Source organism: Lathyrus oleraceus, chromosome 6 (assembly GCF_024323335.1).
Source record: "Lathyrus oleraceus cultivar Zhongwan6 chromosome 6, CAAS_Psat_ZW6_1.0, whole genome shotgun sequence".
In the NCBI taxonomy this organism is placed as follows: Eukaryota; Viridiplantae; Streptophyta; class Magnoliopsida; order Fabales; family Fabaceae; genus Lathyrus; species Lathyrus oleraceus.
This window is the reverse complement of record NC_066584.1, coordinates 357,525,323-357,597,411: the sequence shown is the minus strand read 5'-3', so window position 1 is coordinate 357,597,411 and position 72,089 is coordinate 357,525,323. Positions and strand designations below refer to the sequence as shown.

Here is a 72,089-nt window from a genome sequence, read left to right as displayed (position 1 = left end):
CTTCAGAAGTGCCTCCCTGTGTGCCTCCGAACACAATAGGAGTGAGAGAATGGATATCTTGGACGGAGTCTGAATCAACTGATCGACTACCTTGTAATCACTTTTCCTTATGATTCTCAGAAGCTCGTCCACGTCCCTTGCGAAAGTGGGCTCAGAACCAGCTTGGGGTGCAGAGGTACCCTCATTCACGACTTGCTTGCCTTTGGTTTTCGCCACAGCATCAGCATTATCAGCTTGGGTAACCGGTGGTGAGAGCAATCTACCACTCCTGGTGAATCGCCAGATTCCACCAACATTATCCACTGCGGGACCTTCAAGTTCAGGCTTCTGACCCTCTTCTACTTTCAGTGGCCGTTCCACCTTATGATCGTGCGTATACACGCTCCCCCCATAATGCCACGGAATGGCCCTTTCACTGGTGAAGGGTAAAGGACCAGGGGTTGTGATGGTCATAGTAGGTCGTCGTACTGGTGGCGCGGGTTGCGCTTCTGGCACACTGATCTGATTAGTTGGATAGAAAATAGTTATAGTTGCAATGTCACAGTCGTACTCAGAAACCTTTGTTGGAGCATAAACATCTGAAACATCGGAATCAAGTTCAAATACAAAAGAGTCAACCATATTGGAAAGAGTAAATACATCATCATGGACTGCAGAATCAGCAGGAACAACATCTAGGAACTCTTCAGTAGCACCTTCAAACCCTTCTTCCTCAACCCCTTCCATAGACTCTCGGACAGACAAATCTTCAACCTGGAGGATACCCTTGTCGAGCAAGGCCTGAATACCTTGCTGTAGTTTCAAACAACCCTTCTCCTGTGCAGCACAATCCAAACAAACTTTCCCACAACCGGGGAAAACATCGGCCTTCAGCAAGCATCCTTTGATATCCAACAATGGAGTCTTCAACTTCAACACATCCTCAATGGACTTGGCTTTTCCCTCTATCATGTTAACGTTCGCACCACCATGCTGGGGCATGGGATTGTTAACGACATTCGGAGCCGGTGCAAGGTCGATGGCCTTTGAATCTATGAGGTCCTGAACTACGTGCTTAAAAGCTTTGCAGTTCTCAATATTGTGGCCAGGTGCCCCAGAGTGGAAGCTATACCTAGCGTTGGCGTCGTAACCCACCGGAAGTCTACCAATAGGAGGGGCCAGAGTGCGCAGTTACACAAGTTGTAGTTATTGAAGACTAGAAAGCATCTGAGCGTACGACATTGGAAGGGTGTCGAAATTCCGGTCCATCATCCTTTGCCTCTGTTGATAAGCGGGTCTGTTACCCGGTTGTTGCTGCTGTTGATACTGAGTTGGTTGACGTTGTGATTGTTGTTGTTGTAGTGGTGCTGCAGCTGGAATGGTCACAGCCGCAACATACGGTTGCTGATGATAATTCTGAAAGTTATTCCTCCGGTTATCCCTGTTCTGATAAGAAGATATGGCATTTGCATCCCCTTCTCTCCTCTTCTGTCCCTGAATGAACGACTTCTTCACCCCTGATGAGGATCCACCTCCACTCTGGCTCTTGTAGGTCTTTAGGTAATTCTCCACCCTTTCTCCGGTAGAGACCACATCAGCAAAGTTGGAAGCATTGCACCCCACCAGACGCTCCAAGTAAGGTCCGGGCAGAGTATTCATGAACATGTTGACCATTTCCTTTTCCAACATAGGAGGCTGAACACGGGAAGCTGTATCCCTCCAGCGCTGAGCGTATTCCCTGAAGCACTCATTACTTTTAAGAGACAGATTCTGAAGTTGAGTTCTGTCCGGAGCCATGTCTGCATTATACTGATACTGCTTCACGAAAGCCTCTGCCAAATCCCTCCAGCAACGGATGTGGGCTCTGTCCAGCCTCATATACCATTCCAAGGATGCCCCAGCTGGGCTATCCTGGAAGAAGTACATAAGTAGCTTCTCGTCGTCAGAGTATGCAACCATTTTACGGAAATAGGCTTGCACGTGAGTTTTGGGACAAGTGCTGCCATGGTATTTGTCAAATATCGGGACCTTGAATTTCGGTGGCACCCTCACACCTGGGACCAAGCCCAAGTCAGCAACATCTACTCCCAGAAGGTTCTGTCCTTCCACTGCCTTCAACCTCTCTTCCAATCTCCTGAACATGTGGTCTACACTATGACCCATGCCAAAGTCTTCCTGAAGTGGGGGAAACTGATCGTCCTGATCATCATGAACGGGCTGTTGACCGGGGTTGGCGTGCGGGATCGGGATAAGCCCTGGTCCACTGGGTCCGTTAACCTCTCCAGCCGGAGGATCAGTCACTGTCTCTGGTTGAGCAGGGGGATTCCCCTGTATTATCTGCCTGAGCTCTTGTTGTCCCTGAGCCACCCCTTGAACCACATCCATGAATTGGGTCATGCGGGCCCTCATCTCAGCGAGCTCTGCTTGTACACCTTCCATTGCTCTCTGTTGATTCCTTCGGGTACCGTATCGGTGAATGCCTGAGTCAGCTATCCTGCTAGTGGGACACCAAACAAACTGAGAACATTGTGGCGGTACCTGTTATGCAAGACATGCGGATGACTATGCAAATGCAATGACATGTTTATCAATTCCAAAAGGTATTCTACCCCCTTGATTCCAGTCTCACATTTGATAAACAGTGTAAGAAGAAAACCCCGACTAGAATCAAGAAGAAGATTTAAACCCCCTTGAAAAGGATAAACATGTGTTAAATGATATGAATGCAAATGATGTGATGATGTGAATGCAATGCAGTGGTATGTCAATCAGGATTGCTGTATCTGCTTGAACATCTGTCAGGTTACACTGTCTGAAGAGAGAACCACTGAGGAATATAATACAAGATCAAAGCTCTGCTCCAGAAAACCGGGTTGGTTGGAGGTTAAGGTTTCCTGAATTTAGCCCGCCCCTCACTGGTAGGTTCTAAGAACAGAAGTTCGTCAACTTCAGCCCTTCAGTCGCGAATAATACGTTTACCACTGAAGGTTTGACATTATTACGGGATAAAAGACCTCCACTGACTCCCCTCAACAGGACATCCTAAAGCAAGTTCCAAGTCTCGGGGTCCTCGGGTTGATTGGCGAGAATGCGCCCACCAGAGCTAACATAATCACGTCTCGGAGGAGAGGCCTCGACTGAGTTCTCGGGAAATGGTCACCAGAGTCGACAATTTCTAAAGGAACATCATGTCGTTACGGAACATCCGTATGACATAATATATCCAAGAGAAACCTCGTCTGGGTGTGGTTCTTCACGAACGACTTAACGTAGCAACATGCCACGCAAGCCTCATGATTATCCACTCTAAAACCTGTGTGTGCACTCAAGCCTGGGTAATGGGCTTATCTCTCGTAGAACATCCCATCCCAACAAACAAACAACAACTCCAACAGATACAGCAGATGAATGCAAGCAAGTAAGTAAATAAAATATACAAAAGCATGAACACCCACTAAACAAGAAAATCACAAAAGCTAGGAGGGACTCGCTTAGGGAAGATGGACCAGCAAGAGATCAACTTCTAAAGTCCCCAGCAGAGTCGCCAGCTGTCGCAACCTGAAAAAACACAGTGTGCGAAAAAAAACAACCGGCGAAGAAAAAGACAGGAGAGTCGCCACCGTGCGTTATTTATCCCAAAGGAGGGAAAGGAAACGCTCGAAGTAAACCTGAAAATAGGAAAGGAAAAGACAAGGTCTCGCAACCAAATCTTGGGTTCGGGAGTCGGTTATGCGAAGGGAAGGTATTAGCACCCCTACGCATCCGTAGTACTCTACGGGATCCACTTATGCGGTTTCTGTTTAAAGGGTATGGTTTTGCCTAATGTGCTATTTACTAAAAAGGTTAAGAGAAATGACTCGCGCGGATGTCGCATCCACTGCATACGTATCTCATCTGAATATGAGAATCAGAGTCTTCGTAGCTCGGCTGACCTATGGGTTGGGGGTAATTGTGCTCGCTAAGACATCGCGTCTTATGCCTACGTATCTCATCTGGAATGAGAATCAGAGCAAGCCGTAGTTCGGCTAACTACGGGGTTATGGATTATGTTACGGGGTGAACAACGTTACTACGCAATCTACCGGATGCTCGACCTTTGGAGACTTACTCGCCTGTAGTAGAAGGAGTAAACGTGTTGCTTTGGGTTTTAGGTTTTGTTTGCGTTGTAGGAACGCGCATGCAAAAAGGAAGTCCTAGGCGGAGGAACAGTGCTACCTAAATTGGCATGCAAACGGGAGGCTATGCGAAGCCTCGCATCCTATGGGGAAACAATCACATCACACAAAACATATATCTTGCAATAGAAAAAATGCCACCAAGGGGCTCAAACATTGCCTCCTATCGAGGTCTTCCAGCTAAGAAACAGTAGAAATGAAAGGGAAGAAGTAAAATACCACACGGATCAAGATCCGAAGTTACAGCAATTAAAGGATAAGCGACCCTGAGATTCTCCCAAGCTGATGCCATCAAAGAAAACCAATCAGTACGGGAAATCGGAATAAACCTCCGGAGGGTATCCCTGCGAGAATATGTGAGCCCTCACAAAAACTCAACAAAAGGGGTTAGGCAAGCATGATGAAATCAAAAGATAACAAGGCCATGGCAACACAAAGAACAGGTTAGAACAAAACGGAATAAAAGCAGATACTGTCACATTCGCGACTGCTTCGCCTAGCGAAAGCCTAGCGAAGCTTCGCTGCGTGCTCGCCTAGCGAAGCGGCTAGCGAGCACCTGCGGGATTTGGGTTTCCCATTGGTACCTGCACGATGTTAAAGATTCCAGATCCTATGGCATTCACCTCATAAACGAAATTGTTAAACAGTCAAGGCATAAATCACATATTCATACACAAATATAACCCTGTGGGCCAAGCCTGAGGTTACCTCATATATTCAGTATTCAACCCGAGGCATAGAGTAATAGGAACAGAGGCATACCTGATGAGAGACCTGTTAAAATTGGAAGACAAGGCCGGATTGGCGAAGCAACGTTTAGGGTTTGCGTGAGGCGGAATGAACTTCTCAGGGCTGCCCGAAGGTTGCTGCAGAGTAGTTCCTAGGTTTGAAACTCCACGTGAACTCCAAGTCTATTTCTCAGGGAATTTCCAAGTGTCTGAAACCCTACTGAAACTCTTATATTTATAGCTGATTTTCGTGGACTTGTGGGCTTGGAATGAGGGAGACCCAAGTCCAAAATAATTTGTTATATTTTAATTATTTATTTAATTTAATTTTTTTTTTTTTTTTTTTTTTGGATAAAATGAAGGGTAAATTTTGGGGTATTACAATCGTATCTGAGTAGCAGAATGAGCCGTCCATTAGGCTGTATCTGATGATAAAAGATCAGAATGGATCATACGCTAGATCGTATCTGAGTAGCAGAACGAGCCGTCCATTAGGCTGTATCTGATGATAAAAGGGATAGTCATACGCTAGACTACATTTCAGAATGTATCGTACGCTATGTAGTATCTGATGAGAAGAGCCAGACTGGGTCGTACACTAGACCGTATCTGAGTTGCAGAATGAGTTGTCCATTAGGCTGTATCTGAGGATAAAAAATCAGAATGGATCATACGCTAGATTGTATCTGAGTAGCAGAATGAGCCGTCCATTAGGTTGTATCTGAGGATAAAAGATCAGAATGGATCATACGCTAGATCGTATCTGAGTAGCAGAATGAGCCGTCCATTAGGCTGTATCTGATGATAAAAGGGATAGTCATACGCTAGACTACATTTCAGAATGTACCGTACGCTAGGTAGTATCTAAGGGGATGAATATCCAAATGGGTCGTACGCTTGACCGTATTGGAACAGTTGAAGGAACCATACGTTAGGCTGAATCAGAATGAGCCGTACGTTAGGCTATATCTGATAATATTTGTATATGTTGTATTTGCAATAAATGTCTGGGATGGGCTTAAAGATGCCATCATTAGGAGGATATCAGAATGCTTGTCAGAATGAATATTCACATGGATTATATCTGAAAGATGTATCTGAATCTTGAATGTAATCGATAAAGATATCCGTCTGAATGAATCTTTATTTTGACTGTATCAGGAAGATAACTAACTTGAAAAAAAAAAGAGTTAGCCTCATCCCATGTCATGATGCATGAGATTTTTTATGCTCTTGAAAATAAATGCGAACATTGCATGCATGTATATGCTGTGAAATGATGCATGAATGAATTATGCGTCTGAAATTTTTTGCCATGGGAAAATAAATCCCGATATTCTAGTTGGAGATATTTGTATTGATGACCCTTTCTTAGGTGGGGATATTTGATTTCTGTCTGATGGTAGAAATATTCAACAGAACCTGACTGGGGATAAAAGAGATGACCAGTCTGTCTAGTAGTGCCAATTTCTCCTGGGAATAACTGGTTTTGCTGGGGAATAGGATTTGCAACCGGATTTGTTAGAACGCATGGTTAAACCTTATCCTTGATCCTAAAGTCTTTTAGTAATTGCTATTTCTATTTTATGCATGTATTTTCGGTAAACATCAATCATATTCAAATGCATATATTAATTCGAATTAAATCAATGGACGTTTATGCAAACAAAACGGAGAAAGTAAAACAAAAGTATCTTTTTGGAAATAAAATTGTATTGATTTTGAAAGAGGGCCTATAAACAAGCAATTTTAATACAAGGAGACAGAAATCCTAGTAAGAGGAAATTGTCAAGAAAGCAAAGAAAAAACAGCTATGAAAAAAAAAGTCCTATTGATTTTAATTCTACTACTGCTATTATGTCTTCAAGCATCTCATCTCTTGCTGTCGGATAGAAGTGATTGGCTTGTTCGGTCTCTTTGACTTTGGTGAAGTTGACCGAGAACGGGACATAGTCATACGCTTTAATCCCTAATTTTTGCCTGGACCGCCTTTTCAGGTTTTCAGTCCACCAGGATACCCTTTTTTGCCCAAGCCGTCTTTTCAGGTTTTCGACTTACCGAGTGTACATTTTTATATGTTTATCCCTAATTTTTGCCCGAACCCTTTTGGTTCGCCGGGATGCCCTTACTTTTGCCTAGATATGTCGACCTAGCGGGTCTCTTTTATGCGTAGTATTTTTTAACTATGTCCGCGTTCACGGGATGCGGGAATTCTTCGCCATCCATTGTAGCAAGCATCATGGCTCCACCAGAGAATACCTTCTTAACTACAAATGTCCCTTCGTATGTCCACTAGAATGAGTCCCAAAAATACCGTCATGCATGTCTTCCATAATCTTTTCTGCTTCCTTTTTATCCACACAGCGAAGCAAAGTCGAATCATGATTATGTTTGTATAATACTCCATTACTCAAAAAGAATTTAGCAGAGAACTTCCTCAAAAAATTTCTGTCATTGATGGATGCCCCTTCAGGGTATTCCTGAGTTTCTAAATATCTTTTTACTTCGTGGAACCAAGGTTTCTCCATGGATTTTTCCATGGATTTTTCCATCTTGACACAACACCACCATGCATGTTACAACTTTCTCTCTTACGGCAAGCTACTTTATTTTTTCTCATGCTGTTTCTTTCATGTGAATACAACAAACTTGTAACTTCATCTTATATCAAACCACACACATAAAATAAGATCATATGTAATCATCATGCAATAATAAAAATAGCCATGCACAAATCAAGAAGCTTATATTCTTTTACTCATGTATTAGTTCTCTTTACTGCAAGTGATAATGATAAAACAAACCTTACACATACATGTTAAAGACAACCAAGGATTTATATTATCACCATTATATCATCATCATCATTATTATGTAATAACAACATGTGAAATAAACATAATCATGCTAGAAACAACACTCATATAATAATAATTAAATGGCAGATATAATTCTTTAATCATGCAAACAGAATTTCTCCAACATGTTATGACATATCAAGAACAAATGCATACTTGAATAAAGCACGTTGATATGTTGCCCCTGCATTCTTTAAACCGAATGACATTACTTTGTAACAGAAAGTGCCCCATTGCGTCATAAACGTAGTTTTCTCCATGTCTTCAGGTGCCGTCTTAATCTGGTTATAACCTGAGAATCCATCCATGAATGAGAATACCTTGTGTTGAGCAGTGTTATCTACCAGAACATCAATGTGAGGAAGTGGAAAGTCATCTTTGGGACTTGCTTTATTCAAATCTTTGTAATCTACACACATTCGCACCTTACCATCCTTCTTTGGCACTGGTACCACATTAGCAACCCATTGAGGATAAGAAGTAACAGCTAGAAAACCTGCATTAAATTGTTTCATAACCTCGGCTTTGATTTTCTCAGACATTTCAGGACGCATGCGACGAACCTTTTGCTTAATAGGATGACAATCTTCCTTCATCGGCAAACGATGTACTACTATATCAGTATCCTGTCCTGGCATGTCTTCATAAGACCAAGCAAAAATCTCTACATAGTCATGTAACATCTGAATCAATCTTTCTTTGACACTGTTTTCCAAGCCTGCTCCTATTTTGACTTCTTTCTTGTCTACTTCAGTACCCAGATTTACAATCTCAATTGATTCCTCATGCGGCTGTATAGTATTTTCTTCTTGCAGTAATAGTCTGGCAAGCTTTCTAGGCACTTCGCAATCTTCCTCACTTCCATCCTCGGCTTGGTAGATCGGATTTTTAAAGCCATAATTAACAGTAGCAGAATTATTATCAACAGGATCCAAAGTGGATATGGATCTGAAATTTGTTACGTGAGTGTGTGTAAGAAAACATAGCTTATTTGAAAGATGACAGGAAAGATAAAGAGCGTAATATTTGAATGCAAAAAGTCCATTGATTTATTGAATGTGAATATGCTTATGAAAATGACAAAACCCTTAACAAATTAGCTATTGTGCCCCAGGCATAGACACAATGCTTTAAGAAGTTCAATTGTTCATAATAAAAATTACAAAATTTGAAACACTAAAATAAGCAATAACAATTACTCCTGACTAAAGGAAATCGGGATAGTGTCTTCAGCCTTCCAATTATTGAGTCCGTCACTAATTGTTGGGAAAATCCAGCTATCCAAGTCGCAATCGCTATCAGCATCTTCTACAGCATTAATTTGATCTTTGACTATTTTTTCAGAGCTAAACCCCAGGCCAAATTTATCAGACTTGTACGGTACATCGATTAGTTGACCCCAGCCAGTACGACCACCATCTTCAACCACGGCTTGAGCATCTTTCAGAGAAATCATAGTAGGAGGAGCACGAATAACCTTGGACACACAGGAATTTGGCTTAAGGACAGGACTGGTCGGAGGAACTACTTCAAATGACTGAGAAAGAGTCTCAAAGAATTCACCATCCATCTCGACGTATCTGAAGGTATGCACACTACTGACAATATACTCTTCTTCTCCACACACCATGACAATCTTGCCCTCTATTGGATACCTCAACTTTTGGTGGAGAGACGAAGCTACAACACTTGCCCCATGGATCCAAGGGCGTCCCAGCAAGCAGGAATAGGCAAGATGAATGTTCATTACGTAACAGGTAGTGTTGAATGTAACACCCCGATAAAAATAAGATAATTATTTAATTTAAGTTAATATTATATTTATTAATTTAATTAAATAATTGGAATTTTGGGATTATTATTATTATTATTATTATTATTATTATTATTATTGGAATAATAATTATTGGAAAATATATAAGTTGAAAATAAGAAAAAGGTTCCATTTAGTAAAAAGGTTATTTTCACGTGAAAAGGAAAAAGGGACAGAAAAGTGGAAAAGGGCAAAGAGAGCCAAAGAACAAGGGTTGAAGAGAGGAAGAGCTTGAAGCTTAAAGATTCGCCGGATTAACTCAGGTAAGGGGGGTTTATCGTCGATTGATGGGTATTATGGGATAACATGTAATGGGTAGTGATAGACTATTGATTTGTCCCTGATTAGAATGATGCATGATGAACTTGTGAAATATTGGATGAACGAAAATTGGATTATGATTGAAAGGAATTCGTAGGAATTAGATGTAAAAATGTTAGAATTTGTGAAACCGAATAGGGGAGAATTCGTGTTAGGTGATATGAACGATTATTGTGTAAAAATTGGACTGTGGAAGGTTGGAATTGGGAGATCTCGTAGCAGAGAACACCATTGCAGATCTGGAAATCTGGTTTCTGGTCATACGCGTATGGCACTAGGCAATACGCGTATGAGATGGTCTGGTACGCGTATGGCATTAGGCATTACGCGTATGGATGAGAGAGATGATGTTTTGAACGTGGTTTGGTCTCTGTTGGTACGCGTATGGGGAAGTGGTACGCGTAGCATACGCGTATGAGACAGGTGATACGCGTATGGGATTGGCGTAGAGATGGGCCATACGCGTATGGGACTAGGCGGTACGCGTATGGGCAGGATTGTGATTTTTCTGTGCTGTTGTTGTGCAGTTTTTGGTTGTTCAGCTGAGTAATGTCATTTAGCTGATGTATGATAGAGTAGGGATCATTTCCCGTTGTTTGAGTAGTATAGGTATTAGTGGAGTGTGCTAATACTGTGATTAATTATTTGATATGATATGATGTGTTGATGCATGTGCTGATGATGTGTGAAAATATGCATAATGTTGTGAATGTATATATTATGCATGTGTTGGTGAATGGACTGTTTTATGGCTTAGAGTGTGAGCATATGTCCATTGTGGATTTTGTTAATGATGTTGCATTGCTGGGTGAATTAGCATGCATATTGTGGCCTTTATGGTGGTAGCTAATTCCCATGGTGAGGAATTAGTGAGTAAATCATTGTGGATGATTGTTGATGTTTGCATGCTAGGTGATTAGCGTGCATATCATAGCCCTTGGGGTGGTAGCTAATTCCCATGGTGAGGAATTAGTGAGTGAGTCACTAGGTCTCAAATGAGTGGGACTAGTGGGCTTGGTAGCCGTATCTGGATTTGATCGGTGAGGTGAACTATATGTTCACGAATAGTCGGTACCGCATGCATGGAGTCTCATTGCATAATGTATGTTTGACGTATAATATGAATGGATGTATTCCAATATTATACGTGTGTTTTGTGTGGGTGTTGAGTATGAATTGAGATTATATATGTGCCTTATGTTGGTGTTGAGTATGATGTTTGAGTTGATGTGCCGTTACTGAATGTGCGTTGTGATTAGGGTGATTAATTGTGTTATGACTTAACATGACATGATATTTTATAATGCTTATTATATCGATTGAGGAACTCACCCTTACAACTATTTTTCAGGTAACGAGCCGTGATTGAGTAGAAGCTAGTGCTTGGAGTCTAGTGTAGTCTCCTTAGTGGTCATGTTCTGATAGATGTAACATCGGGACAGGATGTTTTACCTTGTTGAATAATTTTACATGTAATGTGTTATATGTTTTGCATGATTGATTTGATTTCTATCCGCTGCGTATTGTGCAAATACTTTATGTTTTGAATTAATGAAAGAGCATGACAGTTATTTGGTGAATGTGTGAAATGATTGTGTGACACCCTTCACTGCATAATTACTCTGATTGATATATGTTGTTATTTTAATTAAATATTTGGGGTATTTTAGAAGGGTGTTACATTGAAGACTTGAGGTCCTATCTTGATAGGGAGAACCACTTCACCATGGACAACACTCTTCGCACCATCGTAAGCACGCACCACAACGTCACTAGATTTCAGTTCAATGCTTTTACGGTCAAGCTTATCGAGCACAACTTTCGGTAGCACATTCAAAGAAGAGCCATTGTCGATCAACACATGAGACAAGGTGATCCCCTTACACTCAATGGAGATATGTAGAGCTTTATTGTGATTCTTTCCTGCTGGTGTCAGGTCAGCATCAGAAAAGCCTATGCCATTATCAACAGCCAAGTTAGCAACATAATTTTCTAACTGATCGACAGATGTCTCCTGAGGTACATGAGCGGTCTTCAAGAATTTTATCAGCGCATTGGCATGATATTCAAAAGATAACAACAAGGATAACATCGAAATTTTAGACGGAGTATGTCCCAGCTGTTCTACCACATCAAAATCACTCTTACGGATGATTTTCAGCATTTCTTCCATTTCCTGCTTGGCAACATCTTCGGTAGTAACTTCGACTGGTGTCTTTGACTGAGAAGGATTGATTATTGGTCCCTTTCCTCGAGTTTCAGGGGCGGGAGGTGAGATTTCTGAAGAGAAGATCCTTCCACTTCGAGTAATTTTACCTGTCCCAACAATGTCAACGTCATTAGGATTAGCATAATTATCATCTTGCTTTATGTCGTGGATGTAAACATCACCTCCATAATTCCATGGAATGGCTTTGCTTGAGGAATACGGTACTGGGCCAGGTGCAGTAATAATTAGGGGAGCTACCTTGGGCTCAGCAGTAATCTTCACAGGCACTCTAGTAGCGGTAATCTTCACTGGAACTTTGGGCCTAGTAATCACAGATATTTCTTCAATAGGGTTTTCCACCTTAGGAATCTTTTCAAAGAGAATTGTACGATCATCCATCAGTCGTTGAATACCATTCCTCAACTTCAAGCAATCATTGGGTCGGAGTATACAGAGATCGCAATTTTCAACACAACCTGGAAATAAACCAGCTTGCAATAAATTCTTCTTGATGATCAGGAGAGGAGATGCTAAGTCAGCTACATTAGTAATGTGGGAATTGTCATCCACAACATTGACAGTCTTGTCATGATTAGGCATAGGAGCAGTGATGACATTAGGAGTCTCCGGAGGATCAAATTCAATTTGTCCAGGTCGATCATATCCTGAATCTTATTCTTCAACAACCAACAATCGTTTGTATCATGCCCGGGGCTATCGGAGTGATATGCACACCTGGCATTGGGATTATAACGAGGAGAAGTAGTGTTGGGATTTGCAGGAGGATCTCTGAGGGTAATTAAATTTTCTTTTAGCATACCCTGCAGTGCTTGTGCTAAAGTCATATTGATCTTGGTAAACTGCCTTCTTGGCCTGTCTTGTCTGTGTTGGAAGTTTTGAGATGGCGGTGCTGCAATCGTAACTGCTGCAATAGTATGGTCACGATTTTTCTTGTTATGACCCCTTTGATCGTACACAGCATTTGATTCATTCTTCCCCTGATAGGACTTTTTGGTGCTTGCAGAGGTAGCCACTTGTATCTTTCCACTTCGAATGCCGCTTTCAACACGTTCACCCGTCAATATAAGTTCAGTGAAACCCGATGAGGAACTTCCCAATAGATGGCTGTAGAATGGGCCATTCAGTGTACCCAAGAACATGTCCACTAATTCTCGATCAGTCATAGGGGGTTTGACTCTGCCAGCCAAGTCTCTCCATTTTTGAGCATATTCTTTGAAGCTTTCTTTAGAGCCCATAGTCATATTCTGCAGGTGTAGCCGAGTAGGCGCTAATCCAAAATTATACTGGTAGTGCTTGTAGAAAGCTGTCGCTAAATCAATCCAGGTGCGGATGTTAGAGCTCTCGAGCTGATAATACCACTCTAAGTGTGTGCCAGACAGACTCTCTTGGAAGAAATGGATCCATAGCTTTCTATCAGTGGTATACGATTGGATCTTTCTCACATAAGCTCTCAGATGCATCTGAGGACAAGACGCACCATCATACTTAGTGAAAGCGGGGACCTTGAATTTGCGAGGAATGACCACATCAGAGACCAGACCTAAGCTTTCGAAATCCAGACCGGGCGCCTTCTGACCCTCCATAGCTAGCATACGTTCTTCCAGCAACTTATACTTATCATCTTTCGGAGAGTATTGTTCATTTTCATAATTTTCATAGTCGTCCTCAGGGTTGAAGGGATCAGCATTCTCATCTTCCGAATCATTTTCTGTCTCATCTTCTTTATCCTTCGGAGTTCCAATCTTGACTCTTGGAGCCTGTCCTTTAAGCCTTCTTCCCGGGTTAATGTAACTCACAGATTTCTTGTCTTTCTTCTTCTCGAGCAATAGAGTCTTCAGTTCCTCCTGCCCCTTGGATAAGTTCAAGATCATCTCCTGGAATTGAGCATTATGAGCCTGGAGATCCTTGACAGTTTGTTCGAGGGCCATTTTTTCTGTTTGAGAGGAAGACCGTGAGAACATTGATCCTTTAGAGTACCTGTTATGCAATGTTATGTTATGCTATGCAATGTATGAAATGTTTTCAAGGACTTTTGGAATTTAACTTTGCGTAAACCACCAAAAAGGAGAACTTTTATTAATAATTTCTTTAATCAATGTTCATTACAAGAAAAAATGAAAGCTCAAGTCTCCCAGGGACAACTTCTTTTTGGGCGGAGATATGCATTGAGACTTCGTTCCTCATTAAGTTGGCTGGTGAGCTCTAATACTTTCTTCCTTTCAGCACAGAACTGAGATTCAAAAGTATCCCTTTCCTCTCTCAACTGGATATAAGATTTCTTCAATTCTTCAACATTGGTAGGCATATCTGGATAAGGAATGATCTGAGGGGTACCTCCTTCAACTTTTGGTTCAACAATCAGAGATCCGATTGCAAGATATGGCATGATAAGCTCACGAGCTTTGGCGCGTACCCATCTGAGATAAGGTTCCATAGGAATAGAGTTTTTCTGTCCTAAAGTACTTCTTTTCACCATGCCCCAAGCTCGTACAAACCTTTGACGAAGACCTTGAGAATCGTTGTCATAGTCAAACACAGTGCCTTGGATAATTATTTCATGTGGACCATCTCTTCGAGCATAACCAAACTGACGTAGGGCTAAAGCAGGATTATAAGTAATACCTCCTCTTATCCCCAGGAGTGGTACGTTAGAGAATTCTCCACAACGGTCAATGATGATAACATTTTCTTTGGGTTGGGGACACCAATGGATGTCTGAATGGGAGAGCGACATTATCCTTTGAGACCATTTCAATTTTGCTCATTCTTCAAGACTGATTGAGGAAGGTGCGAAATAAACCACCTAGATAATAAAGGTACGCAGCACATGAGAGTCCCTTGCCTTTTCATAGTACGAGTGTGAAGGGAATGCAAAATGTCTCCAAGCAAGGTGGGCACAGGGTTATGAGTGAGAAATATCTTAACAGCATTCATGTCTATGAATTGATCCGGATTAGGAAATAGCACCAAACCATAGATTAGTAATGCTAGAACATCTTCGAAAGCATGGACACTCATAGCTTTTAGGAATTCTCGGGCCTTATTTATTAGAAATTTGGCAAGTAAACCCTTAACTTCACTTCTTGTTACCCAATTAGTTTCAATGTCGGACTTTGTCATGTGTAAAGCCGCGACAACCTCTTCAGACCTCAGAATCTTTTCTAAACCACTGAAAGGTGTTTGATCAAGGATAGGTATCCCAAGCAACCTGGAAAATTCTTCTAATGTGGGTACCAACTGATAATCTGGGAAGGTGAAGCAATGATGTTTAGGATCGAAGAACTGGAATAGAACTCTCATCATATCTTCCTTGAAACCGGTGGTAACTAAATTGAGGAGATAACCATGTTTCTTGATGAACTGAGCATGATCGGGAAGTTTTGACACTAAATCCTTGAGTTGAGGAGAGGTCGCTACAAAATTGATCTGGATGGTCTTCCTGGAAGCCATAGCCCTACAAAACAGAGCAAAGTTAAATCCCTAAGTCCTCGAAATGGTTAGCACAATGCCATGATGTCATGATGTTATGATGTTATGATGTCAAGTAAGTAATAAGCACAAACAAGTCACACCACAATCATTCTTAGGTTTTAAGGCTTGCATGAGTTCCATAGGTAAGTACCCTCCCCACTGAAGTTTGGTTGGTTCAACCTGTCCTAGAATAGTAACCGGGTTCTAGAAGGATCTCAAATCATTGACCTTTCCTTAAGTCCACTTCAGTGTAACACCAAGCGGTTGACCAAAATTTCCCTAAAGTCCAATCTCAAAGAGTGTAGTATCGAGTATCAACCAACCCCAGTCGGAACCGAAGTCAGTCATCTCACTACTTTCTAATGGCTAGGATGAGTCAATTAGGGTTCTACAGGTCTGGTTAATGCTTTGATGACACCACGCAGACGCCAAATTTTTCCTCAAGTAAACATGAGGAACATCAGGACATCCAAAGTGTCACATTAACCGTAGCCATCATTTTAACCATTCCAGTATACGCCGGACAATCGCGATGATCTCTTGCTACTTACCTAAGGTACACTAGATCCGGGTGCGTAGGATCTTTCACTCAAACATAGAATACCCAAACAACCCCTTAAAAGTAAATCAGACAAAGAAACAATTCGAAAACATAAGTGATCTTATCTTTAAGGTAACCTCTCTTTTTAAGATTCCCCAGCAGAGTCGCCAGTTCTGTGATACGGTGAACTGACTTTGTCTTTTTGCTTTGAAAAGCAATGTTACGGATAGCAAGAGTCGCCACCGACCTTTCTTTTATCCAATAAGGAAAGTCGGAAAAGAACAGGAAAGACCTTGATTAGATTGAGTTCGGGAGGTACATTATACAAAGGGAAGGTGTTAGCACCCTTTGTATCCATGGTTATCCATGGGCTCTTAATTGCTTAACTCACTTATGTTTTCCTTGTTTGAGAAAGTGTTTGAGAAATGTGGTGTGTTTAGAAAATATTTTGAAAGGAGAGTTTAACTTTGTAATGATTCTTGTATGAATGTATACAAAGTGTTTATCTCGTTTGATTTTGAAAGATGTTTAGAAAAATATAACTCGGCGATGATTCTGGTGCGAATGTATACCAAGTGGTGATTTTCTAAAAGATGTTTTGAAAAGTATGAGGTGTGAAAAGTATTTTAAGCTGTGAGCAAGCATTTAAGAGTTATACCTAACCAAGGTCTTTATAGGTATTTCCTATCCTTAGGAGGGTAAAACTGTCCTTACTATTGAGAAGTAAGTAGTCTTATCGTTTGGATGTAAAGGGACATCGTGGGGTCGTCGATTGGTCATTGAAGGCAACATTTATAAGGATACCTTAGCATTCGAAGGGACGATAATCATTTAATCGTAGGCTACAACGAAGGGTCATCGAGGGACAAAGTCATATATTTGAAGGCAACGTTCGAGGGACAAGGTCATATATTCGAAGGCAATGTTCGAGGGACTATGATTTATCTTGTAGGGACATTGACCTTTTGATCGAAGGGACTATGACTTATCTGTTTAGGGATGATGATGATTGAATCGAAAGGGTCTTTGCTAAGGGTATCCCCACATTCGCGGGACATGACCGTAATATCGTAAGGCAACAAAGAGAGGGTTACCCTAGAGGTGCAAGTGTGGAAATGATTGGATTCGGATATATTATCTTGAATTAATTTATCTAAGTTCGATTATTTATCTTTCCATGCAATCCTATTAGCATACATCTAGACAGTTATATTCACAGTATGGAAAAATTAAAGTGCGAAAAATAAGACTACGCTATTACATGGCTTCGGGATGGGGGTACATAATTTAAAAGGGGATATAAAATATCTAAATCTTAATTAACGAGTACAAAATTAAAAGGGCATACAAAATAATAAAACCTAATTAAAATAAAAAGAAAGAAATAAAAAAAATTTAAGAATGAATTAACAATATTTTTAGTCTATAATAATATAAACTTTTTTTTTATGAATTTATGGGAAAACTTAGACTAAATTGATAGAAATTTTAAAAGAAAAGGAGAAAAAAAATATAATTAGATTTTTATTATTCAAAATAGCCCATTTTAATTAATTAAGTGATATATGAAAATTTAATTAATAAACTAGATAAAATTATATCCTAGTTTAAATAACTAATATAATATATTAATTAGAAAATTAATTAATGGGTTTTATTTTGATAATAGAAAAATAGTGGTGAATTAATTATAGTGGAAAGGGAGTAAACATAGTAAAAACACTGAAAATACGTTGCAGTGAGGGGGGAGCTACCAACGAGCCATATTGGTCTATTCGTCATTTATTCGACTTCATTAAAATATATATTAATTCTACATGGATTTTTCCATCTTGACACAACACCACCATGCATGTTACAGCTTTCTCTCTTACGGCAAGCTACTTTATTTTTTTCTCATGCTGTTTCATTCATGTGAATACAACAAACCTATAACTTCATCTTATATCAAACCACACACATAAAATAAGATCATATGTAATCATCATGCAATAATAAAAATAGTCATGCACAAATCAAGAAGCTTATATTATTTTACTCATGTATTAGTTCTCTTTACTGCAAGTGATAATGATAAAGCAAACCTTACACATGTATGTTAAAGACAACCAAGGATTTATATTATCACCATTATATCATCATCATTATTATGTAATAACAACATGTGAAATAAACATAATCATGCTAGAAACAACACTCATATAATAATAATTAAATAGCAGATATAATTCTTTAATCATGCAAATAGAATTTCTCCAACATGTTATGACATATCAAGAACAGATGCATACTTGAATAAAGCAATATCAACATCCACCAAACCATGAATACATCATCTCAATATATATATTAAACCAATATTATTCATGCATGAATTAAGGAGTATTGCAAGGTAATCATGCTGGATGCAAATTCCCTAATGAACACTTACTGGGGATTTGATTCTTCTAGCTTGCTCACTGTATGTGTGTTGTTCTTATTCAGGCTACGAGTGCTTTATGGTTGCTTAGCTTTTCCCTGGCCGTGAATCTTCTTGCTTCTGCCTTGCCTTGTGTATCTTCTTCTGCTGTATCTCTCCTCTTTTCCCCCTCCTCTTTTGCTGCAGCCATATGAAGTATTTATAATGGTGTGGATTAGGGTTTAACCTTGCTAAATATTTGGATCCCTTCCTATACTTTAGGGTTTAACCTTGCTAAATATTTGGATCCCTTCCTATACTTTAGGAGAGTTAGGGTTTAACCTTGCTAAATGTTTATTAAATACAAATATTATTATAAATAATGAATAATTTAAATGACTTTTAACAAATAAAAATTAATTTAAATTTTAGTTACATAATTGAATTAACATTTAAACCTATTTCTATTTTTACTTTCATCATTTTAAAAAAAATCAAAATTATTCTTACTTATATCAACCAAATTATTTTATAATTTATGGGCTTTTTAAAAATGTTACTCTTATAAATAATTTTATTAAGTAAAAAACGTGAATTACTAAATAAATACTATTTATAAGTAATGAATAAATGGAACATGAGTCACTAAATTATAAAAAATAGTTATTATAATTTAATGAGCTTTAACAAATAAAATTAATTTAAAATTTTAATTATACAATTAAAATTCAAATCTATTTTTATTTATCATTAAATTAAAACTATTTTATTTATATATATAAAACTTATTTATATCATACAGATAACCAAAATTATTATTATTTTTTATATATGTATCACTTAATAAATAAATTAAAATTTATAATTTATATGAGAATGTATGTTAATGAATGAATGCAAATGTGAAATGAATGTCATGCATGAATCAATTTATCATAAAAATTAACAGGCAAATTTTGGGGTATGACAGCTGCCCCTGTTCAATATTCTTAAACCGAGAGAATTAGAATGGTATGTACATCATTCGTGATCTGGAGGTGGAAGATTATTGAACAGTTAGAATGCCCCAAAAATTTGCACTTGTTAATTAAAAGATAGTCTTGATGGAGATGGGCATAAAGATGCCATCCAGAAAGTTTGATGATGAGAGCTTCAGAGTGCGTCGTACATTAGACCATATCTGAAGACATGGGTGTCACACTGGGTCGTACGCTAGACCGTATAATGAGTCATTCATTATGTGATATTAGGGTGAGCTGAACCTAATGAGATAAGGATCAGAATGGGTCATAAGCTAGACTGTATCTGAGTAGCAGAGTGAGCCGTCCGTTAGGCTGTATCTGGAGAAATAAAGATCAGAATGGATCGTACGCTAGATCGTATCTGAGTAGTAGAATGAGCCGTCCGTTAGGCTGTATCTGAGGATAAAAGATCAGAATGGATTATACGCTAGATCGTATCTGAGTAACAGAATGAGCCGTCCATTAGGCTGTATCTGATGATAAAAGATCAGAATGGATCATACGCTAGATCGTATCTGAGTAGCAGAATGAGCCGTCCATTAGGCTGTATCTGATGATAAAAGGGATAGTCATACGCTAGACTACATTTCAGAATGTACCGTACGCTAGGTAGTATCTGATGAGAAGAGCCAGACTGGGTCGTACACTAGACCGTATCTGAGTTGCAGAATGAGCCGTCCATTAGGCTGTATCTGAGGATAAAAGATCAGAATGAATCATACGCTAGATCGTATCTGAGTAGCAGAATGAGCCGTCCATTAGGTTGTATCTGATGATAAAAGATCAGAATGGATCATACGCTAGATCGTATCTGAGTAGCAGAATGAGCCGTCCATTAGGCTGTATCTGATGATAAAAGGGATAGTCATACGCTAGACTACATTTCAGAATGTATCGTACGCTAGGTAGTATCTGAGGGGATGAATATCCAAATGAGTCGTACGTTTGACCGTATTGGAACAATTGAAGGAACCATACGTTAGGCTGAATCAGAATGAGCCGTACGTTAGGCTATATCTGATAATATTTGTATATGTTGTATTTGCAATAAATGTATGGGATGGGCTTAAAGATGCCATCATTAGGAGGATATCAGAATGCTTGTCAGAATGAATATTCACATGGATTATATCTGAAAGATGTATCTGAATCTTGAATGTAATCGATAAAGATATCCGTCTGAATGAATCTTTATTTTGACTGTATCAGGAGGATAACTAACTTGAAAGAAAAAAATAGTTAGCCTCATGCCATGTCATGATGCATGAGATGTTTTATGCTCTTGAAAATAAATGCGAACATTGCATGCATGTATATGTTGTGAAATGATGCATGAATGAATTATGCGTCTGAAATTTTTTGCTATGGGAAAATAAATCCTGATATTCTAGTTGGAGATATTTGTATTGATGATCCTTTCTTAGGTGGGGATATTTGATTTCTGTCTGATGGTAGAAATATTCAATAGAACCTGACTGGGGATAAAAGAGATGACCAGTCTGTCTAGTAGTGCCAATTTCTTTTGGGAATAACTGGTTTTGCTGGGGAATAAGATTTGCAACCGGATTTGTTAGAACGCATGGTTAAACCTTATCCTTGATCCTAAAGTCTTTTAGTAATTTCTATTTCTATTTTATGAATGTATTTTCGGTAAACATCAATCATATTCAAATACATATATTAATTCGAATTAAATCAATGGATGTTTATGCAAACAAAACGGAGAAAGTAAAACAAAAGTATCTTTTTGGAAATAAAATTGTATTGATTTTGAAAGAGGGCCTATAAACAAGCAATTTTAATACAAGGAGACAGAAATCCTAGTAAGAGGAAATTGTCAAGAAAGCAAAGAAAAAACAGCTATGAAAAAAAAAGTCCTATTGATTTTAATTCTACTACTGCTATTATGTCTTCAAGCATCTCATCTCTTGCTGTCGGATAGAAGTGATTGGCTTGTTCGGTCTCTTTGACTTTGGTGAAGTTGACCGAGAACGGGACATAGTCATACGCTTTAATCCCTAATTTTTGCCTGGACCGTCTTTTCAGGTTTTCAGTCCACCAGGATACCCTTTTTTGCCCAAGCCGCCTTTTCAGATTTTCGACTTGCCGGGTGTACATTTTTATATGTTTATCCCTAATTTTTGCCCAAACCCTTTTGGTTCGCCGGGATGCCCTTACTTTTGCCTAGATATGTCGACCTAGCGGGTCTCTTTTATGCGTAGTATTTTTTAACTATGTCCGCATTCACGGGATGCGGGAATTCTTCGCCATCCATTGTAGCAAGCATCATGGCTCCACCAGAGAATACCTTCTTAACTACAAATGGCCCTTCGTATGTCCACTAGAATGAGTCCCAAAAATACCATCATGCATGTCTTCCATAATCTTTTCTGCTTCCTTTTTATCCACACAGCGAAGCAAAGTCGAATCATGATTACGTTTGTATAATACTCCATTACTCAAAAAGAATTTAGCAGAGAACTTCCTCAAAATTTTTTTGTCATTGATGGATGCCCCTTCAGGGTATTCCTGAGTTTCTAAATATCTTTTTACTTCGTGGAACCAAGGTTTCTCCATGGATTTTTCCATGGATTTTTCCATCTTGACAGAACACCACCATGCATGTTACAACTTTCTCTCTTACGACAAGCTACTTTATTTTTTCTCATGTTGTTTCTTTCATGTAAATACAACAAACCTGTAACTTCATCTTATATCAAACCACACACATAAAATAAGATCATATGTAATCATCATGCAATAATAAAAATAGCCATGCACAAATCAAGAAGCTTATATTATTTTACTCATGTATTAGTTCTCTTTACTGCAAGTGATAATGATAAAACAAACCTTACACATACATGTTAAAAACAACCAAGGATTTATATTATCACCATTATATCATCATCATCATTATTATGTAATAACAGCATGTGAAATAAACATAATCATGCTAGAAACAACACTCATATAATAATAATTAAATGGCAGATATAATTCTTTAATCATGCAAATAGAATTTCTCCAACATGTTATGACATATCAAGAACAGATGCATACTTGAATAAAGCAATATCAACATCCACCAAACCATGAATACATCATCTCAATATATATATTAAACCAATATTATTCATTCATGAATTAAGGAGTATTGCAAGGTAATCATGCTGGATGCAAATTCCCTAATGAACACTTACTGGGGATTTGATTCTTCTAGCTTGCTCACTGTATGTGTGTTGTTCTTATTCAGGCTACGAGTGTTTTATGGTTGCTTCTCTTTTCCCTGGCCGTGAATCTTCTTGCTTCTGCCTTGCCTTCTGTATCTTCTTCTGCTGTATCTCTCCTCTTTTCCCCCTCCTCTTTTGCTGCAGCCATATGAAGTATTTATAATGGTGTGGATTAGGGTTTAACCTTGCTAAATATTTGGATCCCTTCCTATACTTTAGGGTTTAACCTTGCTAAATATTTGGATCCCTTCCTATACTTTAGGGTTTAACCTTGCTAAATATTTGGATCCCTTTCTATACTTTAGGAGAGTTAGGGTTTAACCTTGGTAAATGTTTATTAAATACAAATATTATTATAAATAATGAATAATTTAAATGACTTTTAACAAATAAAAATTAATTTAAATTTTAGTTACATAATTGAATTAACATTTAAACCTATTTCTATTTTTACTTTCATCATTTTAAAAAAATCAAAATTATTCTTACTTATATCAACCAAAATTATTTTATAATTTATGGGCTTTTCAAAAAATGTTACTCTTATAAATAAATTTTATTAAGTAAAAAACGTGAATTACTAAATAAATACTATTTATAAGTAATGAATAAATGGAACATGAGTCACTAAATTATAAAAAATAGTTATTATAATTTAATGAGCTTTAACAAATAAAATTAATTTAAAATTTTAATTATACAATTAAAATTCAAATCTATTTTTATTTATCATTAAATTAAAACTATTTTATTTATATATATATAATTTATTTATATCATACAGATAACCAAAATTATTATTATTTTTTATATCTGTATCACATAATAAATAAATTAAAATTTATAATTTATATGAGAATGTATGCTAATGAATGAATGCAAATGTGAAATGAATGCCATGCATGAATCAATTTATCATAAAAATTAACAGACAAATTTTGGGGTATGACAGTGGTGATTTCTTCAGTTTCAAGTCACCATGTTCAACTCAATGGGGCATCTTGCTCAGGAGACTTTTTGGTCCCATTTTTCTTGCAATGTGTTGACATCATATCAAAGATTATAATGTGCCAATAAAGGTTGAGTTTGTATGCTTGATTGCAAAGTTGTGGCATGTTGAATTTAGCACGAAAACCTGGTCATGTTACTTAGAAAATTCTAAGTCCCAAGTGGCTGAAAATGACCTGTAATGTTTCAAAGAATTCCATGGACTTCCAAGTATAATTTGGCTTTGATCCTTGAAGAAAACTTGTAAAGGGAATCATAAACGATATTATTCAAAAAGAATCAGCCTCAAATGTTTAAAATTGAAGAAGTTATAATCTTGAAAGTTGAGAAAAAGTCACTTGAAAATAGGTCAAATTTCACTAAGTCCACAAAAGACCTATGATGTATTCAAACTTTTGATGATCCTTCAATTATAATTGGATATTTTCATGTAAATAGAAGTTATGTATGATATTGAGAAGAGTCATATGCAAAAATAAGCATTCAAAGATGTTGAGAATGGAAGGAGTTGCGATCCTCTGAACTTTGACTTCAAAGTTTGACTTTTTGGTCAACCCTCTTGGAATAAGCTTGTGCATTTGGACTTTTCTTGCATTTCAAGGTACATGGATCATCATATGAACTCAAAATAAGATGTCCTTGAATGTCTTTTAATTAGATTTATCAAAGTTTGAAGTAACTTGTTGAAGAAGGCATGGAAATAAACTCATGAACCTTTGAATTTTCTTGAGAAATAAACCAGAAAACTTTGAGATTCTCTTGATCCAAATGAGATTGAAAGGTGCTTGAGGACCTTAGAGATAATTATTTGAGTGATATCCCCTTGAGAATCAATGGTTGAACACACTTTGCTGAGGAATCAAAGAAAACCAAGTTGAAGAACCATGCTTGATGCTCTTGATGAAAAGTCATACCTTGCACAATAAACTTAAAGAAAACAAAACATATTTTTACTATTTTTATTAGTGGTTAGATAAGCAATGAACATATAAACAAAAAGGTAAAACACCAACAAAGAGGTGCTTGATGATCCCTTCAAAAGGTAAACCCAAAGATGAGAAGGAAAGGACAAAGATGTGATCTTGTTTGTATGCAAGGGTGCAAATGATATGTGGGATCTTAGGGTTAAAAATTAGGGTATGACAGGTAGTGTGCCCGGGTGATCTGCATGGAAGTCACACCTAACATTAGCATCTTAACCACGAAGAGGAGGATTTAGCGGAGGTGCTAGAGGTTTAATCTCTACCAATCCCTTTTGAATTAAGTAGGGCAAGACCTGAGTATACATTGTAGGTATGGGACCAATCGGGGATACTCATTTTGTTTATTTTGTAGAGACGGTGCTCTAGCCTGTTGTGCTTTAGGCCTAGAGTATGCCTGTTTTGGATATTGATTAGGGACTACTGTAACTACGTAAGGATTGTATGGTACCTGAGAATGCCCCTAGATTGTAACAACGTTGGTTTCTCCTTTCGGATTACTATTACTGGAGTACCTCTTGTTACAATTTTGATTGGAGGATGGTTTTCCAATCTTACCACTCTTCAAGCCAATCTCAATCCTTTCCCCAATTATTACCAGGTCAGCAAATCCGGTAGACACCAAACAAATCATTTTTTTATAGTAAGGACCTTGCAGGGTGCCCATAAACATGTCAACTAGTTCGTTTTCCAAGAGTTGGGGTTGCACGCGAGAAGCTAGTTCCCTTCATCTTTCAGCATATGCCTTGAAGGATTCATTGCCGTTTTTAGATAGACTCTGGAGTTGCATGCGGTTAGGAGCCATATCCAAGTTATACTTGTATTACTTTAGGACGGTGTTGGCCAGGTCTTCCCAGATCTTGGTATGGATTCTCTACAATTGCATATACCAATCTAAGGATGTCCCACTTAGATTGTCTTGGAAATTGTGCATCATTAATTTCTCATCATCCACGTAGGCGACCATTATCCTGAAAAATATTTGGAGATGACTCCTAGGGTAGCTAACACCCTTGTATTTTTCAAACTCTGGTGTTTTGAATTTTGGTGGTATAACCATGTTGGGTACCAAGCACGTTCCTACAACATCAACTCCAAAGGTATTGAATCCCTCAACAACCCTCATCCTTTCCTCCAAGAGTTTATATTTGTCTTCATATCTTGTTTCCCTAATAATGACAGCAGGGAGGGCAGCTGGTTTACTTTCTTGAGCCATAACCCTATGATACTCATCCTCATATTGTTGGCTCAAATCTACATAGTTGTCTTGCAGAACTACTATTTGTAAGGGACGAGATGCCCCACTGTGAATAATGGTTGGGATAGACCCTTCAGGATGAAGGGTTCTATTCTTAGCTTCACCCTCTTGGATGTCAAAGATGAATCCTTGCAAAGAGGGTTACCATCCACGGGTGGAGGGTTAGATATGGAACCAGCCTTTCTTCTGTCATCCTTAGCCTCACTTGCCATCATGTTGGTAATGGCTCTCATGAGTTAATCAATCTTGTATTTCATTTACTCCATGTTCCCTTTTATTGAGTCCATTACCTCCCTAAGTGAAACCTAATTTTTTTCAAATTGCTCCATGGCCTTCTTGCGTTGAGCTCGATTTTGGAGAGTCAGGTTGTCACGTTCGATGATACTGAGAAATTATGGGAGAAAAAATGATTTTATTTTTCTTTTTAATGTATGCAAATGAAGTATGAATGAATGTATGAAGACTTATGTAAAAATATTTTGTTTTTACTTCCTTGGTGGAAATTTCAAAATTCATTGCTCCCTAATTAAGAATACGAACAAAGTAATAAAACCATATAACCGATATAACGAAAGCAAAGACAACTTTTATTAATTCAAGATAAAAAAAGGTTCACACAGGAACTAATTCGAAATGGTAGTGTACTGAAATAAACAAAACATAAACTAAAGTAGTGCCTCCGTAGCTACTTTTAAATGGGCCATAAACTCCTTTAGCAAAACATCACATAGCCTAATAAACTTGATGAATTCTTGAGAAGTATTGTGGAAGTTGGCCATACTTTCAGCTCTTGTGAACATCGTTGGAACGTCTCGGACCGTGTTGTTAGCAAACTCAGCCAAGTTGGGATGTTCCATCCACCATGCTTAAGCCTTATCACCTTGTTCTTGAACTATTACTTGAGCAACATAAAAAAGATCCCTCAAGTACTGAACTTCTCCCTCCAATTGCGTGACTTGGGCTCTCAAGGCTTCATGGTATTGATGTTGGAAATGCACGTGTTCTCTAAGATTTAGGAGTTCTTCGTAGGTCCTCCTCCAATTATTTGGTAGCACTTATTCAGCTTCCATCCTAAGTTTTTTTTCTAGCAACAACAGTCTGAGATTCCGCAAGTTCCCTTTCGAGTCCACGAATTTGAGTTGCTAAAGCATTCTCCCTTTCTTTTTGTTCCCACATATCTAGTTCCCATGATCTTTTCCATCTTTTACCTTCTATTTGGGCTTCCTTTAACTTATTATTGAGAGTTTCAAGGTTAAACCCAGCGCCTAATAATCCTCCCAATATTTTCTGCCTTTTACTTCTTTTAGTCTTGATGTCTTTTTGGCTTTTAGGAAGTTGTTTGTCCTTATGCTCAAGGTCATAGCTCACCATATTCTTTTCATAAGTCATGTCATAAAGACTATACTCCAAGCTCTCTTTGTCCCGCTCAAGTTTGGCAACGACCGCTTTAAGGCGGTCGACCTCTTCAATGGATATTGGACTGAGATCAGGTTCATCTGGAATGTAGGTTGGATCAATCTCGAAGGGTATCTTAATCAATTTTACTCTTTCTTTGACCCATTGGGTGTAGGACTCCTTAACTAAAGTGTCATTCCTTTTTAGCTTATTTTCTCTTTCGTGCACTTTTTCTTATGCACGTGTAATTTTTCCAAACAAGTTTTGGGGTGTGGTATCCTCATTATGCAGGATGAAGCCTTTTAAGTCATATTCCTCGAGTTTTTCCCATACAGGGTGACCCAATTTCCTCATAGCCAGTATAGGGATATAGTTAATACACCCCTTGGAGCCAATGAGGGGTATATTAGGAAAACTTCCCCAATTAACAATTATACCCTTAGCGTCTATCTTCTTATGGTACCAAAGGATTGATTTCTCATTGAGGGACCTAAGTTTTTGAGCCCATGCATGATTTCCCTTGGTCTATATCATATAAATATCCTTGTAAAGGTGTGAGTCAAACCATTGGTACAACAATAGACTGCAACATCGTAATGACCATTTTCTCTTTGTTGTAGCAAACGCACGTGGTGTAGTATACGTCAGCTAGCAGAGCGGGTACTAGATCTACCTTCTAATTCTTTACAGCCCGAAACACGCTAATAGCAGCGGCATCAACAAAGTCAAACACATTTGGGAAAAGAACTATCCCAAAAACTATCAAAGCTAAAACATCAACAAAGGATCCCCATCTTTCTGCCCCAACCATTCTTCGGGATATCCCCTCCAAGTAAATTTTTTGAGACCTTCGATGTTTCTGTCTTCCTTATAATGTGGCAACAGATAATCGGTAGGTATCTCCAAAGCTACAGCCAATTCCTTAGGTTTTACCTTTTGCCCCATACCCATATAGGGTCCCTTTCTGTCTTTAGAAAGATTTAAATACAACACAAATTCTTCTAGCGTTGGGGCTAGCAGAAAATCTTGAAATAAGAAACACTGCAGCGGTGAATCATAAAACTGATCCAAAGCAGTGACGACCTCTACTTTTATAGGAAATCTCAAGAGATCAATAATCCTCCCATATTTAAGTGTGAACTTCCTCTGAATAGAGTTAGGCGTTAGGCCTTGAAGAACCTTTAGGTTTTACAAATATGGAATTGATGCCTTAATACGAAGGGTTGTCCTTTTATTCGAGTTCATTTTCACAAATCACCTACAACAAATTTTAAAATCCCCCCAAAAAAGGTAAATATATGCAAAAGGCACATTTTAATGCAAATGGTATGATGATATTAACGAATTTTGATTTTAAAGTCTTTAGGGTTGGGGTAACATGCAAGTATGCCCTATATTGGATAGGCTTCTTATGATTAAGTTAGGTCTAAGATTAGACTACCCAATCCCCTCACTTGTAGGATATAAAGTTTTTGGTAAGATGATGGCCTTAGAGTCATGGACTATACCCTTGTTTTACCATGAGAAGGAGCAAGTTTTCCTACGGTAATCCTTCGAGATAGGTCTCATCTAGGTAGGACCTTAGTAACAATTCTTACAGGTTGATAACATAAGGTCACCCTGAGTTAAAGGGGTTCTAGAAGAGGTCCCTAAAGTCATGGGCCAAATTCAAGCTTTCATCATGAATAAGTGCTAGCCTTCTTATGACAAACACTTTGAATTGATCTACTCTAAGTGGAATCATCATCAAAGACCCCACGAAATGAGAACCCCAGTGGCCAAGACAGAACGACCCCTTATTTAAACTTATTATTTTTTCTCAAGCCTGGGTTTGGGCTTCAAACATAGCAACTTTCCCAACCAATCATGATATATGAATAATAATATAATTTTGAAATATGAAATAAAAAAACAATAAATAAATAATAATAATAGTAGATAAATAAATAATCATAAAGAAAACAAAAATGAAACAAACAAACAAGGAAATCCATAAAAACCCTAAAATCCAGGGGATGGATGGCCTCTCACTATGCCAAAAACTGGAATAGACAGCGCCCCTTAGAGGGCGCTTTATTACAAAAGCGCACTCTAAAGTGAAGAGAAAAAATAAGGAGCATACTATTGGAATAGACAGCGCACTTTAGAGGGCGCTTTTGTAACAAAGCGCACTCTAAAGTGAAGCGAAAAAATAATGAGGAAATGGAGGGACACCAATAGAGGACGCTTTATTGAAAGCGCCCTCTAAGGGTAACCTTAGAGGGTGCTTTTGAAAAAGCGCTCTCTATGTCCATGTACATTTCCAGTTTATAAGGCGCTTTTGGAAAGCCTTAGAGAGCGCTTTTAGAAGCGCCCTCTTAGGCCCCCTTTAGAGGGCGCTTTTGTAAAAAAGCGCCCTCTAAAGTGAAGTAAAAAAAAATAATGAGGAAATGGAGGGACAACAATAGAGGGCGCCTTAGTGAAAGCGCCCTCTAAGGTTACCCTTAGAGGGCGCTTTCAAAAAAGCGCTCTCTAAGTCCATGTACATTTCCAGTTTAGAAGGCGCTTTTGGAAAGCCTTAGAGAGCGCTTTCAGAAGCGCCCTCTTAGGCCCCCTTTAGAGGGCGCTTTTTTTACAAAAGCGCCCTCTAAGGTCCCCTTTAGTAAACATTAAAATTATAACATATACTGCATGTCTCTTTATTTTCCCTTTCTACAAGCTATTTCGTTTACGTAATTGGGTTTTCTCTCTACTGCGTCCACCGTCTACTGCGATTACTCTCGTCCTCCGTTCGTTCTCCCTCCCTCACCGTCGTCGTCGCCGTCGCCTTTTTCTGCTGCTGCGTTCACGTTCACGTCCACCGTCACTGTTCACTTTCTTCTCCATCGTTACCGTCACCTTGAAGGTATTTCTCTTCTCCATCTTTACCGTTCACTTTCTTCATGTGTTTGATTAGGGCATTTTCTAAACTTAGTTCTACATTTTGTGCATTATGTTGATTAATGTTGTTTAGGGAAAACTGAGTTTTTTATTTCTGATTGAAAACTGATATCATTTGAAGTGTGTTTGAGCATGTGCTTGGAAGTTTGATGATTATGGATGCAAGTTTTTTCATGTTCCAAACACCATAAGTTTGCATTGGTCTTTTGCATGCAGTAGGTGTGTGTGAGTTTGCATTGGTCTTTTGCATGCAGTAGGTCTTTTGCATGAGAAATGGAAGGTATATGAATGTGTTCACGTATTGAATCATTGTCTTACTTGGGTCTTATTGAATCATTTCTATATTACAGATAAAATGGCTAACCAAAACAATACCCATGACAAGAATGGATCACGTAACAATGTTGAAAAAGAAATCAAACGAGGATTGACTGTTATGAAGTCAATCATTCGTGCAAGAGACAAGGGTGTAAAATTTGAAGTGCATTGGAGTGCTGAAGACCAACTAATTGAGCCTAACGGTTCAATGTTGGCAAGTTACATTGGTTTTCTTGTTCGACAACATATTCCGATTACATGTGATAATTGGAGAAGTCCGGACTTGAAGGTTGGCAAAGAAAAAATATGGTCGGAGATACAGGTACTTACCATATATTTTTATATGTTTTTTTTGTTGACTATTTGTTGACCATATATTGTTATAATATTACTTTATAATAACACACTCCACGTGTATGTTTTTTAGAGATCCTTTCACATCGATGAAAGCCGACAAAAATATTGTATTCAATTGGCCGGAAAAAGACTCCGAGGATTTCGATCCTTTTTGTGCAACAAATTTCTCAAGGATGAGGAAGGAAAATTTGTTGAAGGAGAACGGCCAATGAAGTATGCCAAGATTATTTCAGCCGATGAATGGGATAACTTTGTCGCCAAACGAAGAAACGAAAAATTCCATGTAATGTCTATTAATTATGGTATTATACAATTGTTAAGTTACTTGGTTCTAATATGCCTTAAACTCTTTTATCCAGGAAGTAAGCGACAAAAATAGGAAAAGGGCATCAAAACCCGCGTATCCGTACAAAAAAGGGCGTACGGGTTATGCACGGTTACAACAAAGAATTGTGAGTATATTCAAATGCTATGAGCTTATACATTGTCACAATATGTTATAATTGATGATCTTATAATCTAATTCAATGTGTAGCTAGCCGAGGAGAAAAGTGACGCAACATCTCTTCCGGAGCACGTATTATGGAAGGCTGCTCGGGTTGGGAAGGATGGGGCTGTCGTTGAAGCGGTCCAAAATGTTTATGACGAATGTGTAAGTATATGTAACATTATTTCTTTAATTATATCGAAAATTTTGTTAGACATATAATTCATTTTTAATCTCCTCTAATAATATTTCAGGAGACTTTATCCCAAACCGTACCTTCAACCGAGGTCCAGGATTGCAGGAGCGTACTTAGTCGAGTACTAAATATTCCTGAGTATTCCGGTCGTGTGAGGGGTAAGGGTTTTGGTGTGACTCCGTCGTCATTTTAATAAAAACCAAAAACAAAAAATCCTACCAACAAAGAGGTGATGGAGACCTTGGCGGAGTTAAGGGCACAAGTACTCCAACTGCAAATCGAGAATGCAAGGTATAGAGAGGAAAGGTGCGCCTCCGAGGCAAAAGATACTAGTGACCGAGCTAGTATCAATTATCAACCGAAATTTCCCGAGGTAATTATATTTTATTATGAAATTAAAATAGCACTTTTTTACTTGACACATATACACGTTAACAATAACATTTATTATTGGTTTAGGGCATTTCACCTTGTCAGCTGTATCTATCGTCACCAACTTATCGCATGGTTGGCAAGGGAAAAGTGCACAATACTTCGGGTGAATTACTTCACCATAATCCCCTCCCGGTGGGATTTATGAAAGTTTCGGTTGACCTTGTATTAGATACGGACGCCGTTCTACCATTACCTGACGTTGTTTCAGAGACAACGTTGATGCGAGATGCAGTCGGATCCTTTGTTGGTTGGCCGTCAGATCTAATTTTCCCTGATGCCGAGGTATATATGTTCTAGATGATTATGAATATTTAGTATTCACATTTTAATTCAGCTACAATTGTGATATTTAATCAATCCTTATTACATGGTAATGTTAGACTCCTACAAGACCCACACATAAAGTTGGTAAAGGGATTTCAAGACGCATCGAGTCGGTTGCATCTCAAAAAGAGGTACAAATATATATACTCATTGAATTATATACGCAACGATTCTGTTGCATCACAAAAAGTCATGATTTATTTTATATGAATTTTTAGGTTCCCGGTCGAAAGTTGAAAAGCGCTGCTAAGGATATTCCAACGACGTCCGGGACAAAATCTCAAATTATGATGCGTCTTGAGAAAATGGTGGATGAGTCCGATATTATGCACGGGGCCATTCGTACTATAGATTTTGATGAAGGTGTTTTCGGAGCTGCTCATTTCGAAATAATTAGAAAGGAGGACTTCCAACAACTTTTTGAACACACCGAATTGGGCATCGCTGTCATTCATACATACATATGGTACTCCGATCAATCTATAATTTACTTAGTTGAACAATTTATTTACACATTTCAATGAGTAGTCTAATGTTTATTATGTTTCTATTTAAGGTATATGTATGTAACATTGATGCGGGAAAATGAATTGTGTAACCGTTTCAATTTTATTGCTGCTTCCCGTATCAACGCAACGTTAATAATGAAAAATCCAACATCCGTAAAGAATGATCTAGTCGATAGATTCATGGCGGCCGGCGATAATACTACACCCAGTTTGTATTTTTTACCGTTTAATTCTGGCAACGGGTTAGATTTTCTTTCTAATAATTTCATTCTAATCTATGTATATCTTTTACGTAGAAAATTTTCATTCATCTAAATTTTTGTTTTATTTTACAGTGGTCACTGGGTGTTGGTTGCTATGGATCTTTCGAGACTAATAGTGTATTATCTCGATTCTTTATCGGGTGATTGGAGTAAATATCCGAATATGAAGAAGACGGTTGACGCGTAAGTGAAATTCCCCTAAATATTCGTGTGTATTTGTATATTTAATTATGTCTGTCAGATTGATCTCAATATACGTTTTTATTTTGTTAGGGCAATAATAAAATTTAGAACGAAAAAGAATTACCGCAATAGGAAGGACATTACCTGGATCAGAGTTCAGGTATATATTAAGTATCTTATTTTTGCTTATAATAGTGTTTTTTTTTTTGCTTATAATAGTGTTTGTAAGAAATTAACTATATATATATTGTTTGTTTTTCTGTGTAGTGTCCTCAGCAAAATAATTCGGTCGATTGCGGATTTTTTGTATTGAGATTTATGAGAGACATCATTGCGTTGAATCGTATAGACATCCCAAAAATGGTATGGAATAATAACTTAGGGTTTATTTTAATATTATCGGATATTTCATCTAATTTGTTACTAAATCATGAATATGTTTTATTCTCTTAATTGTAGTACTTTGAGGAATACAAATCTTACTCAAGAGCAAATTTGGATGAAATGAAGGATGAATTGTGTCAATTCATTGTTGATCAAAGAATCATATAGCTAGGTTGTATATTGTTGTACATATATGTATGGAATGTTGTTGTTGTATGCTGTTGTTGTATATATGTTGTATATTGTTGTTGTACTTTTACTAAATCATGAATATGTTGTTGTATATTGTTGATCAAAGAATCATATATTAATGTTGTATATATGGAGGATTAATGTTGTATATAAATGGATTCATGTTGTATATATCAATGGATTAATGGTGTATAACATTGGATTAAAGGATGAAATCAATATGAATTTTACACTTTTGCAGCATGCGAACAGGTTACCAATTAAATATCCACTATTTTTCAAACAAATTTTTTTAAAATAACTAACACTTTAGAGGGCGCTTTTTGTAGGAAGCGCCCTCTAAACACTTTACATTGACAACTTTAGAGGGCGCTTTGTCCAGAAAGCGCCCTCTAAACACTTTACATTGACAACTTTAGAGGGCGTTTTTTCCTGAAAGCGCCCTCTAAACACTTTACATTGACAACTTTAGAGGGCGCTTTTTCCAGAAAGTGCCCTCTAAACACTTTACATTGACAACTTTAGAGGGCGCTTTTTCCAGAAAGCGCCCTCTAAGGTTTCCCTTTATGGACCACTCCAGAGGGCGCTTTTTTCTGAAAGCGCACTATAATGTGGCCCTTAGAGGGCCACTTTAGACAGCGCTTTCTCCAGGAAAACAAAGCGCTGTCTTTACCTATGCCAGGGCCACTTTAGAGGGCGCTTAAAAGCGCTGTTATAGGCCAAAATAAGCGCCCTCTTTTCCCTTATTTGGCGTAGTGTCTTTAGGGAAAGTATAAGAATTCCCCAACAGAGTCGCCAACTTTCGCGGCTGGAAAAATGACAGATTCGCCACCATCCTTTATTCGTTCCTAAGGAATAGGAAAATAAGGATAAAACCTATAAGCTAAGGGTGAGATGCTAGGTTCGGGAGTCAATTAAGTAAGAGGAAGTTACTCGATACCCCTTACCTCCATTGTATTCAATGGGATCCTCCTTCAATTCTAGGGTTAGTATGGGATTACAGATGTTTGCTTGATTATCGACTAATTCTTGATTATTTACTATATTTATAGAGAGAATATTTTATTAAAATAGACAGGAGACCAAAAAAGATTTTTTATTTTCGTACTCTCTAGAGTTTACAACTCTATGCCTACGTACCTTCCCATTAGGCGGGAGATCAGAGTACCGTAGTTCTTGTATAAAAAATTTGTCGGCTGATTGTTTTTATCCCTTGAAAATTCTCATGCATCGGGGGCGGAGAAGTAATTGATCTTAAGAAAATGCCTCAATATGCTAGGGTAGAGGACTTACAGTTTGAAGTGTGTTGAACTGATTTTATCCCTTAATCATTTGCAAATATGTAATGCTTAATTTATTTAAGAAAATAAATTGGTGATTATAGTTTAACACTTATCCCTGATTTTATTCTCGGTTTTTTTATCCCTTGAAACCCTAATAGTTTATCCCATATCCCCTATTTGTTTATCCCAAATTATATCCCTTACTTATCCCAAAGAAATCCCAATTAATCAACCACAAATGTATTAAATCCTTAATTAAATAATTAGTTTTTATTTTATAATTACTTAAATAATAGAAAGAAAATTGATTAAAAAAAAGAAATTAAAAATATTGAAATCCCTAGTTATAATTTAATTAAACTATTAAAAGTTAATTAACTTAACAAAACCCAATTAGTAATTAATTAAACAAGATTAAATATATATTAATTATATAAATAACTAAAAAGGAAACTAGGGGGTGCAATTTAACCTAAGTTAGTCATGGGCTCGAAATTGGGGGTGTAAAAAACATCAAAAAGAGGCTCATTGGCCCTTCCGAGCCCAAAAGATACATGGGTCAACCTAGGAGAGTCAATAATTGACTCTTAACTTGAGCCATTGGATGAACTGGCCAAGGGAAATGCAGATTTATCCCAAACCATTCGATCAATTGACTATCAGGGGGTTAACTGATCAGGAGGTGATGATTAAGATCACACGGTTCTAAGGATGGGCACGCACGTACCAGATTAAGTCAAAGTACGACCATCCGAAGGACCTGGGCATCCTCATGTGTCTTAGATTTGAAGCGTTCCTATGGGGTATATAAATGGATTTCCTTCGAATCCATTTCATTTCACACTCTGATTTCTCTCTCTTACTTCCTTTTCTATTTTCTCTCTCCTCTCTCTACTCCTCTTTCCAAACCCTTCTCCATCCACAACCCCAAACACCCTTGACTAGCCCAGAACCACCCCCAAACCCAAATTTTGGTTGAACTTCAACCAGAATCTTCATACATTAAAACAAAATCCCCAGATCACCCCTCAACCTTAATACCTGGTTTCTTCAGATGAAACCTAATTAAACCATCAACCTAGAAACCCTTCCACCCAAGAACCCTAACCCTCAAACCGAAGAACCCTAACCTCGAACTAAAAAACCTTAACCCTAATTCTCAACCCAGAAGAATCCTAGGGATGAACCCTAACAATGTTCATCCTTGACTTATGAACCCTAAACCCCAAATTTTCCAGAAATAAAAAATATTCCCTAAATCAACCTTTAAACTTGGTTGACCCATATATCGGTTTTCCCTAAACCCCGGTCATAACATCATATCAATAAAATTGAAACACATGATCTAAAACTCAACATTCAAACAACATTGAACCCTAAATTTTTCAACACATTACCATACCACACATGATATATGTAGATAAAAGCAAGCGAATAAAGAAGAAAATAGAATCAACCCTCAGAGACGTGGCTTTCGCTGGTAAAAAGGTAATTGATTCGAAAATTTTCTTTCCTCTCTTGTCTGTGTTGATCCTGCTCTCTCTTTCTCTAATTCCTTTTCTTTGTTTGATGCGGGGTGCTACCGGCTTGTCAAAGAGGCTAAGCTCCGAAGAATTAGGGTTTCAATATGAAACCCTAATCTCAAGTTAATTTGAGCTTTGGTGATGGATTGTGTTTGCAACAACAAAGATTTCTTCTCTTAGGGTTTTTTCGCCCCTGATTCAGCTTTAGAGTTAGGTTTTTATAGTTAATTTTTAGGTTTTTGTATTTAATTAGATTGATTCAATTAGGAAATTTTTAATATTATTGTAATTGTAATTGTGATTTCGATGGATTTTGTGTTAGAAATAGAGATTAGGTTTGAATTGTAACTGATTGTATTTGGTCCGATTTTGGTTTGTAATTCCCAATTTGAATGTAAAAAAATGGATGTTTTGGATTAAATTGATTTATAGTTTTTTGATTTGTTTTAATTTCCATTTCTGTGCGCCTTAGGGTTTTGGGGTTGGGGAAGAAGATGGACTTGGGTCATACTTAACCCAGTTCTGGGGGTGGGTCCTGGGTGTAACCCAGTTGACCCTCGGGTCATCCAAATGACCTAGTTAAGAAAAACCAGTTTGGGCCAGGCCCAACTCTAAGTTCAAAGAAAAACCAAACAGACCTAAAATAAATAGTAAGAAGCACATTAACCCTAATCCCCTAATATTTCAATAATAATAACCTTAATCATTTCTAAATACTTAAATTATTTCACTAGTCTAATTAATAAAAATTTGATGAATTTTTATCACTAATATTAACCTATGTCTAATTAGTTTAACCTGATTTTAATAGAACCCGATTAGGTCATTGGGGTTGACTTTATATGTTAGTGTTAAAAATAGGAAGATCGGATGGTCAAAATTTGGGGTACGACAATGAGTATAGGGAAAAGTGAAATTCAGAAAAGTCTACCTTGAATCTCATATGTGATTAATTTATGCGTTGGATTATTTTGATAGGGCTAGCATCTGGTTGGACCTTTGCTTTTGGCCTTTTCTCGGTCCAAACCACAACCAAATTATCAATGGTAGTTTTTAGTGTCATAGTCAAAATATATTTTTCAAAGTTAATGTCTTGAAGCTAAATTATACCAAAATTTAATGATTCATTATTAGTGGTAACAATCTTTTTCAAAGTTTTTTCAAAGTCCAAAGAATTTATTAAAATTTGAAGAACATGTTTTCCAAAACGCTAAAATTGATATTTTGAGTTCAATCACGCCAGAAATTTTGATATGTGGGGATAAAGAATAATGGTAACCAAAATAAATGGTCTTTAGAATAAAATTAACTTTGTGTGCATTAAGACATCATATTAACTAGGAAAAATAAGATAGAAGTGATGACAATAAATATTATAACTTTTTTATCCAGTTTGATCAAACAGTCTACTCTGGATGAGAGAGCAACTCTCTGATTCACTATACTTCCAATAGTTATTACAAATGATTACATATGAGTTATAATAAAATAGTCAACCAAGTTTACAAGAACAAACTCTATTTTCTACTCAATTGTTTCTCAATCTTTCCAACTCTCTATATATGAATCACACAAGCCCAATGTGTTTAGAAGTGTTTCTCAATTCCCTTAGACATCTTCAAGGGTTTCTCGAATTCCAAGAACACTCTTTTAGAAATTTACCCATGTATCTCTAAGATTACCACTAGGATTCCCAAGCTCTTTTCTCTGTCTTCATCTATAAAGTTCTTAAGGTTGTGTAGCAAATATGCAAAAGATACTTATTTATAATTGTTAAAATCCAACAGATTCAAAACAATTCCAAAACATAACCCATGAATGAACGAATCCACGAATTAAAATAACAAAGTCTAATACATGCAAATCGATAAAACCAAACACGAGCTCTGAAGAACCAAACCACCCGCCAATCCCATACCCATTATTGCATCGTTTTCGATGCAAACCTCTGGCCATATTGGCTCCACCTCCATCCTCACTAAGTGGCACCAAGCCTGCTCTATTGCCAACCTCCCTCGCGACTATGTCATCTTCGTCAACTTCCAAGTTGATTCGATTTTTGGCAATCTCAACATAAATTTTATTTACCTTAATCACTTAAGGTTTTAAGGTATGCTTCAATAATCTCCACCTTAACTTGAAACCACAGTGAAGCCAATTTATCCATCAACCATATTATTGATCTCTACCATATTAAATATTATTCAATAACATTGATCAAATTTAAGCCACGATTGAACCTTGATCTTGTCACTTGCATCCACTTGTTTCAAACCACCTTTTTCTTCTTTAGTATTCTAACAAGCCTATAAGTATGGTTTTTCAACTATCTTTGACTCTACTTGCTTTCAAATGCCTTCACAAAGAACCTTTATTTGAATTTTTCAACCCTCTATCCACATTCAACGCGTAAAACTCAAGGCCTGCATAATCATCCCTTTGAGATGGTACAATTTCCCTCCTTACCTTATCATAAGTCAAATGATAATTAGATGTCTCTATAATCGTTTCCTCATTACTACTAGTATCTATAATAGGAACATTCACTAAATTTGAGTCTTATCCTCCATAGTTTCTAAAAACTTCACTCGTGGGTCTTTACTCTTCTACCTGTTATGGAACTCACTAAAAGTAATACATCTGAGAATGATGAACTTCAATCTTCCAGATTCCACTCCCATAATCTCATAAACCTTCCTTCATATTTGATATCCATTGAAGACACGGTCCACAACTTTACCATCTAGCTGAATTGACTTGATTTGATCAATAGATAAAGTTTTAGTGGCCTTTAAAACAAAGTAGGTTACGATCTTCCTACTCTAAACCTTCATAAGTATTCAGAATTATATTCTTGTAAATGAACACCTGCCAATCAGGTAATTTTCTTTGGCACCATCCTTACCCTAGAAACTCAACGACAACTCGACCATCACATGCATTTTTATTCCTTGTCTTCTGTAAAACTCATTAAAGTGCTCTAAAACAACCTCCAAGTCTCCACCATGACTTGAGATTACATCCCACTGATTGTTCTTGTCATGAAATTCTTCACGAGTTGATGATGAATTAACAACAACATTGGAACCTTCTAAAATATATAAAACCACACATTTTAGACCATTTAGCTATGATTACTTTGCCATGTGAAATCTTCAAAACCTCATGTTCAACTTTAGTGAAATAGCCTATATCATCAAATGTGCTTATGTATAAAAAAAATCCTGAACTCTAGAACAGACCTCAAGTTGTAAATAAGAAACTCATTATCTTCAAACATTTTAAGTCTGACTGTACCAATATCATGAACCTTGCAAGTCCCATTGTCACTAAGGAGAACTACTCCAACTTGACTCAACTTCAAAGTCTCAAAGTATTCTTTTCTTAGACACATGTGATAAGAGAAATATGATTACTTGACTGAACCTTCTTTAGTCTCCAAGACACCACTAGTTCACTAGCCCTCTCATAACTATTTCATCGGAGGAAACTACAATCTGAACATAATCTTAATTGTCCCTCTTCTCAGGATAATCCCTCATAAAGTGATCAATTTTATAACAATTTAAGAATTTTACCCTTCACTTGTCAAACCTCTTTGACTTATACATTCCTCTACGCTCACTTTCTCCTCTTGAGACATTTTATCCTTCATAATTATCGTCAATTTTCAAAATTTTCACCTTTGAAAATTCTTTAGATCTCACATCCGTCTGGACTTCATCCAAAGTAATAGTATTTTCCTTGCCGCAAAGAAGGTCATCCTTAAAGTTCTCAAAGAATATGGATAATGAGATCGATAATAGTAGATTATTATCCTTATATCCATTCTTCACCTCAATATTCTCAAAATCATCAATTATCTTGTGAAATTATGTCAACCGCTCCACTGTGGATTTATTCCCTATCATTTGGAATAAGTAGAGTTATTGTTTCAGACACAACCTGTGAGCTAAAGATTTGGTCATATACAATGATTCAAGTTTTGCCCACATTGAATCTGCAGTTGTATCACTGGTGAAAACTCTTAGAACTTTATCCCCAAGATACAAGATAATGGCACTTCGGGCCTTATCCACCGTCTCAGACTTCTCTACTTATATTAGTTGTGTTAGCATTAACAACTCACCCTTCAATGCTTCAATACAATTCTCTTGAGATAATACTGCTTACATTTTTACTTTCCACAATTCAAAATCATTTTCTCTAGAAAACCTCTCGATGATCCATTTAGAACCCATGGTGCTCACTTGTAAACAAAATCTCCTTGCCCCACATCGTCACTTATTGTGAAATTGATATAATGATTAAAATCACTTCAAAAGAATTATTCATAGTTCAATCACACTAAAAAATTTGATGTGTGGGTACCAAGAACAATGACAACTAAAATAAATGACCTTAAGCAAAAATTAACTTTTTTTGCAATAAGAAATTGATTTAACTTGCCAGAGGAAGATATAAGTGAAAACGATAAACACATTAACATGATTACCTAGTTCGATTAAATGATCTACTATGGGGGAGAAAGCAACTCTCTGATTCACTATACTTCCAAGACTTGTTACAAAATATTACATATGAGTTATAAGAAACTAGTCATCAAAGTACCATAGTCAAACCTTATTTTCTACACAAGTGTTTCTCAGTCTCTCCAATTATATAATATGAATGACACAAGTCCAAGATTTTTAGAAGTATTTCTCAACCCCTCTTAGATATATCCAAGGGTTTCTCAAATTCTAAGAATATACTCTTAGGAATTTAACATTCTCTAAGATTACCATTAGTATTCCATAACGCTTCTCCATGCCTTTAGCTTAAAATTTCTAAAGGTTGTGATAGCAAGCATGCAAAAGATACATATTTATAATTTTTGAAGCCCATATGATCCAAAATAATCCTAATACATAACATATAAACAAATAGATCTATGAATTAAAATAACGAATCCTAGTACACACTGATCGAGAAAACTGCACATGAGTTCTGAAGAACCGAACTGAATTGCTTGTTAAACCTATTGCCTCCATTGGCTCTGCCGCCAGCCTCTTTACACACATGCTCCACCTCCAACCTCACTTTGCTCCGGCTCAACCGTCATCCTCACACCATGAAAACTTTATTGTTAGCCTCCTTCGTGGCTATATCGTCTTCGTCGACTTCCCGACCTATTTCTGTTTTTTGCAATCTCAAAATATATTTTCTTTCTCTTCATCACATAGGATTTTAAGGCATAATTTGACACAAACATTGACAATATTTATTAGAATATTAATTAGTTATTATTGGATTTTTTAAGTTTATTACTTATATTTCTCTTTGTACTAATTAACTTTTCTAACTGAAATAAACCTTTTCTTATTGAATATGTATGCATTGTTTTATTTGTGAATATTACACATGTAGTATATAATATGGTATCAGATAGCAACCTATATTGAGCCTCTTTCATTCTTTCTTTTTCCCTTAAACCTTCCCTTCTTTCACATATCAATTAGGATTCTTATTTTTTCAATTCGGATTCACTTTCTTTCCTAATTCATCAATAATCTTGCATGGCCTTCAATTCATTCAATAAATTTGTCAATGATAACGACTCTTCCACACTCAACATTTTCTACAAAGACTCGTCACTCAGCACAATAAATTGCAAGGAGTTATTCCTTCTATGAGCACATAAAGCACATTGATGGGATCATCTCTTAGTTTGTGAAAATCTTAAACAATGTATCCTTAATCTATTTCTAATCTCCTCATCACAACAGGTGGTCGATATATTTACCAAATTCTTGGAACTGCAACTCTTTAACAACGATTCACTTTATACAAGTGTGGATCCGGATTAATATTATACTACCTGTAAGACCCCAATTTTGACCCTAAGATCCCTCATGCATTCTATCATAAGCATTAGCATTGGGATCATATCTTGGCATCCTCCTTACCCCTCCTTCATTGGGTTTGTTTTGGGAGAGGTCACCAAGTACTTTGTGATTATATCATACTTGTATTTTTATCATTTTTACTAACCAAAATACCAAAAATATGTCTTTGCATTTACCTAACCCTTTTGTAGGTAGGGCATGACCTCACTGATTCATCAAGTCCACATATAGGGTTTGAGACCCTCATGAACAAAGCACAACCAAGAATTTATCCAAGAAAGGTTATTAACATCATATATGAGTCCCAATGATCTCTACATGATATATTGATCAAGTTTTCTTCAAGAGTTTGAGGGTGATTTGCCTTGGAAACCCTAGTTTGACTGGGTATCTTAAGTAACTTCTCCAACAAGCTATCTCACCAATTGGTCAAATTTATCAAGGGACACTTCAAATTTCATCATCTTATGCATATATGGTATACCACGAGCCAAGAAAGTCAAGAGAATTGGAGGTTAGCAAGTTGGTTGATGGTGGTTGGCCAGATGAATTCATTTGATCAAAATTGGGTCTCCCTAGACCCTATCTCCTACAATTTTCACCAAATGAAAATGATTTCAAGAGAACACTTAGTCTAAATGGCATTCCCAACAACTTTCATGTTTAGACCTAGATCTAGTTTTTCTTGTAAAATCATTTTCTATGTTGAAACATTATAGGTCATTTTGTCTAAACCCTAATTTGAAAATCAACTTCCCAAGGCCATAACTTGCTCATTTTTTATGAGATGAAATATTTCCAAGTTTCACAATAAAATTCAATGTTTCTAATTCAACTTTTATGTTTGGAGTGGGAGCTAATTAAACATTTTGAGCATGTTATATGAGGCTACATTATAGGTCACTTTTGACCTATACCATTGATCAAGTGATTTTTCCAAATTTAAAAAATGCATAACTCTATCATTTCAAATCCAAATGACATGAAATTGGTGACCAATTTGAATCTCTTTGAGAGGGCTACAACTTTTATGAAGACACTTTTCTCATTTGAAGCTTCCATAAAAAGTTAAGCAAGGTGGAATATTGAGACATATGGCTTGACACTTAGAAAAAATTTGATATGTCAAATTTTTCCAAACTTCCACCTCAAATTTCTCCAAGTTCCAAGTTCCAAATGAAAAAGTGTTCAAAATCAAACTTGTTCCTCTTGATCTCAACTTTCCAAAGAGCTCAAATTCATCCATTTTGGATGAGAAATGCATAGGCTGCACATGGATTAAACAGGCTAATATCATTTGGCATAGATCCAACTTCAAGCATCAATGTTCAGTTGCCTTGCTATCCAATCAATCTTCAAAGCATCTGATCTTTAATTTGGACTTTCAAACTATCATTTCATGGGCCTATGTGCGCCCATGCACCATTCCATCATCATTTGCCAATTTTGGAAAGAGGAGAGAGTGTGCAAATATCACATGGATTCATCTATAAATTGAGCTGCACTTGCTCAGAATGAACAGACACATTGCACCAGCTTTGAATCCCCACTAAAAACCCTTCACTCTCATAGGATAACCCTGATAAATTCATTTGAATTTGAGCTTGAATCTCCACTGTTTTGGAATTCAATTCTCCAGGAGTCCATTGCTTCTAAACCTTTCCATTCCCTTCCTGCAAGCAATTGAAGTGAAGCCAAGAACAATTCAGATCAAGATCCATCGTGTTCAGACCTCCATTAAAGGTAATTTGTAGAAATTTTAAACACTTCGATTCTCTTAAGTTGTTGCTCAATTCCATTGATTCTTTGGTTGTCTGAAGTCCTACCAATGTAGGCAAGAAGATTGAGTTACTTTGAGGTCAAATCGAAGCAACTCAGATCATGTACCTCATTTTTCAATTCCACATATCTCTTAATATATTTGGAATTGGAGGAATTGGAGGTCATATTCGAGTTAAGTGATGTTTTTCTTTAAGATCATGTCCCTGTTTCTTTTTTTGATGATGGTTCATGATGACCAGTCCGGTGGAGCTCACCGAGGAAGATGACCGGAGCTCTGGCTCCGTCGATGATGTGTCTTGCATCTGAACCATAGGATCCTCAAGCCACGTTTTAATCTGAAGCATTTGTTTTAATTACCAATGGTACCACGCGGTTGACTCAGGAACACATGGAGCGTGCGTTTTGGATCATCAGATATGCCACCTCAATTAATGAGGGAGATCTGATGGTCCACGTAATTTAGCATTTTCTGAATTTTATTTTAATTGCATTTTCTTCAATAATTCATATTAAATTTAATATTGATCCAAAAAATATGGGACTTTCACCAAAAAAATTCAAATATTTTCTTCTTCCATATTCTGAATTAACATTATTTTTTGGATCATTATTAATACTTTTCATGAATTAATTGGTTCTTCATTTGTTTTTAATTGTTTAAAAATATTTTTAAATGCCCAAAAATTATGAAATTTTTTCTCCAAGGTCCTTTAACCTTGTTTGACCTATGATAAATCTCATGGCCATTTCTTTGGTGTTTTGATGAGATTTTAGGAATTGAAATAAACATATTTGAATTTAATGCATTATTTTATTATTTTTAATTGAATAAATGTCATTTAAATTGTGTTGACCATTTGTATTGACTGAATTGAGTTTGATTGTTTGTTGTTGGGCCTTGGTCAATGTTGATTTGACTTTGTTAAGTTAATATCATTGGATTTAGGGGATTGACAGAATGTACATTTCATCTCCCAAAATGAATGAATGATATTAATTTGATAAAAGTCCTCATTTGACCAATTTGTGATTTCATTCATCCCCTTCCCACTTCATCTAATTCCCCTTCTTCATCCATTCATTTCCATTTGGCCAATGACATCTCAAAGTCCTAATGCTAGTTGATTGAAAGATTAACATGAGTATGGATGAGATTAGGCCACACCTTTTGCATTTTTTTTGTGGTATGTTTAATGAGCATAGTTCATAATACCATGTCTCCAACATGCATTAACACCAAAAGTCTATTGCCTGGCCTCAAATAGTTGTGACTTCTACATAAGTCCAATTACGATTGCTTAACATAGCGCTAAATTTGTGACACAAAAGGAATAATCATTCTAGTTAGTGAGATTGTAAGTCTCCCATCTTCCATGGTATTGTGTGGAAACTTGCCCTTCTTTCATTCCTTTGGAAGATGTTTTGGTTCAAGGATCCATGCTTGTGGCAAGTGGGTTGAGTGTTCTCCAAAGAATGTCTTGAAATAAAAAGCAAAATAAAACTAACTACTAACCTACTAACTATTAACTTTTAATTTCAAGCTTTTACTTTAATGCAATTTACTTTTAGCACTTTATATCATTTATCATTATACATATCATTCTAATTGTTTATGTTAATATAATTTTCACTTTGTCTATTTGGACTATATTGTGTGATATATTTTGTTTTGTGTTACTTTGTTTGCTTGTTTGGTCTTTGACCATTAATATACATAATAATAACAAAAACCCTAAAAGACTTTTGAGTGGACTGTTGGTTTAATCTTGCCCCAATTGGACTTAGAACTTAGGCAACATTCCTTTGCTAATGGACTTGGCCAATGCCAATTTGTTGAAGAACCAAGTGCTTATAATTTGAAATTCATCTGATATATCTTTGAAGATCTCTCTAAGATTCACCTGCAAACTTGTAAATGAACTTAAATATACTTGACTTAAACTTTCAAAAAGCCAAAAAAGAACTAACTCATTCAAACCATTTTAGGCCTTTGTGCCTTTCAAACTTAAATTTTGTTAAAATCAACACACTCATTTTGAAACTTATAGCATGAACTACGAGGTTTTGATCCCTCATTCTTATGTTGGTACGTAGGCACAAGACCGAAGGTCTTGTCAAACACAAAAGTATAATTAATGAATTCTTTTGTAAACATCACTTTGTACAAAATACATATGCACACAAAAAGGGCTCCCTAGGAGTACCTAGGACACTTTGGGTGCTAACACCTTCCCTCTGTGTAACCAACCCCATTACCTGTGATCTCTGATTTTTATTAGTTTTTATTTGAAAACTTCTTAGTTATTGGGTTTTGTTTGTACTTTTTTCCTTTTCCCTTGGAAACAATAAAAGCGCGGTGGCGACTCTTGTTAATTGGTCTCTAGCTTGTCAATAGCTTGATGATCATGAATTTCCCGCTACACTATCCACATTCATTTTCACTTAATTCTTCAAGTAATTATATGTGCCCGCCTTCATGCCCATTGTGAAGATTTTTACCATATGCGTTAAAAAGTAATATGTTAAAAACTAGATCAGAGATCCAACCAATGAAACTTGTGATTTAAGGTTTAATTGGTTCAATCGGTTAAACCTACCGTCGAATCGTTTATTTAATAAACTAATAATATAAAATTAAATTTCATAAATATATTACACATAATCATATATTTACAATTTAATAAAATAAATATTTCAAAAATCCATTACAAATTTAATACAACAATATCAATAATACATATAATAACATAACATAATTATACACTTCATTTCAACTTTCATTTAAGAATAATTTGATCAAATTAAAAAATTACAACAAATTAAATTAAGCTCATTCAAACAAAAATTAAAATAATAAACTATAATAACTAAAATAAAGTTCAAATAATTAAAAATATATAAATTAAATAAGATAGAATACTAAAAATAAATAATACAATATACTTTATTAAATAATAAAAAAATGAATTTGGGTTGAATTACGGTAAATAAGTCTTAATTGATACTCCCTCCTTTCCTTTTTAAGTGTCATTTTCTTGATAAATTTTTGTTTCTTTTTAATTGTCACTTACAGAATTCAAGGTAATATCAAATGCACTTTTGTCAAAATTACCCCTATGCAATTATTATAGAGAGAGAAAGAATAAAATGAATGTAGGATATTATTAAGGGTATTATAGATAAAATTAGATTATTGTTTAAAAAATAACAATACTGATTAGCTTTCTTGGTATGTATAAAAAGTAAAAAAATGACACTTAAAAAGGAACGGAGGGAGTAACAACAAGTAATATTGACTTGAAGGACAACCAATATTGAGTTGGATATCGTGATTATGTTTAAAAGAGATTGTGTGATGATGATGGAGTATGGTTGAAAAAAACTTATAATTGAGTGGCAAATTAAAGTTAAATTGTGATCAAGAATGTACGTTAAATATTGATATTGACATTTTTAAATTTAAAAAAAAAATAGTGAATTTGATGCATTTTTTTGAACTGGACGATTTTACAAAACCGACGCCGATTCTTTGGTTCAAATGGTTTTTGACAGTTCAATCCGGTTTTTTCGGTTTTACTCCGATTTTGACCCACTAACGGTTTTGAAAGGTTAATCCAACCGAATTCATATCTGGTTCTTGTCCAACTGATTGAACCGGTCAATTCGATTTGATTTTTAAAACATTGATTAAAATAACAGTGAATCACAACACAAATATAAAGTACAACAATGGTGAAAAACTTGTCCAAATTTATTAAAAGATGGACAATCACGAGAAAATATAATGTAATGTTTGATATTGATGTGCTATTAGCCTCAAAAGTTACTAAATATTTCCTTATAATAGGATACTTATTACCTCATCCATTTCTAAAATAAAAAATAATTGGCTACATATCCCTTCTCATGTCTCTACTATATAACTAATTGAATAATGCTTTTCTTATCACACCTACCGCGTCAACATGCCTTATTCCCTTTCAATGTTTCCTAGTGTAGACTCTCTATATATTGGGTCTCATTCCATTTTGTCCAACATCATCCACAACCACATTCCTATCAATATTACCCCTTATAGGAAATATCCTAGTCATCAAGTCTAAAATCAAGAAAGTAGTGTTGCAAGTAGACACCATATTCCCAAATCACTTCATCGATTAAGCTACTTTTCCATTGAACCAATCTTGAGCCTACATAGACACCTCCTTTAACCACCAACCTTTTGTCAAGTACCTTTTCTATATACATGTAACATGTTGTCTATACTTCAATATCCTTAGGAAGTTTCCCTTGAACATGATAGTTACCAACAACCTTTTTGAGCAAAGAGACATGGAACACTTGATAGATTGCGGACTCCTCAGGCAGTTGCAATTTATAGGCCATATTGTATTCCTCTAGAATGACCTCCCATAGGAATACAATGAAAGGAGAGTTATACATAAGCACCACACAGTTTTGATAAAATAATTTTCCCTGTTGCATAGAAAATCCAAGTTTAGAATTTGGATCTTGTTGTAACTCAAACTATTTTCTAAATACTAACATCTTGTAACAACTTTGCACCATTTAACCGCGTACGGTAAGAAACCATAGTGGATAATTCACCTTCATCATAAAATCTAGATAAAGTATGTGTTGCCTATTTTTTACCCCTTGTCCTAAGCTCACATAGCCCAAATAATCAATTTGAGGATATCCAAATTGACATTTGGCTTTATTGGACACACAACAACTATTAAGCAAAACATATGACACTTGTTTTAAGTGATCATCATGAGCACTAACACTGCTACTATAAACCAAAATTTCATTAAAAATACACTAAAACAAAGTTGATAAACTTGGGTCATATTGAGTAAGCAACCTGATTTGATGAACTTGGGCTCTTTTTAGGAGCACTAGAAGTTGTTCCTAAAACAAAGTTGAGAAATGGTCTAATAAGCTATGTAAATCTCCCTCATCATTGTGGCTCTCGCCTTCGCTCAAAATCCACAATTGTAAGGTACTCTCAAGACATTTATGCAAGGTAGGCTGGAACTGTTGAATTGTAATTCTTTGTGTAGAAGCAGGTTGTTCAACTGAAGTAAGGAGGTGTCGAAATATATAGTATGTTGAAGTGTCTCTCGACAGAGTTGTTAGACTTAGCCTTATTTGTGTTTTAACCAAGTTAGTTAATTCGTTAAGAGATTGTTTGGGTTGCAAGCAATCTTAATCTATAAATAGGGAGGTACCCTATTATTGATTGTAACAATTTTGAAAGTGAACAATTGCAGTTTGCAAAGTTTGAGAGCAGATAAAAACTCTGCAGAAATTCTCAAGTTCTTCTTCTTTCTTTCTTCGAAAATATTTTTCTTTCTTTATTCCCCAATTCAATTTTGTTTCTTTTCATTACAATTGTGCAGCAAAACCTTGCAATCAAAGTTGGCCGATTCACTCAAGTGAAGAGTGAAGAATAAGAGAGAATTTAATCAGTGTGATTGAATCTTGTTCATCAAGATTTGGTTCGGAATTCTCCATATATTTTGGTGAATTTTTTGAAGGAAAATTGGTGAATTTTAGTTGTTGGCATGGACTGCATTTCCGCCATTAACATTTATCTAAGTTGCAGAACATTATGGAGATGTATCTCTGTAATTTTCTAATGATTTGATTTTTAGAATCTGGATATGCATCTTCAGAATTTATCAGACTGCATTGTTTTGTTTGACCTCATTGCGTTTCATTTGTGTAATGCTTGTGGTTTACTTATAGGAATTATGGCTGATAATCAAGATAGATTTAGGCACATCAAAGTTGAGCAACATGCATCAGTTCAGAGGGAAAATCTCAAGCCTCGCAGGCACCTATTGTTTATGTCTCGGTTGATGCAATAATGTCAACTTCTGGGACTCATGCATATCCACCTTTGTCTTTTTGTAGGAGACAAGTGTTACCTACTGAGGCATCCGATGAACCGTAGTCACCTGAGTATCTATAGGAGGCACCTAGGCCCCGCAGGCACCCGAGGGGTTTAGAGGAGGCTTGCCCGACTTATCGTTTTTGCCTCTATACCTGGACCATATTTCCAGACATGTATGAGACTAGAGGTAAGATTCAATTGTATTCATTTTTTAAAAACATGTTTGTTATAATATTCGAAATATTCTTTGAAAGAACCTGGGATAAGTCAATTGGGATTTGACATGAGATATATCTCATGACCCCTTATCCCTAGGATACTACAACTCATTGTGAGCTTGATCAAAGATAAACAAAGTAAAGATGTAAAAGCAATAAAGAACGCAAAATAAAGAACCTGGATGAAGATGAATGCTTGCACAAATTAAATAAATCCCAAGAGTACTATATAAGTTGCATAGAAATTACAATATGAAAGCTTAGAACAAACGTTGAAACCGAAATAAGTTGTAAAGCCAATAGTCTCTTAAGTGTCACCCATAGGTGTCTCTCCCTTAATTCTCAACAAATGATCACTATTTATACAAGAATATAACAATTAAGACTTTATAATTTTGAGCACTAACATAAATGGTCATTTATTAATGAAAATAGGAAGTTTAAAAGTTCAGAAGTCGGGAAAACATTACAGAATACCAAAAATCACAGCAGAAATTGGGCCTGGCACGAGCGAGTCATGTTAAGGAACCCAGTCGTGTCAGGTGTAACAACCCAATTTTAGTAATTATTCCTTATATTATTATTACTATATTTTATTTTACTTATTTGTAGTGTTAATTAATTATTTAGTTGATATGAGATATAATTAAATAATTGTATTAATTAACTTAGTGTGTATGTGGTGTTAGTCTAATTTAATTGAACTAATTAGAGATATTTAAATATTAGGTCTTATTGGGCCTATTAATTAAATGAGAAGTATCATCATTTAAGCCCAAAAAGAATACTAGTATATAAAAAGGAGGAGAGTGAGAATTAGGATTCATTGATCATTTGACAACAATAGAGAAAGAGAAGAAGGAAGGTGAGGAGAAGAGGGGAAGAACAAGAGAGGAGCTAGGGTTTCCAGAAAATTGAAGAGGTAAGGAGGGAATCCTTATTATTATGGGTTAGTATGATCGGGTCAATGGTTAGAAGTATGTTTAGGTTAAAAATCTCTAATTTTGTATGGTTGTTTGAAATTATTAGGTTTTGATGATTATTCTTGAATTGTGGTGATTGATTGTGTTAAAACTGCAAATTAACGTTATATGTTGAGAGTATTATATGAGTTATAATTTTCTGAACGTGTAGCTTTTTACGGAATCGAAATCGGAGGTCCGAAAGTCCTCCAACGATGAAAAACGCAGAAGATTCTGCATTCTGTTTTGTGTTAACGCAGGAATAGCATTCTATTTTTGCGTTAACCGGTTAACCAAAAGCGTTAACCGGTTAACACTGTTGAAAATAGGTGTTAGATGCCCAAAAGTGCTTATTTGAGCTATCAAATGTGGGCATCTTTCACTCCTTTTTGTCGAGAAAGTGTTTGAAACCGCCCTTGCTTTTGATGATTTGCAATACAATGTTAAATGATCTTGGTACCTTTAATTTGTGCGTTATTGTGCAGGAATTAGGCATGAAAGAATAGAAAATGAAGGCACAAGAAAGTTGGCAAAGGAACCAAGAAAGGAAGTGTAGCGGGGTATTCGTTACCATTAGAGATATTGACTAAATCCAAGGTAAATCATACAAGTCGAGTCGCCACCGCACTTCTATTTATCCAAAGGAATGGTTAAAAAGCGAACAAAAACCTAATAGCTTTAACAAAAACTAGTAAAAAGAAACAGAGGTCTGGGTAAGGGGGTTGGTTATGCAATGGGAAGGTGTTAGGCACCCAAAACATCCTAGGTACTCCTAGGGAGCCCTTTTCATACTTGTTGCAAGATTGTTGTTTTGTGAAAATTTTGTTTGTGCAAACATGATTGAAGAGATGAGGAAAGAATATACAAGTCTATTTACATTTTGTGTTTGGATGGATAAACCCATTGCCTACGTACCATCTTATAAAAAGATTAGGATCAAAACCTTGTAGTTCGGGGTAAAAATCTCAAAATGAGTTGGTGAATTGATTGGTCCAAAAGCCTTAAGGTCTTTTGTTATCAAAGGGAGAAAACTCAACCAAACCACAAATCCACCATGTGAGGATAGCTTCAACATGCTAGTGAGGGGTTAACCCTATAATAAGCATGGAAGACTCATTGTCCATCACTAAGGATATAAGTGAGTATTACATCTACCACAAGGATAACTCAAACCTAATAGCTAAAGGTTATGGAAAATTTGATTAAGAAGGTGGCCATTGGAACCACAAAAGATATTTGAATGGGTTATATTTACCAATTAGAAGTATGTACAAAATGGTCAAAGTTGTCTTAAAGATTCAATTCAAAATTAAGTATTGTGAGAAGAAAGTTTGAAAATCAAAAGCATAAGGCTTAGGTTTCTAATGTTTGAAAACAATAGTTAAATGTTTGCACAACAAGGTTTTGGCTTGGGTTAGGGTGGAGAGATGAAGAAGAAGGGCTAAGTCCTAAATAAAACAAAAAGAAGAGGGATGAAGAAATGAAACCACACTAGGAGTTCCTCTCTTGAGATCATATTGATGATCCAAGTAGCTCCCATCCTTTGGAATAAGCAACCACATAGCATAAGAAATCAAACAAATCTCATAAGAGATCCTCAATGTGTCTTGTATCTTTCACTTTGGATGAACATGGTAATGGTCCTCCAATTTAAGCTCAAAGAGTTCCCTAGCACACAAAGCACACACAAATCAAAAGTTTCATGAAGTAAAACAAGAATGGACAAGGGAGAGTTTAGAGATTTGGTCCTTCTAATCCATCTTCATCATTAAGATCCTTTTACTCCAAATTTGCATAAGGAAAGTCCTAAAATCTAAATCCAATCCTTCATTTCTTTGCATAGGGGAAGTCCTAGAAACTAAGTCCATTCTTTGCATTTGGTCCACAACAATCAAAACAAAACACAAGCACAATAATATATACACAATTAGGTGCTCAAGTGAGCAAAAGGCAAATGGCATTAACATAAACATGTGCTCAAGTGAGCAAAGGGAAAAGAAAATGGATAATATGTGCAAGAATAGTAAATTGCATAAAAGTAAATTGCATAAAATAAAGGTTAATTGTCAATAGTTAGTGTTAGTGGTTAGTGTGCCATAAGGCAAATTTAGCGCTATGTTAAGCAATCGTAATTGGAGTTATGTAGAAGTCACAACTATCTGAGGCCGGTCAATAATAATGTAGGAAACAAACACAAGTTAGGAGTCTTGATTAGTGAACCAAGTCCCAACAACTTGTCATGCCAAGAAGAAGAAGAGAATTGATCTTGTATTGGTTTAAGCCTTTTGCATGATTTAAAAGACAACCTATCCTTAATGCAAATCCATTCACTTGATCAATTGATCAAGATGAATTAGATTTGAATCAAGGAAGATTAAACCTCCCTAATCAATGCTAACTTATCAACCTTCAACTCATTGATCAAAAAGAAAAGAAGCAGAAGAAGAAGGAGAAGATGGATAAGAGAAATACAAATGACAAAATTAAAGTGCATTAAATGAAATACAATATACCAATCCTCATATGTTGACCACTAACATTGAAATTCAAGGTCAAACAATCAAAAACAGAAGTGAGATGAAGATTGGATGTCAAGAAATGAATAAACTATTTTTGGCATTTTTTAATATTTAAAGTAAACTTGAATTAAAAATAAATGGAAAGGTCAAACTTCAAAATTACTTCAAATCAACCTTGGAAGGTCCAAGTAATTTATCCTAAGTTTAACAAGGTCAAACAAAGTTTGACAAAAAATTTCAGCATTTTTAAAAGTCAGAAACTATTTTTAACCAATTAAAAATGAATAAAAATAACCTAATTGAACTAAAATCTCAAATAAATCTCAAATCAATTCAAAAATTGATGAGAATATTTTTCATAGATCCATCATCATCCAAATAGGTTAGGAAAATATTTTTGTAATTTTTGAATATCAAAAACTATTTAAAATGAATTAAAAATAACCAGAAAAGAGAAAATTCACAAAAAATATCAAATGACAAAATAAAAATTATTAAAAATCAGAAATAGAAACTAGAAATTATTTGCGAAATAATGTAATTGGTCCCATAATTTTTGGATTAAAAATGAAAGAGATATTAATTTTTGAAGATAATTGGAATTTAAGAAAATAAAAACGGAAAATAGAAAATGCAAAAAAATATGGAGCGTTAGATCTGAGCTCATTAATTGAGCTGGCAGATCACACGCTCCTAAGGCGCGCGCCTATGGTGATCCACGGTCAATGCACGCGCATGGGAAAGAAATAGAAGTCATAACAAGCGAGGGTTGGGATTCAATATGGAAAACAGATCCAATGGCTAGGATTTAAACTGGACATGATGAAGCCACCGGAGCCACCGTCTTCTCCGGTGAGCTTCAGGATTCCGGCCAAAAATGCAGAAACTAAAACCTTAACCAAATTGTGCGATCTACACATCATTAGAAAGCTGGGATGATGTACATCATCCCTATACCATCCATTTTCCTTCTAGATTTCTATAATTTGAGAAATCAGAAGTTGAAAAATCTAGTGTGCATCATGAACTCAATGAATTTCAAAAATTAAAAGCGTAAACATGATGCCTCTATTGAGGGGACTTCAGCCAACATAAAATCTAAGCCAAAAGGTCAATGGATTAGGAGCATCGAAGGAAATACCAGTTGGAATGTAAGCTTGAGTTCTGGTGATTTCAACATGATGCCTTGCTTGCTTTATCAAAACAGAAGTTCAATGAAGTGTATAATGAAGGTCTAGAAGCATTAGATCTAAGAATACAACCAGATGAAGCTGAATTCGAGATCTGAAAAATTTTGAGAAAAATGCAATTGCTTCTTTAGTGATGGTTAGGGAGAGAATCCTGCAGCATTTCAGGTTGAATTGGGTGTGTGAAATGAGTGAGATGATGTCCCGATTTATAGAGGAAATGGGAAGAAAAGTGTGAAAGGATCCGTGTGCATGGCATGTGAAGCTTCATTTCATGGGCTTGCATGATCATGCACAAGGCCCAAAAACAATGCCAAATGAGTTCTGAACACCAGCCAGATGGAAATGGACGTGTGAATTACAAGGCAATTGCTCATGCTACATGATTTCTAGTGAATTCCTTCTTTGTACCTAAAAATTCATCTCTTCGAAAGCACCATTTAGAAAATCCAAGCATAGGCATATGGGTAATGGTTGGAAAGGTCTTGATGTAAGGAATAATTGTTATGTTGGTCAAAAATCCATTTGGAATGTGGAAATTTATGAAATTTGAGTTTAAAGTGCAAGGTGCATGACATGTCAAGGCAAGGTTTCTAAAATTGGCCAACTTTCAAGCCCTTCTTTTTTGATGATGCAAGCCTCAAATGGAAACACCTCCAACATAAAAGTTGTAGATCTTCTAAAGACACTCAAAATGGACTTAACTTTTGCATCATTTGGATTTTTTATGAAAGAGTTATGGGCACTTGAAGTTGGACTTTTTTGACTTTTAATGCCTTTGGTCAAAAAGGACCTATAATGTCTTGCATTATCACATGTGTTTCCTTTGATATTTTGAAATTTTCTTCAACATAACATTTGAAGTAGACATCTTAAGATTTCCAATGCATTTGATCCCACATCAAAATCATAAAAAATGAATGCGTTATGTCCTTGGGAAGTTGACCTAAAATTAGGGTTTCAGTCAAAATGACTTAGAATGTATTGGAATGGCAGATGGTTTTCCAAGCTTCAAATCAATTTTTGATGAACATGAAAGTTGTTCATATTGTCCTTAAGATCATTTTTGTTAGGCGAGTGATGTAGCGAAGTGCTCGCTAGGCGAGCACCCAGCGAGCTGCCTGCGAACATTCCCAGAATTTTACAGTAGCAAAATGATCAAACTCGCTGTGGCGAAGGAAGTAGCGAACACTCCCAGACTTGGACAAAACCATAGCTAGCACTTACTCGCTAGGCAAGCCACTAGCGAGCTTCCAGCGAGCAATTCCAGTAGCAACATCATCAAGGCTCGCTGGAGCGAAGGAGGAAGCGTGGGCTTCGCCTAGCGAAGGATTGTTCGCCTAGCGAACATATGCAACTTTTTTGGGAAGATTCTTCTAGGCGCAGGTGCCTCTGGTGGCTATTTTGGGGCTCGCTAGGCGAACCATTCTGCTCGCCTAGCGAGCATGACAGCTCAGGAACCAGTACTATAAGTAGCAGGGGCTACTTTTTGGAAAGGACACAACTTTTACACTTAGATATTTTCCAGCATTTTTCTAGAGTGATTTTGTGACCTAGAAACCCATTTTCTCATATTTCTTCATCTCTTAACAATATTCCACAAAAATAAGGTGGATTCCCATCCAATCTTGATTCTTCGACTCGGATGTTGATCAACCTTCTTCCGAAACTTGTTGACCAAGCTACCATGAAAATGAGTAGCTAAGTCTTTCATTTTGTCAAGGTTAGATGTAGATGATCATAAGCTTTGTATGTAAATGGGATGATCTTCATTTGTAAACTCTTTGATGATGAATGTATGGTGAAAACCTTGTTTTATTGATAACTCTTTGTGTTGGTTTATGATCGAGAGATGTTTTCCAACTCTTGACCTAGGTTTTCATCCATCCTTGTTTGTTAGCTAGAGATAGTAATGAATGAGTTTGTTCACTAAAAAGTTAAACCTAAAAGTTGTCATTTTGATAGATTGTGTGAGAGATCAACAATGGATCAAATGGGAAAAACCACAATGTGTGTTAGAGATAAACACATTGGGAGGACTTTGTGAAATAGTTTATTTTCTAATGGAGTTTATGAGTTTTGTTGATCGAACATATGCATGCAAAGTGATCGTCGAACCCTAACTTTGACAATATTTCTCAAATCTTAAAACCAAAACTTTTACCGTAATTTCTTACTTTTTATGCAAGTTACCGTTACCAAAAACCTAAAATCCCCCTTGTTACTACAAGTTAAGAACTTAACAACTGTCGAACGACGGCGATATCTCACAATCCCTGTGGAGACAATAACAAAAACCCGACACTCTAAACATATTCCAACAAAATGGCGTCGTTGCCGGGGATTGTGAATTGATATTGCGAGCATCGCAATAGTTGCTTAATTTTTAGCTTCCTAATTTTTGACTTGTGCTTGTTAATTTGTTTGGTTTAGTGTGCAGCTATCGTTTTATGCGAGGGCAGGTTCCTGAGGACCAACTTCTTTTTGATCCCGAGATCGAAAGAACCGCAAGGAGACTGAATAGCAGAACGAGACGAATGAGGCAACAAGCTAGACAGCTACAAGAACAAGGAGAAAGTTCTTCTACACACACCACCACCACCTTTCATATCTATCATGGATCCACCACCACAACCACCGCCCATTTCCACACAGTCCGAGGAATACAGCTCAGTTTGCCAACCACACGGGAAGGCAAGCTGAGATGAAGACGGGAACTCTTAACTTGCTATATGGAAGTCAATTCACCAGAATGGACCATGAAGACCCCTTTGCTTTTCTCACCAAATTTTACGAGATAGCATTGGCGGCCGGAGTTGATCAAGCTCAAGAGCTACCGTTGTTCAAAAGACTATTTCCTCATGCTTTACTCGGCAAAGCCAAAGATTGGTACTTGGATTAAACATCTGCAGTCATGACGGATTGGAACGTGTTGGAAGAGAAGTTCATTGAACGACTTTTCTCCCACAACCGGTTCATGGAATCCAAAATGGCTATCTCCGTGTTTCGCAAGGAACCAACGAATCATTGAATGAGGCATGGGAGAGATTTAAATCCATTCTTCGGAAGTGCAAAGGGCATGGTTTTGACGAATTGACGCAAATCCACATTTTCAAGAATGGCCTTCAACCTAATTGCAAGACTTTGTTGGATGCTACCTCGGGTGGTTCTTTGTTGTCTAAAAGCGCCGACGAAGCTACGGATATCATTAACCGTATGGCTCTAAATGACCTCCAAAGTCAAAGTAGAGGCAACACTTTGAAGAAACCAGGAGTGCTTGAACTTGGGACAAACAATGTTATTCTTGCCCAAAACAAACTCATTTCGCAACAAGTTGAACTCTTAACTCAACAAATAAAAGAGTTGAGAGAACCTTCAAAAGCTAAACAAATAGCTTGTTGTGAGCTTTGCAAGGGTGATCATGACACCGGGTTTTGTCCACCTCCCGGGTTCGAAGAAGTGAATTACATGGCGAACCAACGAGACTATCAACCGAGGCAACAATAACAACAACCGTATCAACCACATCCTCAAAATCAACAACAACACTTTCAAGGGAATCAAGGGTTCCAACCAAGGGCTAACTATTACCATAACCAAGGTTATGGGGGTGGTACTTCTAGCCGTCAAAACCCTCCCTAAAATCCTTACCAACCTCAACAACCGCCGGTCGTGACTTCGAAGTTAGAAGAGACATTGACACAATTCATGAAAATGTCGATGGCTAATCAAAAGAGCAACGATGCGGCAGTCAAAAATCTCGAAACTCAAGTCGGTCAACTTGCTAAACAACTAGCGGAACAACAACCCGGACCATCTTTTTTGGCAAACATGCAAACGAATCCAAAAGAGCATTGTAAAGCGATAACGACGAGAAGTGGAAGGGAGTTGATTAGTGAGAGTGAAAAAAGAGAGGATGAGAAAAATGATGAGGAGAAAAAATAAAGGATAGTATTGATGGTGAAGTTGGGGAGTGGAGTGAGGAAGAAGTTGAAAAGGACGGAAAAAATGGTGAAGTAGAAAATAAAGAAAGTGTGGAAGTAGAAAAAAGTAAGAGTGATGTAGTGAAGGTGGAGGGAGTAAAAAAGAAACGAGAGAGGAATTCTATAGCTTCTAGAGGAAATAAGGTAGTGGGCGTTACTCCAATCCAAAACCTTCCGTATCCACATGCTCCATCTAAGAGGGAGAATGAACGGCATTACGCCCGGTTCATGGATATATTCAAACAACTGAAAGTGAACATTCTGTTTGCCGAAGCATTGGAGCAAATGCCTAAGTATGCAAAATTCATGAAAGACATACTTACTAAAAAGCGGAGGTACACGGAACCCGAGACAATCTTGCTTGATGCACGATGTAGTGCCATCATTCAAAAAACTCTCCCAAGGAAGGAATCTGATCTGGGCCGAGTCGCTTTACCGGTAACCATTGGAGACACCTACACGGGTAATGGCTTGATTGACTTGGGATCTAGCATCAATTTAATTCCCCTATCCATTGTTAAAAGATTGGGAAATGTTGAGATCAAATCTACAAAGATGACTCTACAACTAGCTGATAAGTCTACCACTTCACCATATGGAGTTGCTCAAGACATGTTAGTGAAGGTGGAAAAATTCTTCTTCCCGGTTGATTTCATTGTTATTGATATGGAAGAGGACGACGATGCTCCGCTTATTCTTGGCCGACCATTCATGAAAACCGCACGCATGATGATTGACGTTGACAACGGTTTGATGAAAGTAAGGGTCCAAAATGAAGAGGTAGCCTTCAATCTTTTTGAAGCCAAAAAGCATCCTAATGAGAAGCATGATTCTTTCCGAATCGATGCCACCAAGGAGAAACTAGTGGAGGTCGCAAACCAGGTTCATGTTTCTAATCCTTCAGAAAGATCTCTTATCGGAGTCTACAAAGTCTCGACCAAAAATAAAGGAAAAGAGATGGAAGAATTGTTGCATGAATTAGAGTCTTGTGGAGAACTTGTTTATCATGAAGAGACAAGCGAAGGCTTGAATATGACAAAGAAAGTGGAGGAGCCAAAACTAGAGCCACATTTAAAGTATGTGTTCCTTGGTGATAACTGTACTAAACCGGTGATCATTAGCAATATTTTATCCACAAAAGAGGAAAATCAATTGATACGAGTGCTGAAAAAGAAGGAAGTTGTCAAACTAGTAGAGGCCGGGATGAATTGTTCTATCACGGATGGTGAATGGGTGAGTGTTGTGCAAGTAGTTCCGAAAAAGGGTGGTATCAGATTTTATCGACGGTTAATCAAGAACCTCTTGAAGACAACAAAGCCCTTGAGGAAGTTGCTCAACAAAGCCGGATCGTGAAGACCGTCGGACTGTCGAGCTTATCCGACGTTAAACAAGCGCTTGTTGGGAGGCACCCCAACATTGTAAGTATTTACAGCTTTCTGTTGTGTGGAATTGGTGTTCAAATTGTTGGAAACTTGCTGAGATGTGCTTTGCATGCTGCTTTGAAAAAAAAAAATATTGTCATGCTCGCTAGCTGCTCGCTAGGCGAAGGCAGTAGCGAGCTGATTCGCTATTTGCTCGCTAGGCGAAGTGTCGCAACCTGAAAAAATGAATGCAAAAAAAAACAACCGGCGAGAAAGAGAATGACAGAAGAGTCGCCACCGTGCATTATTTATCCCAAAGGAGGGAAAGGAAACGCTCGAAGTAAACCTGAAAAGAGGAAAGGAAAAGACAAGGTCTCGCAACCAAATCTTGGGTTCGGGAGCCGATTATGCGAAGGGAAGGTATGAGCACCCCTACGCATCCGTAGTACTCTACGGGATCCACTTTTGTTGTTCTTGTCTAAAGGGTGTAGGTTTATCTAATGTACTATTTACTAAAAGGGGGGTCAAAAGGAAATGACTCGCACGGATGTCGCATCCACTGCATACGTATCTCATCTGAACATGAGAATCAGAGTCTTCGTAGCTCGGCTACCTAGGGGTTAAAGAGGAGTGTGCTCGCTAAGACATCACGTCTTATGCCTACGTATCTCATCTGGAATGAGAATCAGAGCAAGCCGTAGTTCGGCTAACTACGGGTTAAGGGTTGTGTTTTTAGGTGAACGACGTTACTACGCAATCTACCGGATGCTCGACCTTTGGAGACTTACTCGCCTGTAGTAGAAGGAGTAAACGTGTTCTTAGGAGAAGAAAAATCAATGAGTTGGGGTGTTTTAGGGATGCTCATGCAAAAAGGCAGTCCTAGACGAAGGAACCGCGCTACCTTAATTGACATGCAAACGGGAGACTATACGAAGCCTAGCAATCCTATGGGGAGACGATCACACCACACAAAACATGTATCTTAAAGTAAACACGCCAGCAAGGGGGCTCAAACATACATGGGTAGGGCTTTAGTCAAGAGGGGTCATATCAACCTCGACAAACAAGCCATGGAATAGGTAATCAAATGGGCTCTTAACCACTGACATTGAACGTCAGGGTGAGCAGATCAAAAGGGTAATGAGGATAAGACCTCATAGATCTTAACCCTGGCCAGGGTGAGCTCATTACAAAAAGTGGGGATTCAGAAAGGTGGAACCCTCTCCACTGACTAACCGGACAAAAGATCTTGGGGGTTTTTGCTCTGAAGCATCAACACGTAGTGCGAGCATAAAGAACGACACACTGAATAACGGGGGATTGATTACTAATCCCTTTTATCCGTCAATTGCCTCTTCAGGGAGGTCTTTGGGCACAAAAGTAAACAAACAAAAGAAAACATTGCCTCCTATTGAGGTCTTCCAGCTAGGAAAGCGGTAAAATGTGGTAAAGGTAAAGGGAACAAGAGATCTACCAAACGGATAAAGATCCGAAGTAATAACAGCTAAAGAAGCAAGAAACCCAGAGATCTTTCAAGCTAGCACCATCAAAGAAAGCGAGTCAGTACAGGTAATCGGAATAAACCTCCAGGTGGTATCCCACAAATAAAGTGGAATGCCAAGCAAGCTATCCTTTCAGGAGTCATGTGAGCCCTCACAAAAAACTCAACAAACAGGTTAGAGCGACAAGATGGGGCGCAATCAAGAGTTGCCCCAAATCAAAATGTAACCACATGAATCATGCCATTAAAATTCACAAAAAAAAATCTCACAAAAAGCAACCAAGTGTAGGAGGCCTAAACCTCTTGTTAAACACATGCATCAAAAGGGTATCAAAATTCAAAGTTAGGGGCAAGGATCCACACATCAAGACATGACATACATACTAAAACATGTGCCCTCATGCAAAACCTAACGATAATACCTCATACATTCAGAGCATTCAAATTGAAAGCATAGAGTAATGGAAATAGGGAAAACCTGATTGAAGAGATCGAATGAAATTGGATTTCCCGGTTGGGTTTGCAAAGCAATCTGAGGGTTTATATGAGGTAGAGTAGGTTCTTTGCAGATGAGTTCCTTTCAGTGTCCGGAGGTTGCTCTGAACTCTGTTAGCTCTTCTCTCACTATCTTTTTCCCCAAGTCTTCTCTCACTATCTTTTTCCCAAGTCTTCTCTCACTATCTTTTTCCCAGGGTTTCTTGGGAGATGGAAGTCTAGAATTTATAACCTGATTTTTGTAACTTTGTGGGCTCAAAATGAGAGAGGTCCAAGTCCAAGATTTTTGTTATATTTTAATTATTTATTTATTTATTTATTTATTTATTTATTTTCGTTTTTTTTTTTCGTTTTTCTTTTCGTTTTTTTTTCGAAACGCGTGGGCTTCGCCTAGAGAGCATGACAGTTCATGAACAAACTTTTGCTCCTTCAAGATTAACGTTTTGACTGATGAATAGACCTCATTTGAACATGTTGGAAGTATCTCAAGCCATTCCCTTGTGTTGACTGATCACCCAGATAGGACCCACAAAGTGTCTTGGATGATATTCAAGTTTCTTGGATCTAATTCCGATTGACATGATGAAATGCAATATGAAATGTTAAATGACCTAAAAATGAATGCATGCATGAGGGGGCAAATTTTGAGGTATTACACGAAGCAGTAGCGAGCGCTGCGTGGCAGAGACCCATATAATTTTCAGCAGGCCACTCATTTGGGCCCAAAAACCATTTTTAAGTGTTGTAGTCTGAACCTCATGAACTCACAATCACTCTCTCACTTTCCATCTCACACAAACCCTAACTGTTACATTGCAAACCCTAACCACCGTTGCATTTCAAATTCAATCGATCTCTCCAATCAGGTTTGTCCTATCTCATTTACTTTATGCTGTCAAGTTGAAATTTCTGAAGTATGATACATTATGGGTGAATTTGGGAGAGTGGGTATCATTAGGTTTTGCATGTATGTTTAGGTTTGTATGAATGTTTAGAACGATGCCTTGCATGATAAATCACTTAGTTTCTGAAATGGGTACCATTAAACTTAGGGTTTTCTGAATTTGGATGGTTATCGAATGAGAACTCAGAATCCCGTATCATTCGCTAGCATACTCGCTAGGCGAATCAGTGGCGAGCATTCGCTGCCACTTCGCTAAGCGAACCTGTAGCGAAGCTTCGCTAGGTCTTCGCTAAGCGAAGCAATAGCGACCATGACAGTAGTTAGTTTTTCTATTTTGCTCTCTAATATGTTTTGTGGTTGTGCTGTTTCTTTTCTATTACTTTACAGATGACATCCAGGTCGAGCGCTTCGAAAAAGAGAAAGGTCGGGAGCACTTCCCGTACTGTGCCAATACAGTTCGACACCGACAAATTCGTCGGGGCAAAGCAAGCCGCTCGCTATGTGGCTTTGGAAAAAAGAAAAATCTTGCTAGAAAAGAGGTTTATGATCAACCCCGAAGGCGACTACCGGACATTTGTTGGGTTGATGCATAGCAAGAAATGGGACCGGTTGATCTCTCCACTCGAGAGCTATGACATCGAGATAGTGCGTGAGTTCTATGCGAACGCACTGCCTAATGACGACGAGCCGTTCACTTGGACGACAAGAGTGTCAGGCCGTCAGGTTGCTTTTGATCGGGATGCAATCAACCGTGTGCTGGGTGAACCGCTCCATCTGGGAGCTAATGAGAGGGACACATACCATCGAGATTTGAGGCTACACAGAGACACCGACTCTATTTCTGCAGCCCTGTTATTTGAGGGAAAATCAGTTGAGTTGAACCCATCTGGGGTTCTTATGAGGTACCATAGGGAGGACATGATTCCCTTGGCTCAGCTGATCCTCATGTTGGTTCTGACCAATATTAAACCGAAGTCTCACACCTCAACCGTGTCGATCCCAGTGGCACACTTAGTCCATTGCATTCTCACTAATATTCAGATCGATGTGGCGAGAATCATGGATTTAGAGATGAAGTCCGTGGTTGAGAGTGGGCTGAAGTCGGGGGCAAGAGTTAACTTCCCCCTTGCTTTCCCTTGTCTCATCATGGCTTTGTGCCAACAATCGAGGGTGAAGCTACCCTCCCGCAGCCAACTGAGGATTCTGTCGGCTATCGACGATAGATATGTGGCCAAGTATTGCAAACCAAAGAACTTCAGGAGTAGTGCAGCTGCTGAGAATACCGGGGCTTCTGATGGTCCTGGTGCTTTTGCTCAGGGATTTGATCTTGTCCAGCAGGCTATCTGCAATTATAATTGGGATTGGATGGCGGCGAATCAGCGCGCCATGATTGATATTCACGATTCTATGCAGTTGTTACAGTTGCAGATACGTGACCCTTTCGGAGAGCATTCGATGATGACGCGTGAGCAGTTCCTGCTGCACGCTAGCTGGCTTGTGGACAGGCCTGTTTTTCGGAGAGGGGTCGGGTGTTGGTGCTTCTGGTGCTGATACTTCTGGTGATGCTGATGATGGTGATGATGAGGATGGTTCCGGTTCTGAGGCCGGTAGTGAAGAGAGCTCTGAGTCCTATGAGGACTAAGTTTTTATTTATGTTATGTTTTATTTTATTGTATTTTCAGATATGTAGTATTTTGGTTTTGGTTATGTACTTTTGGGGTGTTTTGTCCCCCACGCACATTTTTAACATTTTGAAGTAATGATTATTGTTTATGTTTTAAATTATTGTGTTTAGTTTGAATTGCTTTGTTTAATAAATTTTTGGTTGTTGAGGGTCAAACCTTCTAGATTGGTTGCTCCTCAAAGAAGTATCCAATGAAGGTGCATCCGAGCTTGGATGGCAATGATAAAAATAAACAAGCGAATAATGCTAAGGTACACGTTACCTCCGGTTATAATTTTAGAATGCATTAAGAACTTTACTCTTTTCGTAATTGAATATTGTTCTTTTTGCAACATAATTGAATGAATGTTTCATCTAGGACTTAGAACCACAAATTGTGAGGAAACCTCCATTGTACACTTAAATGCTGGATTCTAATAAACTTTGTTGATTCATTTGATTCATGCCTTGTCTTTTACCATTGTGAATTTGTGGAAGCAATTAGAAATGATCAAGGCGTTTGTTTTCTTTCGAGCACAACCAGTTCCAAATACAACTTACCCGTGAGCAGAGAGAGTATTCATGAACCTCTTTGAGCTTAAACAGTTGAATCTCAGCTTGAAATAAGGCGAGATGTCAAAAATCTTTTTTCTTGAAACCCTGAAATTTTTGGTAATTGTTCTTTTGCCGTAAAAAGTCAAGAGCATTCACTTAGGGTGAGTAAGAGATAAGTTGGGGAGAACGAAAATGAGAATCGGTAGGTGCCACAACTCTTGAATAACCGAGCAAGCATTGAAAAAAATATAAAAAATTAGAAAAGAGAAACATCTGTTTTGTGAATACGATGTGAAAAGAGAAGAAAAAATAGAGAAAATGAAAATGAATGCTTGCTTGGAAGAAAAATAGTGAAAAGCAAAAACTGAGTTGTGAAATAAGAGTTGTGAAAGGTTTCAAATGAGAAACAAGTGGAACGAAGTTGAGATGTGTGAATAGCTTGTACAGTGAATGTCTCTTTTGCATCGGCAAGTTCGTTTTCAATGGCCTTAGAAATGACCCTTGTTTGTAAACCTAACCAAGCTACAACCGGAAAAGACCTTAGTGATCTTAGTGCTTCCGCATTTTCATTTATAATTGTTAGACATTGTATGAATTGAATTGTCTTTTGCATTGTTTGTTGGAGAGTGAAATTGTCCCCGCGGTTGCAAACGCGTAATTTCTTTAATCCTTATTCGAAGAGGAGAGATAGGGTGATTCATTCAGGATAACATCGTTGTGGATTGTTACATGTTTTGCATTGCTATAAAGCTTTAGTTCTTGTGTATTATGTTATTCTAACCATTGGGAACTTGTGTCTAGTTGATTCTCTTGTGTTTGAGCCGTTTTATCCAATTTCGGAGAAATCTTTTTCTTTAAGCAAATCCTCTTGTCCTTCAAGAGGCATACTTTGCTTGAGGACAAGCAAGAATCTAGTTGGGGAGAGTTGTTAGATGCCCAAAAGTGCTTATTTGAGCTATCAAATGTGGGCATCTTTCACTCCTTTTTGTCGAGAGAGTGTTCGAAACCACCCTTGCTTTTGATGATTTGCAATACAATGTTAAATGATCTTGGTACCTTTAATTTGTGCGTTATTGTGCAGGAATTAGGCATGAAAGAATAGAAAATGAAGGCACAAGAAAGTTGGCAAAGGAACCAAGAAAGGAAGCATTCATCAGCAAGCTCGCTAGGCGAGTGATGTAGCGAAGTGCTCGCTAGGCGAGCACCCAGCGAGCTGCCAGCGAACATTCCCAGAATTTTACAGTAGCAAAATGATCAAACTCGCTGTGGCGAAGGAAGTAGCGAACACTCCCAGACTTGGACAAAACCATAGCTAGCACTTATGTAAGAACAATAATAGTTCTACAATAGATTCCATGATTTTGATGATAACAAAGGATGAAACCAAAAATGGCACCCTAACGAAAAGTTTCTAAGTGTGCAGGGTTCTAAAGAAAGAAGAAATAAATCTGATGATGTCATCAGATGCAAAACAAGATCAGATGCAATATCTCAAGTATCAGAAGCATCTAAAGAGGAATCTCGTTTCAAGAAGCTCTGACTCTGGACAAAACTGCAAAGTATCAGAAGCATCTGAACATGAAGTAAAGTCTAGAAGCTCTGACTCTGAACAAATGTCTTCTGTAAATTCTGAAGTTATCAGTGCCATCTGAACTTTCAAGAGATAACATCAGAAGCCAGTTTCTTCAGATACACAAAGACTCTAATCAGAATTGTTAATCATGATGAAGTAACGTTTAAGCCAAGTTAAAGTTCTGCAAATGGATTTCCTCAATCAGAAAAGAGACGTTAATCTCCACTTCCAAGAGAGAAGTTACTAATTGTGGTAAGTAGTCACTTCTAAGTGAAAAAGTCTACTGCAGAAGCTATTAATGGAATGGCGTAACTACATCTCAATATCCAACAGACTCAACGCTACTTCAACTCTACTTCAACTCCTATAAATAGAGAAGAAATCTCATTCAGTAAACACGAAGAAATCACTAGCCAAAACTATACTGAAATCATATCACGCTCAAGAAAAACATCTTTGTTCTTCAAAGATTTTCACTAAGCTGTTGCTTATCAAGTGAAAAATTTGTTCTTAAGTTTGTAATATTTGCTTTCTTAGAAGCACTCTAGATTACACATCTTGTATCTATTTTTATTTGATTTCCTCAAGTGACTCTTTGTAGTCTGTAGACTTGAGAGGACTAAGAGATTTTCTTCTCTCTTAGGGGTTGTTTGTAATCTTTCAAGATTAGTGGATTAAGTCCTTGTTGAAGGCGAAATCACCTTGGCCGGGTGGACTGGAGTAGCTTTGTGTTATAAGCGAACCAGTATAAAATCATTGTGTGATTTTCATTATTGCAAAAGCGCTTATTTTTCAAACAATTCAAACCCCCCTTTCTTGTTTTTCTCACCTTCAATTGGTATCAGAGCTCCGGCTCTGTTATTGATTTTCAAATCAAACACTTAACCGTGTAGAGAGATCCAGTGCGAGAAAAACAAATGGCCCACTCAAATGAGAAAGATTCTTACAATGCTAAACCTCCTGTTTTTGATGGAGAAAAATTTGATTACTGGAAAGACAGAATCGAAAGTTTCTTTCTGGGTTATGATGCTGACCTCTGGGACATTGTCACAGATGGATACAAACCTCCAGTCTCAAATGGAGCTGAAATTCCCAGAAGCAAAATGTCAGAAGATCAGAAACGTGAGTTCAAAAATCATCACAAGGCCAGAACAATACTTCTAAATGCTATATCATACAACGAATACGAAAAGATCACCAACAGAGAGACGGCTAAAGATATACTTGACTCTCTGAAGATGACCCATGAAGGAAACTCCCAAGTCAAGGAGACGAAGGCTCTGGCGTTGATCCAGAAATATGAAGCCTTCAAGATGGAAGATGACGAAGCTATAGAAGCTATGTTTTCCAGATTCCAAACTCTTATTGCAGGTCTTAAAGTGCTAGACAAGGGATATACGACTGCAGATCATGTTAAGAAGATTGTCAGAAGTCTGCCAAAGAAATGGAGACCAATGGTTACTGCTCTGAAGTTATCAAAGGATCTGAACAACATCAGCCTTGAAGAACTTGTTAGCTCTCTCAGAAGTCATGAGATAGAACTAGAGGAGGATGAGCCTCAGAAAAGAAACAAGTCAGTGGCGCTGAAGTCCAGACCTGAAAGACGGAAGTCAGACAGAACCAAAGCTCTCCAGGCAGAAACTGCAGATACTGACGACTCTGAACCTGAAGACTCTGATGATGAAGAAGAACTGTCCTTACTAACCAGAAGAGTTAAGCAACTCTGGAAAAGAAGGAACAACAACAACTTCAGAAGATCAAGACCCAGAGGGGATAGATCAGAGTCAACTTCAAAAGGTAAACCTAATAAAGATATTACCTGTTTTGAATGTAAAGAAACAGGTCATTATAGAAATGAATGCCCCAAGCTGAAGAAAGATAACTCTAAGAAAGAAAGCTTCAAGAAAAATGCCTTCAGAACAAAGAAGGGATTAATGGCGACCTGGGACGATAGTGAATCAGGATCATCAGAATCTGACTCTGATGAACAAGCCAACGTAGCATTTATGGCTACCACATCCAGCAGCTCAGATGAAGAATCTGAAGAGGTATTTTCTGAACTTTCTAGATCTGACTTAGAATCATGTTTATCAGAAACTCTTACCTCTCTTCAGAAATTAAAACAAAAAGTTAAAAGCATTAAAGGTCTTCTTAAAGCAAAATCTGAAGAATGTAGTGAACTTGAGACAACAATTCTAGCACATGAATATACAATCAAATCGTTGACGTTAGAAAGAGATGGAGCTAAAACAAAAAGCTTAGAATTAGAAGAAGTGTTGTCTCAAGCACCACAAACTTCAAATGAAATTATTTATAAGTATGAAGAAGCCTTTCAACAATTTCTGAAGAATGGGATAAATAGGAGTATTATGGCATCCATGATTTATGGAGTAGGTCAGAATAATAAAAGGGGAATTGGGTATGATTCTGATTCTGATAAAACTTCTACCAGTAACCAAATTAAATCGCCTTTCTCATACCACTACACACACACACAAGAACACAAATTTAAAAATGCTAGAAGACCCAAAGTTGTAAGAAACTCTGGGAAAACTAATCTGAAAGGACCCAAGAGATTCTGGGTACCGAAAGATAAGATTATCTATGTTGCAGATATCCTATGCAGCAAAGTTCAGACACCAGTCATGGTACCTGGACTCTGGATGCTCGCGACATATGACGGGAAGAAAGTCTATGTTCCAAAGCCTGGAACTTAAAGACGCTGGCTTTGTAGGCTTCGGAGGAGATCAGAAAGGAAGGATCAGAGGCTCCGGAACTATTGGTAATGGTACTCTTCCCTCTATATCTGATGTTCTTTATGTAGAAGGATTAATGCATAACTTGTTATCCATAAGTCAATTAAGTGATAACGGTTATGATGTAATCTTTAATCAAAAAACGTGTAAAGCCATTAATCAGAACGATGGCTCTGTCCTTTTCACAGGCAAGAGGAAAAACAACATTTATAAAATAAATCTTTCTGATTTAAAAGATCAAAATGTTAAATGTTTAATGTCAGTTCACGAAGAGCAATGGGTATGGCATAGACGCTTAGGCCACATTAGCATGAGGAAACTTTCTCAGCTAACTAAACTTGAGTTAGTCAGAGGCTTACCTAAACTGAAGTTTTCTTCAGATGCTCTGTGTGAAGCTTGTCAGAAAGGAAAGTTTTCAAAAACATCTTTTAAAAAGAAAAATGTTGTTTCTACCTCCAAGCCTCTGGAGCTTCTTCACATTGACTTATTTGGTCCTGTGAAAACAGCATCAGTCAATGGAAAGAAGTATGGACTTGTAATCGTTGATGATTACAGCCGCTGGACATGGGTAAAATTCCTAAAGCACAAGAGTGAGTCTCACTCTGTATTCACCAGTTTCTGTTCTAAAGTGCAAAAAGAATTTGACTCTAAAATTATTAGAGTCAGAAGTGATCATGGTGGAGAATTTGAAAATAAAGATTTTGAAGAATCATTTGATTCTAATGGAATATCCCATGATTTCTCCTGCCCTAGAACTCCACAACAAAATGGAGTTGTAGAGAGGAAGAATAGGACACTCCAAGAAATGGCCAGAACCATGATCAATGAAACAAATGTAGCAAAGCACTTTTGGGCAGAAGCTGTAAATACAGCGTGTTACATTCAGAATAGAATCTCTATTAGACCTATTCTGGAAAAGACTCCCTATGAACTGTGTAAGGGAAGAAAACCCAACATTTCATATTTTCATCCTTTTGGATGCATTTGTTTTATATTAAATACTAAAGAACATCTGAACAAGTTTGATTCCAAAGCACAGAAAGGTATTATGTTAGGATACTCAGAACGCTCTAAAGGCTACAGAGTATACAACACAGAAACCAAAATTGTGGAGGAATCAATTCATGTTAGATTTGATGATAAGCTTGACCCTGAAAAGTCAAAGCTAGTTGAAAAGTTTGCAGATTTAGAGATCACTCTGGTAGAATCTGAGAAAACTCCAGAAGCAACTGTCACTCCAGACTCTGAAGAAATTAAATCTCCAGAAATTCCAAGGAAAGTCAAGAGTCGTAGCAACGTATCTGAAGATTTGATTTTGGGAAACAAAGATGAACCTGTTAGAACCAGATCTACCTTCAGAACTTCTGAAGATATTCCTCTGGGACTAGTGTCTCTGATTGAGCCTACGTCCTGTGATGAAGCTCTTCAAGATAACGATTGGGTGGCAGCTATGCAAGAAGAGTTAGATCAATTCTCCAAGAATGATGTCTGGGATCTCGTTCCTAAACCCAGAGGCACTCATGTCATTGGAACCAGATGGGTTTTCAGAAACAAACTGAACGAGAAAGGAGAAGTTGTCAGAAACAAAGCACGACTGGTAGCTCAAGGTTATAGTCAACAAGAAGGTATTGATTATAATGAAACTTTTGCTCCAGTCGCAAGGTTAGAGTCCATTCGTCTTCTTGTATCATTTGCTATTAATCACTCTATAAAATTATACCAAATGGATGTCAAGAGTGCATTTCTAAATGGTTATATTTCAGAAGAAGTGTATGTTAATCAACCTCCTGGTTTTGAAAACTCAAATTTTCCAGAACATGTTTTCAAACTTAAGAAATCCTTATATGGACTTAAACAAGCTCCCAGAGCTTGGTATGAACGCTTAAGTAATTTTCTTCTGGAACAAAATTTTATCAGAGGGAAAGTTGATTCTACACTCTTCTGTAAAAATCATGAAAATGATCTCATGATATGCCAAATTTATGTTGATGACATTATTTTTGGTTCTGCTAATATCTCTGTTTGCCAAGAATTTTCTAAGTTAATGCAGGCAGAAT

The 72,089-nt window shown here is 37.2% G+C and overlaps 1 protein-coding gene across 1 annotated transcript; it reads left to right on the top strand.

Moving 5' to 3' along the window:
- The first annotated feature begins 33,247 nt into the window (after window positions 1-33,247).
- LOC127098684 (uncharacterized) lies at window positions 33,248-34,000 on the top strand. The gene is made up of 4 exons (XM_051037343.1): window positions 33,248-33,401; window positions 33,492-33,561; window positions 33,669-33,764; window positions 33,861-34,000. Exons 1-4 carry the CDS (start codon window positions 33,313-33,315, stop codon window positions 33,951-33,953), a joined length of 348 nt encoding a protein of 115 aa, XP_050893300.1. The 5' UTR covers window positions 33,248-33,312; the 3' UTR covers window positions 33,954-34,000.
- Window positions 34,001-72,089: the final 38,089 nt, after the last annotated feature.

Bases quoted from the DNA above. Each gene is read 5' to 3' on its own strand.
- LOC127098684 (XM_051037343.1), top strand. From the start codon at position 33,313: ATGGATCTTTCGAGACTAATAGTGTATTATCTCGATTCTTTATCGGGT. The intron at 33,402-33,491 runs GTAAGTGAAATT...TTATTTTGTTAG, and splicing joins ATGAAGAAGACGGTTGACGC to GGCAATAATAAAATTTAGAA. The intron at 33,562-33,668 runs GTATATATTAAG...TTTTCTGTGTAG, and splicing joins TTACCTGGATCAGAGTTCAG to TGTCCTCAGCAAAATAATTC.